The sequence below is a fragment of the Piliocolobus tephrosceles genome, chromosome 1 (genome assembly GCF_002776525.5).
Source record: "Piliocolobus tephrosceles isolate RC106 chromosome 1, ASM277652v3, whole genome shotgun sequence".
NCBI lineage: Eukaryota > Metazoa > Chordata > Mammalia > Primates > Cercopithecidae > Piliocolobus > Piliocolobus tephrosceles.
Genome location: NC_045434.1, coordinates 217,340,939 through 217,411,616, shown reverse-complemented (window position 1 = coordinate 217,411,616; position 70,678 = coordinate 217,340,939). Strand labels below are relative to the sequence as shown.

The 70,678-nt window shown below is 46.7% G+C and overlaps 1 long non-coding RNA gene across 1 annotated transcript; it reads left to right on the top strand.

Annotated features, from left to right (window-relative positions):
* The first annotated feature begins 11,974 nt into the window (after positions 1-11,974).
* On the top strand, positions 11,975-45,211 carry LOC111544606. Its single transcript, XR_002732218.1, has 4 exons — positions 11,975-12,057; positions 12,314-12,409; positions 33,185-33,280; positions 41,632-45,211. It is a non-coding gene; the product is annotated as an uncharacterized LOC111544606 (long non-coding RNA).
* Positions 45,212-70,678: the final 25,467 nt, after the last annotated feature.

The following is a 70,678-nucleotide window of genomic DNA, read 5'->3' as shown; positions in this document are numbered from 1 at the left end:
AGAAAACCAAACACCGCATGTTCTCACTCATAGGTGGGAACTGAACAATGAGCTCACTTGGACTCGGGAAGGGGAACATCACACAATGGGGCCTATCATGGGGAGGGGGGAGGGGGGAGGGATTGCTTTGGGGAGTTATACCTGATATAAATGATGAATTGATGGGTGCTGACGAGTTGATGGGTGCAGCACACCAACATGGCACATGTATACATATGTAACAAACCTGCACGTTATGCACATGTACCCTAGAACTTAAAGTATAATAAAAAAATAAAAATAAAAAAAAGAAATATTAATACATTAGCAAAATGTATCATTTAGGGAAATAATTTTATTATAAGGAAAGAACTTAGAAATTTGATAATAAGCATAATTTAATGAATAGTTTTCTGAATGAGTCATTTCTTTGCAATAAAAAGAATTTTTCTCTCTGCGTATGTGTGAAGCAAGTTTCTGTAAAGGAATTCAAAACTTGTAAGGAAAAGAAGCCAAAGAATTACCAAAAAATATTCCTGGGTGTTTTGAGGTTTCATAAGATATTTGATAAGATATTGAATGACTCTCTTTGTGAAACATTTAGTAGCAGACAGTCCAGGAAAAAGCTCATTTAAAAAAAAAATTGGCAAGTGTGTTATCTTATAAGATGTCTCTGGGAGCTTTCTTCATATGTACATGTCTTAGACATGCTATGTTCTTGTAAACAGAGCTGGTGTTCAAAAAATGATTCACAGTATTCAGGGTAAAAGGTTAAATTGGACCCTTTGACCTTGTCTCAGAAAGGCATTTAACATGCAGTCCCAAACTGTCAACTCTTCAATATGACTTATGCCAGATCCTGGAGAAAGAACAAGTGCAGCTTTAATTGTTATTTGAAGAGGTGTCTGGTATCATACTTCACCTAAATGCTTTCAGCACTAGGTCCTTTGGACAACTCCAAAACAGCACTAATGTTCCTCTCCTGGAGTAGATAACTCCCTTCTCCAAAAGTTGATTCTGCCATCTCCCCCCTTATCCTCAGGGTGAGCCTCTGCCAGAACCCATTGTAGTTCCTGTCTTTCTCTTCCTAGTTTTATTAGAGAAAACTCCAATCTGCAAGCTGGACCGCACCTCCCTATTCCCCAGCCCCTACCATACTTTAAAGTAGACATGTAATCATCAGCCCCTGATCGCTTCTCTTGTCTTCATTTGTTTGAAGAAAAAGATGGATATTGGCTCCTAATTAACCCATCTAACCCTGCAGTTTTTAATATCTTTGCTTGAGTGAAATTCTGGGTTAAGGTTAATGATTGAACTCTGCTTCCAAGCATGTTCTTTCAGAAGGTAATTCATGCATATGAGAGGATGGATATGAGATCATAACATGCCTGGGCCACACGGTCAGGGCAATTTGAAACAACTTTTATTAGGGAAGAGGGCTGGAGGTCGGGTCACATTCTCAGCTAATTACACACTTTATTCTGGGACTGATTAACATTCAGAGTCAGTCAAGCTGCAGGGGAGAAAGAACGTGGTAGGAAGAGGTGTTTAAACTAAACCCTCAGATGTCTATTGCATAGAAGGAAGCCTTATGCGGGACGGATCCAGCCATGACTCTGATTTTCCTCTGTGAGCTTTAAGAATTAACCTTTTCATTGAGAGCTCAAGAGTGAGTCCTGTTGAAGGGAAAGAATGTCACGGTGCAGTGAGTGGAGGCCAAAACAGCCTTGGGTATGTGGCTTGGCTGCTTTCTCTGAGAGGCTGAAAACATGGAGGGTTTCCACATAAAATCCCCCCATTAAAAATTCCTCCTGTTCTCAACAATACTCAACTCTGTCTTAGATACAAGCATCATTTCTTGGCTGTGTTAATTTTTAATAAGCTAGTTGCATCCAACATAATCATGCCATTGAGGGCAGTTTGTATATTTTATAAGCACAAATAAATCCCTTCCCAATCTGCAAGATCCTTGGTGGCTGTTTGCAAGGGCCTTTGGGTAGCATCTTTAAACCTTCATCTCCTGTAGGCATCCCTGACTTGTAAGTACCTCTGGAAGATTCATTGTTGCTCAAATAATTGAATCTATTTAAAGAAATGAAGTCAATTAACTTTTCAGTTTATGAACAAGAAATAATTTCACTGGTCAGATTCTGCTAAGTATCTAGGGAATCAATTATTGTTTAGAGCTCAGAAAAATCCAAACAGGATCCTAAACTACGCTGGGCAGCCCCTATCACAGCATTCAGCATGGTCACTTTGGAGTCCAGCCTTGATGGTGAGACACCAAACATCGAAAACACTACAGAGCTAACATCTTTAAGCTAGAAACAGATTTTTTTTTTCTGCCCAAACCCTCATGCAAAACTTGTAAGTTGGAGATTTCTGCCTTTACGCTCTAGCTTGCATGTAGTTTGTTTTTTTCTGACCTGGTGGACCTTGCTTCCCTCTGTAAGAAATGCAGTACTCACCTAGGTCTCTCTTTAATCTTGTTTCTTTCCCTTTGACTCTATGTTCACATTTAGTTATAAGTAATGAATGAGACTTTTTTAAAAAGTGAACTTTTGTGGGTATTTATATTTTTAATAGGAAATTATATCTGAGAATATAAAGAAGAAAATGTGGGCCATTGGAATATTAGGCTTGATCACTAGCTGAGAAGAGCTCTACAGACTGCTGTGGACACCAGCTGAGCTCCCTGTGGGCTGGACCCACAGCTTTCCCCCTTCTTCCCACAGTGGTTCACAGCACGGGCAAGCATCTGAGAGGGGTGATGACTGAACCCTCTGTACTTTCTCACTCCTTGAAGCAGAATTCATCCTCTGGTGTCAACAGAATATTCCCTTTGACAATTTCACGAGAAGGGAAATACCAAGCCTAGGGAGGGTTTTCCAGTAAGCCATGAAGACCCACTTTGCTCCAAGCCACTTACCTTCTGGTTTCTTCCCAGGTCCCAGAGTTGCCCCCTGTATTAGTCTGTTTTCATGCTGCTGATAAAGACATACCTGGGACTGGGAAGAAAAAGAGTTTTAATTGGACTTACAGTTCCACATGACTGGGGAGGCCTCAGAATCATGGTGGGAGGCAAAAGGCACTTCTTACATGGTGGTGGCAAGAGAGAATGAGGAAGAAGCAAAAGCAGAAACCCCTGATAAACCCATCGCATCTCTCAAGACTTATTCACCATCACGAGAATAGCATGAAAAAGACCAGCCCCCGTGATTCAATTACCTCCCTCTGGATCCCTCCCATAACATGTGGGAATTCTGGGAGATACAAGTCAAGGTGAGATTTGGGTGGGGACACAGCCCAACCATGTCACCCCCACCACAACTCCACACTGCCTCTCCCTCCTGTTGCTAGTTCTGAATACTTGAGTAACTTCTGTGTCCCAAGGACTCTGATGGGCAATGGGGATAGAGAACTAAGCGAAGGCTGGCGTGCTCCTGGATGCCACAGAGGAAACCCTGGAGAAGAGATGTAAATCCAGCAGCGCACTCATCTCTGCTGTCTCTGCCTGCCCCTTGGCAGCCTTCTCAGGGTCCGCCATCTCTTGTCCGCCCACGCTGTTGATGTTTATGTGCAGGGTCCTCCACTCTTTTTACGCTGAGCACGTGATCGAGGTGGTCTGTGGTCTTCCTCTCTGAGCACTGTCATTTCATTTCACTCTCAATTCTATGCCCATGACTCCCACATCTGCGTCTCTGGTCTACCCACCCTCTCAAACTCCAGATGTGTTTCTAACACTTTTGAATAGACATCTCCACTTGCATGCCCCCACTTACTTCTCAAACTAAACATGCCCAAACTTGGCTTAGTCATTTATGAACATGCTGCCACCATTTTCCCTGCACTCAAACTAAAGGCATGGGCGTCACCCAAGTCTCTTTCCACTTACTCTTCTTGCATCTCCAATCCATCACAAAGATGCCAACTTTACCCCTTAGGCCTCTCGCATTTCATTTCTTTCATTCTTATTCCTTGATAGATATGCTTGTTCTTTCTGCCTGTGCTTTTTCTTATTCCTCCATCTTTTCTTATCTATTCCACCCTAAGTCATTCAACAGCCTTTGAGAATGGCACCTCCTCCATGAAGCCTTCCTTGAATCTACACTCCTTGTAATCTTCCCTCTCTATGAACCTATCATCTCTTCCTCCTCTCTTGACACATGTTTTTGGCCTTCTTATATAAGAATTATTTGGGCACCTGTTTTGACCTGCCTATTATTTTCTTGAGGAAGATCATTCCCTTTTTCATCTCTGTGCCCCCTTCACCTACGACAATCCCTGGCCCGTGACTGTTATGTGAGCAGCAGACAACACTAGGCTAAGACCAGGGTCAGGAGGCTCTGTCGAGGAGAGGAGACACCTGCCCCAGCTGCCTCACTTTTCTGAAGAGAGACTGAGGGGAGAGCTGGTATTCTGGGGTGGTCCAGCTGCTATATTGCATCTGGCTGTGGCCCCCCAGCCCTGTTGGTTGAGATTGGAAGAATGTAAGGCTGGGGGCTCAGAGCCTAAATCTCTCCAGCCCATCTTAATGCCATAAAGATTACCCTGAAGCACAACTGGCTTTGCTGTCACAGGGATCATGTGGTGACCTGCAAAAGCCCCCAAGGCTAATGCATTTAACTGTGGCTTGGACTGACCAGGCAAGAGTAAGACTCTAGGAAACCAGTCCTCAGGCAGGTGAATCTGGGGTAAAACGGGCACTACACTGCAAAAGAGGCTGCAGCCAGGAGTTCTGAAGCCATGAAGGCAACATCATGGTCCACACTGGGGCTGCCTTCCCTGCCTCTAAGGTCTTCAGGTCCAAGAGGATAGAGCCACTGGTTTCCTTTATCATCCATGGTGAGCTACAGCCAACTAGGGGGCATGTCCATGGCTCCTCTCCTGCAAGGGGAACTTGATGAAGGTCCTACCTGGAAAGGCTTTCTGGAAAAATATGTTCCAGGATGATGGATGTTCTCTGGGGATGGAGTCATCAGGTAGCTCCAGGCTGGTTTAGGTTTCGGATATTGGAAAGGTCATGTGAAAGGTAGCTCATGCATAAAGCAAGGTAACGTTTCCCTGATTTGGGATTTGAGCAACGTTCATCTCCCTCTGTCGCTGAGTCTGTACCACATGGTGAAATTATTTCTTGGTCATAAACTGGAAGTTAATTGGCTCCGTTTCATTAAGTGGCTCTAATTATTTTAGCCCCAGCGAAGGTTCTGGTGATAGTTACTAATGAGGGCGCTCTTCCTTGTCTCCAGCCTCGGGGACCCTGATGGCACCTTAGTGGCCTGCATGAATTGATGCAACTTGGAAGCAATAACTAAGAGGCCCTGGGGGGATGCTCAGGCCGGGAAGGAAAAGAATCAAAAGAACTGCAGCCTTGGGAGCAATTGCCTGGATGAAGGCATTCATGTACCTCCCGGCTGAATTAGAAATGGGTTTGGAACTTTATCCAACAGCGTAAACCGGCTCAGGGCGTTCTCATCAAAAGGGAGAGGCAAAGGGCTGTGGCTGGAGATGGGGCCTAGAAAGGGCCGGTGGTCAGCATCTGGTGACAATCTTGGGATTTGACCCAGAACCGAGGCTCCTGGGAATTTGTAAGGTTGGCCATGCTCTTGGACGGGACACAGAGCCATGCCCTAAAGACTATTTTCTCTTCATTAATTTTATTCAAGAACCACCTATAAGCCTGTAAATGAATAAATGATTATACTAAGTGAATAAGAGACTTACTGAGAATTAAACAACTGTTCTCACATTTCTCATTCACAGGAGAGAATTTTTTTTTTATGGTTGACTATGTTGTTTGGTGAAATAACTAACTGACATTCATTTTTCCATCCTGAAACTAATTCCTGAAATCCAAAATTTCAATTTATTCTTAATCCCTTACTCTTGAGTCCAATTGATGATGCTTAGATTATGGGAGTATTTTGAGGTATTTCGTTCTTATATAATTTGAAATGGACTTAGAAATCTGTTGGAAGATATTGGAGAGAGTGGGGTGTGTATGTGCCTGTGTCTCAGTGGCTACAATAACTATTTTTACAGCATGAAATGGCATGAGTGACAGAATGAAGGATGAGATGATGATGCTGATAATGGTAATAATGGTAGCTATCGGGACCTCTGGGTGGACCTGTATGATTCTTCCTATCCCACCGCCCCCCCCCCCCCCCCCTCCCCCCGGGGTCTTCCCCAAACAAATAAATAACACAAAGAAAAACAAGCCATTGGAAGATGAAATGTGAGCACGTCACCGGCAGACGTTAGTTTAGAAGATGCAGCTCCAGTTCCAATAGCCTCAAAGCCAACCGCATCACGTAGATTTGCCCACCCAGCTCAGGACTCCTGTGTTCAACCATGAAGGAGCAGAGAGCGTGTGCTCTCCAGAGACAGCCTCAGTTTATCTCCCCAAATTTACCAATAAGATAGGTCACTCATCTTCCTGGGGAAGAGAAGAGGGCATAGGGGCAGAGAGAGGTCAGGGGTTACGGACGGAAGATCCCTTTGCACTTGGAAGGAAGCATTCTGGGAAAAGAATGTCTACTGAAGCCAGGGGCCAGCCAAGCTCCACATTACTGCTGGGACTCCGTGACTTCTCATTTCACCATGGTCTAGACGTAGGTGTGATTGATTCTGTTTTAGAGAAGAAGAGACTGACATGGTCAGAAAGTTAGGTGACTCACCCAAGGTCACACAGCTTGGAAGTGATGGAATGGGGCTTGACCTCAGGGATTTAAAGCCTTGAGACTTTCTGGATCTTGAATGTTTCTACTTGAAGACTGTGCAGAGCTGTGATTCTCAAAATATGGCACGAGTGCTCCTGGGAGGTCCCTAGACCCAGTGGTGGGTGGGAGTCTTCAAGGCCAAAACTGTTTTCTTCCAGATACTAAGATGATTAAGATATTACTTGTCCTCTTCACTGTCATTCTCTCTGGGGCGGAGAGGAGACCTTCCCAGAAACTACATGTCATGGACTGTCACAGTGAACCAATTGTGATTCACTGGAGAGGCAGCTATGGATTCATCTGTCTCCTTTTAAACCAGGGATTCAACAGATTTGCAAATTTGTTGATATAACACCACTCTTAATTTTGATATAACACCACCCCTTAATTTTTTTGTTCCATAAAATATAGTTGTTTTAGTAAAAATATTTATATTACTATGTAAAAAGCTTATATTTTTAATAAAATAATAAATATATTTTTAATCCTCAGTTTTAATTTCTAATATGTTAAATTAGAATAGACATAAATAAAAACTCTGGATCCTCAATTTTTTAAAGAACTTATAGAGGTCCAGAGACCAAAAACTTTGAGACCCACGGGCATAAATCCCTGGATAAAACCTATGGCCTCCTTGGGCATTCACTTCTCCTCAGGCCTCCAAGAGAGAAGTTTAGTCACCAACCAACCAAAAGTAAATTTTGAAGTGTGAATTTCAAGAAGGCAGAGAGACGAACCTGGGACTTCTTTTTTTATTCCTTTTCAACTTTTATTTTAGAATCAGGCAGTACATGTACATGATGCTGAGGCTTGGAGTAAGAGTGAACCTGTCACCCAGGTAGTAAACATACTACCCAGTAGGTAGTTTTTCAGCCCTTGCCCCTGCCCTTCACCCCCAGTAGTAAACCTCAGTGTCTATTATTCCCTTATTTATGTCCATGTGTACCCTATGTTTAGCTTCCACTTATAAGTAAGAACACATGGTATTTGGTTTTCCATTTCTGCCTTAATTTGCTTAGGATAACAGCCTCCAGCGGCATCCATGTTGCTGCAAAGACCATAATTTCACTTGCTATAGCTGCATAGTATTCCATGGTGTATACGTTACCACATTTTCTTTATTTAATACGTCATTGATAAACACCTGGATTGATTCCATGTCTTTGCTATTGTGAATAGCGCTGTGATGTACACAGCATGTATCCTTTTGGTTGAAGGAGATATTTTCCTTTGGGTATATACTCAGTAATGGGATTGCTTGGCCGAATAGTAGTTCAACTCTCAGTTCTTTGAAAAGTCTCCAAATTGCTTTCCCCAGTGGCTGAACTAATTTACATTCCCACCAACAGTGTACAAGTGTCCTTTTCTCTTCAGCCTTGCCAACATTTGTTATTTTTTACCTTTTTAACAAAGCCATTCTGACTGGTATGAGATAGTATTTCATTGTCATTTTGATTTCCATTTCTCTCATTATCACTCTGCTCATTAGTGATAATGAGCATTTTTTTCGTGTTTGTTGGACCTCTTGTATGTTTTCCTTTGAGAAGTGTCTGTTCATGTCCTTTGCCCACTTTTTAGTGGGGTTATTTGGTTTTTGCTTGTTGATTTAAGCTCCTGGGATTTTGTGCAGCTTGTGTATCTCATAAGTCCTCAGGAAAATCTTAACAAACATCAAGTTTTTCTTTTTTTCTCTAAAAAATCACTTGTGAGCTCTGTGAAGATACAACCCTAAACCAGGGATATCCCAGTTTAGAATGGAAGCACACACTTAGAAAGTTTACTTTGTGCTTTCTCCACCTTTAATATTGTAAATGGATATTCAGGGCTCAGAATTTACTCTGTTGACTTTGACCTGAACAAATCAAGCCCTCAACTGTATGGCTTGTGGTGATGACCAGCCCCTTTGGAGAAGCCATATGACCCATGAGCTACAGAGGAGACTCAGTTGGTCACGGTTGGACCCGGGCCACGTCACGACCATGTGAGACCACTTTACGTCAACAGCCACTCCTTTTCCTTCTTGGGCAGCTGTGAGAAGTGGTGATGGGACTGGTGACGAGATTCAGGCGGCTCAGGCAAAGCAAAACCAGTCTCTTGCATGCGGCCAAACTCGTTGCCCTTTTTTTTTTTCTGTGTGGAAGATAGAGCTGGAAGGAACCTTGAACACTGGCTTGGTCCAAGACTGTCATTTTACTGGAGAACAAACAACCCATAGGAGTGAAGGATCCAACCCCTGGTCTCCACCTACTGTTGTTTAGAGTGGTGCCTATGAATGCAAGGGAAGTGGGGAGTTCTCAGAGAGCCTTTGGGCTCCAAGCCTGCACAAGAAGCTTCCTGGGGCCCACAAGGTGTGTGCCACCTGGAGGGAGGGTCAGGGCTTGGTCCCTGCAAGGCAGATGCTCTGCGCTCACAGGCTGTGCCTTCTGCTTGGTCAACCGTCTGTTGTAGCTCATTGATCCCGCATCCAATTTAGTGACTTCATCCTATGTTCTCTCCCCATGGCCTGGGAGTTACTTTAATTATATCTCTAATAATCTTTGTTTCACAACATCTGGCATGAATCTTTAGTGCCTGTTCATTGAGTCAATGTATAAATAACTTTACAATGGGTTAGGATCTGTTCTTCACTTAAATGGGATGGGATGGCATCATCAAAATATCTGGCCCTCTTAATGAATGTCAAAATGACTTCTGGCCTATCTAAGAGATGCCCTCCCTTCATGGTAGATGGCATGCCCTGCAGTGTCATCAGTTGTCAAAACTTACAGAACGGGTAGATTGACTTCAGGGAGTTAGATTTTCACTGATTGAAGTCATGGGAAATTAGAATCAACGAAAGGCTCTTTCAGGTCATAAGTTCCAGGGTTTTGTGTCCTGAGCTCATTTTGTTCAACAATATTTATTGGATGTCTACAGAGCACCAGACTCTGTGCTGCAGACCCCCACACTCAGAGCTCAGGATCTTGCTGGGACAATCGGACAAGCAATGGCAGTCTAATCCAGTGGGATGAGGAAGTAAGGGGCCGCAGAGGAGGAGCAGCTAACCTGGTGTAGGAAGGGCTGTCCACAGGACGAGTCACTGACCAGAGACCTGAAGGACAGGTCCAGGGGAGCTGGGAGGAGGTCTGTGGGGTGGGAAGGGGATGAGAAATCTGGGAGGAAGGGGCTGCTCTGGTAAGGCCAAGAGGAAATGACATCTCACCATGTTTGAGGACTCTGGATGGAGTATTGGGCTCCCTGCCAGCTGAGCAGTCAGTCACCTTAGCACCTCTGCTGCCATTTGTCTCATCTCTGACATGACGCGCCATGTGAGAGACCCATAGGGAGGGGTGAACTAACCTTCCCCCACCTCCACAGGTTTTCCTGGTCAACATCCCCCAGCGCAAAACATCTTCCAACCCATCTCATTCTGACCCCCCAAAATTAGAAAAAAGAACTGAGCTAGACATAATGCAGTCACAGACCGAGACCTGACTTCCATTCTGGCAAACTGGCATGCCCACTCCTGGCTCCATCAGCAGTTGGCCTGAAAGTTACCGTTTCATACGAGCAACCCACCTACCAAGGACAGGACAGTTTTGACAGTTATGAGAATATACGAAAGTGCTGTTTGGATGATATTAAATGGAGCAAAGTAGGTCAATGTTGTCTGGAATAATGAACTTGAGTTTAATCAACATATCATAAGCAAAATTATGTGAAAAAGCATAGCAAGTTATTATTGCTGTAGTTGGTTATTTGACTACTTAATCTTCTAATATATGCACATAATAATAAAATAATTTTACTGTGGATAGAACCCATTTTTATACAATCACACAGTGTCTTTAACAGCATGTTAATAATGCGTCGTGCTATATTTGTGAGGAAATGTTTTTAAAGTTGGACCCATTTGGTGACATTGGGCCCCCATGTTCTCACATCCACAGACAACATGGTGGCCTTGCCCACATAGTAGATGCTCAATAAAAATGGGTAGAATTGTTAATAAGTTTAGGAGTGTGACTGTTTCCAAGATCATTAGCTGTCCGTGGACCAAGGAAGGGCTTCTTGTTGGTGTGTGGTTTTTCTGATACAGAACAACACTTGAAAATTGGAAGATAGTTCTGTCAATCTCAAGAAAAACAAAATGTGTTTTAAAGAGGTCACTCTCATCAAGCTAGAGATCCTTCTCTATGTCCCTCATAGCTCCTACAAACCTTGGAAGAAGAGCTTGAGTGAGGAGAGGAGAACACAGAAAGACTCAGCGGCTTCCATGAGGGAAGTAAGTTGAGAGCTTGTGCTGAGGAATAAACTGGTGCTTGAATCAGTGCCCGCCCTCCTCGCTGGGTGGCTTCAGGGAGGTTACTCACCCCAAAAAAGTTTTCATACCTCCCTCTCAAAGTAGAGTGAGGGCTAAATGGAGGCCTTCCTGGAAGTGCCTGTAGCAAACATTGCTCCTGCAGACATATCATGATGATTATTATTGTCATAGTCATTATGATCATCATTGTCATTGTCACTGTCATCATTAGAGCCCGAGCGGGGGCACCCCCATGCTGAATGTGCATTTGGTCCCCGGAATCTGATGTATGTTCTTGGGCCAAAACAAAACAAACTGGCTGAGCCATCTCCACTCCGACCCTGTGAAGTCGGAGTCCAGCACCATTCTGCAGCATGGGCTCCTATCTTTTTTAAGCCCAGCCTTTTCTTACCCAGTGACATCCCAAGTATCCTGGGGTCTGGGACTCCTGACAGCAGAGAAGAGAATGAACCAACCCATTCTGAGAAGTCAGGACATTGTTATGGCCCTGGAGATGGGAAGTGAAGGCAAAAACTGTGTGTGTGTGTGTCTGTGGATGCCTGGATTTCTGACTGCAGTCAGCACTGCCTGTCAATTCCAGGTCAAAAGAAGGAAGGAGCTGGGCCCCGTGGTCACCCAGCCCTTGCCACTCTGCTCTCCTTGTGAAAATGACCTTCAGAGTTTCATCAGCTGATAGGAAACAGCCAGATTGCTTTCTAGTAAAGCCTAGTTTAAGATCAGTTTCAGGAATGTTCTGGGTGCTTTTATCTTTGCAGTGAAGCCATAAAGGCCCTCGCAGCAGCTGGGCAGGCTGCAAAGCTGATGCTTCCGAGCGGCTCATTAGAGTGTAATGGCATTTCTGAGAGTAGACGTTGCTGCAAGCAGCAGGCAGGAAGCTCATGTGGCAGCAGCCTGATGGATACTCTGCGTCAAGGGGTTTCTGGCGGATGTGCGGCAGGCACGCAGGCAGCGGCTTCACTCCACGGGCGGTGCCGGGTTGTGAAAGGGGCTGACAGTGCTGCTCTCCGGCAGAGGGGTGGAGGCAGGTGCGTGCACAGGTGTGCAGATGAAAAGGTGAGGGGCTTGGTGGGTGTGATGGGAGTTAGACAATGGTGACAGCACTGTTTAGGAGATGGTTTAAAGCTTTTTCTCTAATTTAAATTGGGTAGTAAATTCTGACACTAACATGAGTATTGTATTGATGGGATTCAGTTTGGGGAAAAATACAGTCTTGAAATCTAGCAAATCGCAGTTTCAGTCTCTCTTAACCTTGAGTCATCTCGTGGCCTCAGAGAAGTCAATCATTTTCAGACTCACTTTCTTTTCTTAGGACAACCAAGACACATGGGACCTCTCATGATCCCTTCCTGTGGTTTCCTATGGAGCAAACCACCCTGACACTTCGTGTTTCATTATAACAGCAATTGTAAGTTATCTCTTAAAGTTTCTGGATGGACTGCACTCAGTGGAGTGACTTTCATCTGGAATCTCTCTGGTCACATCCAGATGTGGGCTGCATCTTGAGTCATCAAAGGTTTGGTAGGGCTGGAAGGGCAAACCGGCTTCTTCACTTACATCTTAGGCACCAAAGCTGGGCTGGCAGAAGGCTGGGGCGGGTGGGGCGGCCTGCTCTCCCCATGGCCTTTCCACGGGACTGGCTTGGGCTTCCTTGCAACATGGCCATCTCAGAGTAGTTGATTTCCTTTCTTTTTCTTTTTTTTTTTTTTTTTGAAACAGAGTCTCACTGTGTCTCCTAGGCTGGAGTTCAGTGGCACAATCTTGGCTCACTGCAACCTCCACCTCCAGGTTCAAGTGATTCTCCTGCCTCCGCCTCCTGAGTAGCTGGGATTACAGGTGCCCTCCACCACACCCAGCTAATTTTTGCATTTTTAGTAGAGACGGGGTTTCACCATTTTGGCCAAGCTGGTCTCACACTCCTGACCTCAAGTGATCCACCCACCTCGGCCTCCAAAGGTGCTGAGATTACAGGCATAAGCCAACGTGCCCGGCTAGAATAGTTGATTTCTTACACAGCAAATGTCTTCCCAAAGAGTGAGCATTCTAAAATGATGGGAATGGGAGCTATCATCTCTGAAAGTCCCGGCCCAGAAGGCAGCACCGAATCACCTCGGCCATTGTCTACTGGACAAATGGTCACAGAGTCCGCCCAGATTCAAGTGGAGGGGCAAGGAGTTCGCCTTTCCGTGGGAAGAGTGGCAAAGAATTTTTATGGCCATCTTTAATCTTCTGCATTGAGAAAATGATATTTTCCCCCAAATGCTGCTGAGTGAACTAAATGAAGGAAAATTCGTAGAGCATCTTGCTGAGTGCCTGACACATACAGGTGTTCAGCAAATACCCATTTCCTTCTCCTTCGGCCCTTTGTCCTTCCCTAGGCCACTTGCAACTGAGATGCTTTTAGCAGCAGCAGAGCCAAGAGACCTGGCTGGCTCTCCCTTCTCTAAGGGATGGGAAAGTCAGGTCATCAAAATTTCAGGTTGGGATGGTTTTTCTCAACCCCATCTGCAAGATAGAAACCCATGGGAGACTTGTTTTATTTATTTTATTTCATTTTGATTTTTACTTTTTATTTTTGAGATGGAGTCTTAAGCATCTCCCAGGGTGGAGCAGTGGCATGATCTCAGCTCACTGCAAACTCTGCCCCCCAGGTTCAAGTGATTCTCATGCCTCAGTCTCCCAAGTAGCTGGGACTACACACCACCATGTCTGGCAATTTTTTTTTTTTTTTTTTTTTTTTTTTTTTTTTTTGTATTTTTAGTGGAGACGGGGTTTCACCATGTTGGCCAGGCTAGTCTCAAACTCCTGATCTCAAGTAATCCACCTGCTTTGGTCTCCCAAAGTGCTGGGATTACAAGTGTGAGCCACTGTGCCCAGCCTATTTTTTTAGAGACAGGGTCTCTCTCTGTAACCCAGGCTGGAATGCAGTGGTGCAGTCATAGCTCACTGCAACCTTCAACTCCTGGGCTCAAGAGATCTTACCTCCTCAGCCTCCCAAGCAGCTGGGGCTACAGGCATGCACCACCAAACCTCGCTAAATTTTTATTTTTTGTAGAGATGTGGGGTCTCCCTATGTTGCTCAGACGTCTCTTGAACTCCTGGACTCAAGCAATCTTTCTGCCTCGGCCTCCCAAAGTGCTGGGATTACAGAAGTGAGCCACAGGGCCTGGCTAAAATGGGAAGCTTTTAAACCCTGTCAATTTTTGCCCTAACCCTAGGGCTTCTCACATAGTTGTTTGACATGAGGCTCTCTTATGTTTCTAAGCTTTCTTTCCCAGGTCACTTCAATGCTGGCAATTGAGGGTTGAACACTGAGTTTCTAGGGTACCATGTTCATGTGCCAGTGTGTGGCCGGGAGAGGACCTAGGAGGTCAGTAATGATGGTGGCACAGAGAGAATGTGAGTTACCCAGAAGCAGAGTCCCAACCAGGCCACTGCTTAAGTCACCAGGGGGTGCCACAGCCCTGGGCTCCCTGGTACCCAAGAGCAGCTGGAGGGCATGGACAAGGTCATGCCAAGGTGAATCTCCCCCCACCAACCACCTCCTCCGGTGAGCGAGGAATGAACTTTTCTTTTCTAAAGATTTAACACCCCATTCATAAAAATAAAATGGTTACATGAGACCCCCTACTAGAGAGAACACCAAATACATTTGGTTCCCATCGAGTCCGAAGGCGACGATGGATATAAATAGTTGGCTTTTAAGAGGAAACTGCTGAGCAGGTGCAAATGCTCCCCATACCTTGGAAGTGTCTGCTGAGCCTTATTACCCTGTGTAATTGGGGTTATGTGCCGTTGCTCTCTCTTACGGCCAAGGTTTCTGTTTCTGAAGCTGGTGCCTCCAGGATGAATTAGCGCCCGCCCCCTTTATAAGCAGTGAGCCATCCATCAGCCAGTTAACCCTTTGTGCACCCAGGCAAGGACAGTGTATGCTAATCTCTGCAACTTCCCCTCCACCCAGGGAACCCCCTTCCTGCTCACCACAGCTGCCTAAGAGGGTGAAGACTGGCCGGGCATAGTGGTTCACGCCCATAATCCTAGCACTTTGGGAGGCCGAGGCAGGCGAATCAGCCGAGGTCAGGAGTTCTAACATGGTGAAACCTTGTTTCTACCGAAAATAACCTTGTCTCTACTGAAAATACACAAAATTAGCCAGTCGTGGTTGCAGGCACCTGTAATCCCAGCTACTCTGGAGGCTGAGGCAGGAGAATCTCTTGAACCCAGGAGGCAGAGGTTGCAGGAGCCGAGATCGTGCTGTTGCACTCCAGCTTAAGCAACAAAAGCGCAACTCTGTCTCAAAAAAAAAAAAAAAAAAAAAAAAGAGGGTGAAGACCTGACCTGAGATCCGAGCACATGGAAAAGACAGATGAACTCAGTTGCAGTAAACATGTAATTTTTTAGTAGCAGGAAGGCAGAGAAAGAGTGGAGTGCTGGGATCAGTTAATACATGACTGGCCAGATCATCCTGACTCCCCAGCTCACTTTTCAGACTGGAGCAGGGTTTCAGAGAGCCAGTTTACCTGGACAAAATTACTCAGTTCTCCACCCACGCCTGGATTGCCAGCTCAGCGATGACCAGTCGATTCATTAGAAAGAATAGAAAACTGATCAGAGGAATTGTCCCTTATGTAAGGTTTTCCTCCTACCTCGGAGTTTGTCATTTGCTTTCATTCTCTCCATTGATCAAACCAGGCCTCCATTTGAATCGCCTCCAGGGATTTGGTGGAATCAGGGGAAAGGGCAACATTCTAACAGTTTTTGAAAATCAATGTCAGTCTTTGAGAAAGTCTCTGATTTATACAAAGTCTCGTAGAGCCTCTTACTCCTTTTTAAATAATTAGATTTTGAACATACTAGGTTGTATTAATTTTGATTATCCATGCTGTGAGCAGCTAATTTGTAACCAACTGTATAACCTTCCACTGGCCTCAGCTGCATAGACATGGAATGTGGATTTTTGCATAAACCATCTGTATTAGTTTGCTGCTATATCAAGGTACTGCAGACTGGGCAGCTTAAACAACCAAAATGGACAGTCTCACAGTTCTGAACTCTGGAAGTCCAAGATCAAGGTGTCGGTCAACAGGGCTCGTTCCTCCCAAGGCCTCTCCCCTTGGCTTGTAAACGCCATCTTCTCTCTGGGTCCTCACAGGGTCACCCCTCTGTGTGTCTGTTTAATAAGGATGTCACCATTGATTGGGTGAGGGCCCACCCTAGTGACCTCGCCTTTACTTGATGACCTCTGTAAAGACCCCATCTCCACATACACTCATGTTCTGATGTACTATGGGGTAGGACTTCAATATAGGAATTTTGGGGACACAGGGCAGTCCATCACACGCCTCAGGCTAGCCCCAGCATCCTGCCTGGCATTGACACCTGACACAGCGGCTGCAAGGGTCCAGGGCCAGGCCTGCGGGGGGCTCCTCATCTCCCCCCTCCCTGAGGCTCTGGTAGCTGCTGCTGACTCGGTTCAGGAAGGGGATGTCCCTCCCGATTATGACCTTCGCTGCCTCTCCACTGGGTTATTTAATACGGCAGATTTCCTTTCCACCTCCTGTAGCCATAAACGAAGACAGATTGCTCCTCTCATGTTTAAGGGCTTTTGAATATAGAGTAGAATCGATCTTATATATGGGAGAGATAACATTCCTTGAACACGCCAGCATGAGATTGTAGTTGATGACAAAGCCTCTAGCTCAGTAAATCCCTCCTCCCAGGGAGATCACAGATGGACGTGCTCCTATATGGAGGTGAGAACATAGCAGAGATAATGTTTAACTATTGTCCCAATGGGTCTGAGTTAAAATTTTATTTTCCTAATCATTTACCAAAGATCCGCTGCCTCTCAATGAAACACAGTTTTGCAAGTCATATAAATCAGCTCCAACAGTTATCTCTAAACTCACTGACTTCATTGTTTTTCTGTGTTGTGAGCCTCAGCCTACCTTGCCATGTATCTCCCTTGTTCAAGAACCTTCAATGGCTCCCCATTGCCTCTTGGATCAGACTCAAGTTGTTGCCCCTCGCCTTGTACCCTATTTCCCTATCCTGCTGCAAGCAGCAACTTCCTTTTCTGAACAGACCAGCTGCCGCTCTCCCCAGCTACTGACCCCTTTGGAACATGGTAAATCTTCTCTTGAGTACATTTGTTGCATGCATGTGAATCTAAATAAGATTCAGCTCTGAAGTTGCAGAAGATATAGGAGAGTGAAGAAATGGCTCTAACAAGTTCAATCTTGTTGGACTTGAACAAGAGATAACTTTTTTTCAGGCCACAACATAGCATTCTACCTTACCAATCACGGCTTTGAAATAAAGGCATTGTTTATTTATCCGAATGCTCAAAATATCTTAACCTGCAGCTTTCTTTTTACCTCTATGAGATTCGATTCAGTTCTCTTACTGTTCTTTCTCTCCTGTGATCCTTGGGGTGGGTGAGGGAGGCTCGCACTGACATGAAGAGGAGAGAGCCCCTGTCACTTGACTCGCTGGGTGACACCCTGTCATTTCTAATTAAACTGCAGGCTTTGTGGATGGCTTAATGGACTTTCTCTGCAGATTTCTCTGGCTTCTGCTTTTTCTGTACTTTTTTGGGACTTGTTTTTGCAAATGGCAGTGTCATGTAGGGCGTGGATTTGGGAGCCAGAAAGCCTAGGTTCAAATCCTGACTCTGCCACTTACTAGCTATGTGGCTTTGGGCAAGTTACTCAACCTCTCTGTGCCTTACTTTTTTAATGGAAGATGATACTAGTTTCTCTCATCGAAGATTGCTGAGGTGGGTCCAGAACTGTGATGCTTACATCCGGGTATCTTACTTCTCAGGACTGAAATGAAGGCACTCGCCCCAACTTAACTTTTCTATTTGTGCTGAGAAATTCTTGCCAGGAAGATAAGACTGTAAATGAGTAAATCACAGAATTATCACCCTCAGCAACACCCCCAAAATCTGTTTGGCAGCACCATAGTTGGCTCATCTGGGCAAGCAACCCCGTTCTCAGGACAATAGATCACTAACTGGGTGATACTGTTTTGCCATGTCCCCACCCAAATCTCATCTTGAATTGTAGCTCCCATAATTCCCACATGTTGTGGGAGGGACCTGGTGGGAGATAATTAACTCACGGGAGCGGTTTCCCCCAAATGTTCGTGTGGTAGTGATTAAGTCTCATGAGACCTGATGGTTTTGTAAAGGGAAACCCTTTTTGCTTGGTTCTCATTTTCTCTCTTGTCTGCCACCATGTGAGATGCACCTTTTGCCTTCCACCATGATTGTGAGGACTCCCCAGCTACGTGGAGCTATGAGTCCATTAAATCTCTTTTTCTTTATAAGTTACCCAGTCTCAGATATGTCTTTATCAGCAGTGTGAAAACAGACTAATACACAGGGAAAACCCAATTATTCATCAGATGATTGTTTCCTCATCAAAATTTTGTCCAAAACTCTTGCCTGGCTATGTCCACCAATCCTCAACCATTATATGGCAAACATCCCAATCAGATCTGTGTATTGAAAAACCCATCTCGAACTACCCAAACCCAGAATCCCCAAAATCTATACGTGTTTCCCTTTCACCTCCCTGTGACCTCTGTCAAGGTGGAGTTCTCCCCACTGCACTGAGCAATGAACTTGGCCTTGCTTGATCCACAGGTTACTATGGTGCCGTTTGGGAAACTTGGGAGTTAATGAGATTAACTGCATGCTCTTTCATTCATAATGTCTAAAAAATACTTTGTCAATGCTTGGTGCATGCAGGCAATCAGAATTAGTTATTCTTCTAATGCAGTGCTTTGAAATCATTTGGGTGCATAAAAACATATATTTTATTCTCTGTATGTCCTACTAATGCTCAAAAATGGCTGCAAATGAACAAGCAAAGACAAAGAAGATCTGTCATTGGAGGATAAAATAAAAGCGCGTGTCAGAATTGCAGCTGCACTGTTGGAGCCTCCATGGGATATTTTTAGGCAATGCAAGAATCTGACAGCAGTTCTCATCCTCTAACCATAAGCAGGATCCATGTTGAACAGTAACCATCGTCCTTATGACTGCAGTGGCTCTTGTGCAGGTGAACAAGAGCATAAGCCTCCGTGCCAGGCCAGCATAGAACTTTGGGTAGGAGGACTTCAAAGGGAGTGTCTCCTTGTCCCTCACCAACCACGTGTCAGGGATTTTGATATGCCCCACCCCAGCCTGCTCGACAAGTTTTACAGCAGAAAACTCAGTAGGAAGGACAGAACTTTTGTGTTTTCCTCTCATTCTCTGTTTTCTTTGGGCTCTTGATGTCAATTTCAGTTTTTGCCACTCACCAGGGTACTTTTCGGGAACATGACCTTCACGCCAGCCAGTGGCGGCAAGAGCTCACAGAGCCTTCCGCAGGATGAGATCTTAGGAAGGACCCACTGGAAAGGCAGGTATGCAAGCGTGCTAGAATGTTATCTTCTTCCACCCTTTGTAATCTCGTATATTTGGATGTCAGTTCTTTTTGGTATGAGCACCTCAGGGCATTTCATGATGGATGGCAAGGTAGCAAAAGAAGACACATTGCATGTACATCGATGCACACGCCTTCTGACACTGTGACATTTTTCGCTGTTTGACCAACAACATTTGAGTTTTGTCTGTGCTGCTTTTTGATGCTTTTAGGTCTGACCTGGTGCTGGAGAAAGTTGCAGTGAAGACCACGAGGTAGGTCCTACCATGAAAGCAAGTCGGCTAGGAGAGTGCTTGGTGACAGAGGGAGGCTGGAGCTACTCACTTACCAGGGCTGATGCCTCAAAACCAAAACTGTTGTGGTGATGGGAGAGAGCGAGAGACCTTTCTTCTAATGGACGACCCCAGTTCCGTTTGGAGAGGGTATTTGAAACTACTTTTCAAATGTGTTTGGCTTGGTTTTCTTTCTTTTCTTTTCTTTTCTTTTTTCCTAGCCCACACAACTGAATTACCTTTTTTTCCCCTCTGAAACAGATGTTTTTGGAAAAGTACAACTACCCCCGTTTCCTTAAAAGTCCTTCCCTTCTTTCGAAATCAATTTAAAAAGCAGGACACAGTGCCATGTTAATAAACCATAGGGAGAGCAGAAATGTTGACACTGGCTTGAAATGCCAAGCCCCTCAACCATTTTTATTTTAAACTTCAGACCATGAAAGAACTGTTCTGATTTCCCTCCCTGTGTCTGCCAGAAGAGGGTCCTTAGGAAGCCCACCATGGATGTCAGATAAGCCCTCAAAGGCCTTCTCTCAGCTCATTTTGCTTGGAAACTGGCAAACACTCATTCATATGCATGCCACTAATCTGAAATTTATGATAATTCAGAGACACAGTGAATGGAAGGTTTAGCTAAACAAATTTATAGTGCAAACAAGATTGCAGGAGGGAGGCTGAACTTCTTGTAGTTAGCAGCCGATTTCCGAGGACCGGAGGACCCCATTTATATGATCTATAATTGATTTGCCAATTACCAATCTGTCTTATCTGCTTTTCTGCTAGATTGAAAGGCGGGGACCTTACGTAGGTTGGGACCAGCCTGGTGCTTAATGCTCAAAGATATTTGCTGATTGAAAAAATGAATATTTTTTACTAAAATAAGCACCCTAGGGGAAACACTTAGTTTTGGTGATCCAGTATGCTATTTGACAAATTAATCTCTGTTTTAAAACATGCTCTATTTTAGACTTTTCACTAATCTAGATTAGTCCTTCTCAATAGGAGTAATCTTGCCCCCGCAGGAGACACTTGGCAATATCTGGAGACATTTCTTCTTGTTACAAATTAAAGGAATGAGGGAGCTCCTAGCATAGTGGGTAGGGACCGGGGATGCCACTGAACATTCTACACTATGCATGACAATCTCCGCCCCAGCTACATATCATCTGGCCTCAATGTTAATGATGCTGAGCTTGGGAAAACCTGACTAGGGGACCTTCTTCCATTTCACCTGGACAAGGGAGCTTGGGGTGTGTGAGTCTCTGGTTAGAATTTCTCTGGTTTTCAAGTATTTTGGCTCTTGAAGTATTTTGACATTTCTGCTGTCTGTCCATCATCCCAGACTCCAGGGGCTTCATAAGACAATGAAGAGGAAAGCTTACTCATGACCACATTCTTACAGATGAGCAGGCCTAAAGGGGGAAGGGAAGGGACCTCCTTTGCTGCCAGTGAACTCCCATGTCCATTGAGCAACCTCATTTGTACCACCAGGCGGGCTTCCCCTGGGCAATGGTACCTAAAAGTGGTGGGCATTTTTCAGAGCTGCTCTGTTCTGGACAAACACCGAGGGGACCAGAAGATGAACAAAAGCTGATGCAATGCAAGGATTAGAGCCCTAGAGAAAGGAGGGTCTGAAATTGCTCCTCATTCCTGGCATTCCTGGCATGAAGCCAAGGCTGAATACGTTATCCCCTTGTGTTGATTGGAAATTTGTTAAGTTTTGCCATCTTTTTCTGTCTGTCTGGCCAAGAATTTCATAAAATGCAATTTAGTGGCTATGAAAATGTGCTTGAGAATGTGTCCCATGCTGATGACTTGGAGCATATCATGAGGGTGCAGAAACACAAAATGAAGTGGGGGGGTCTCACCTTCTCCAAGAAGCTGAGCCATCAACCCACTCATGGGTGTGCATTCACCCCGCTGCTTCCAGGCAGGTGGGGACTGCTGTGGGACATCATGCTCTGCATGGTGATGAGCTTTGCCATCGTGTTTACCCAACCAAGAAGTCAAGAGCATGGTTTTGGGGTGAGGCAGAAGTGGAGCCACACCCCAGCTTCGTATGTGTGTTGCCCACATCGCACAAGGAACCACTTCAGTGTAGCACACCTCAGTTTCCTTACATTGAAAATGAGGATAATAATACCTGTCTTTTCTGGTTGTCATGGCGATGGAGATAATGTGGGTATAATGCTCATCCAGGTGGGTGTCTGCCACAAGGGAGGCCTCAACACCGATAGCTGCAAACCCCTGGAGTGGCATTGCCAAAAGTGGGCATTAATAGATGTAATGCAAAAATAGTGTCTTGTGTTCAAAAAAGGTTGGGAAATACTGAGTGAAAGTTAAGTAGGTTTCTTTTCTTTTTTTTTTTTTTACTGTAGGACTTCTCAGAATCATTAATATGCTAATGTAAATTAAGGCTCTCCAAGAGAGATAAATAGTGGGCAGCATTTTCCAAACTTATTTTATTCATTTCACACATAATTATTATGTTCATATATATGCAAAACACTGTTTGAGATGCTCAGGATGCCGCAGGAATAAGACAGACAAGGTCTGCTCTCTTGTAGGTTTCATCCTAGTGAGCAGATAGGAAGGGAGGGAGGGAGAAGAGCAGGAGGGAGGAAGGAAGAAAATACATTAGGAAGCGAAAGGACAGTGCAGAGAATGAAAATGACTTGAGTTAAGGGGTGACCACCTCAGCTGGCAGGTCAAGGCAGGACTCCCAAGAAATTTTAGCTGAGGACTCTGGACCCCAGATGCCACCAAGGGGCAACCAAGGCAAAGAACATTCCAGGTAGCAGAAGAAACTCCTGCAGATGAGCTGCAGCAAGAGTGAGCATGATATCTTCAAGAAAGAGAGTGAGCAGCAGGTGTAGAGCAGGGGAGGGGAAGAGTGGCAGGAGGCGGGGTCAGAGAGGCAGGAAAGCCCCAGTCCTGCAGGATTTGGTGTGGGTTTGAGAAGGATCCCTCTGGTTGCTCTGTTATGAGTATCACAGCAGGTGGGCAAGGTGGAAGCAGAGAGACCAGCCAGAGGTTGCTGCAGAAGTCCAGGCAGGAGGCGACAGGGGCTTGAGACAGCGGCAGCAATGGAGGTGATGAGTGTGCATGTTCTAGAGATGTGGTGTTGTTTCAAATACACATATTCTATTTAAATGTTTGTTCATTCAGAATAGTGCACAAACCATAGGCATACAGCTCGAGGTATTATCAGTAGTTGAACATGTCCACGTGTCCCCGACCCCGCTCTCCAGCACACTGTCCCGGCCCCAGCCCACTATCTCGATTCCGAGGGTAACCAGTATCTCGAGTTCTAAGCCATAGAGTAGGGTATACTCTTTTAGAATTTATATAATGGAATGTTACAATATGTTTTTTCCCACATGTGGCTTCTTTTGTTCAACATGATGAGTGATTCATCCAGTTGTCAATTGTAGCAAGAATTTACTCATTTTTGTTGCTGTATAGATTTGCGTTGTTCAAATATACCACGGTGCACTTCGCATTGGAGATTTGGGTTGATTCCTATTTTGGCCACTGTGAGTAAGGCCATTAAAGTATATACTCGTTTCATGTGTCCCTAGGAGTGGAATTCCTGGGCCACAGGATATGCATATTTCAACTTCAGAAGATACTATCCAACACTTTTCCAAAGTGGTTGCACTATTTTACATTTCCACCAACAGGCTAAGAAGTTTTCAGTTTCTCCCCACTTGGTATTGTGACTTTTTAATTTTAGCTATTCTGGTCATTTTATAGTGGTATCCTCTCATGATTTTAATTTTCATTCCCTGGATGATTAATGAGGTTGAGCATCCTCTCGTGTTTAATGGACCAATTTGAATATCCTCATTTGTGAAGTGCCCATTTAAACCTTTGGCCCATTTTTCATTGCATTTGTCTTTATAAGTGCTTAATATGTGGATGTTTATTTTTTTGAGTTCTAGAATTTCATTTTGATTTATTTTCACAGTTTCCATTTCTCTGCCAACATTCTATATCTTGTTCTTAAATTTCCTGAACATATTAATCACAGTTACTTTAAAGTCGGTGTCTGAAATCTCAACATCTGTGAATCACTGTGGGCTTGTTTCTACTGTCTGTTTTCCTCTTGGTTTTTATTTAATTCTCGCATTTTGTTTAATGCAATGGGGCATTGAAAATAGGAGGTGTTCAACAGGGCTTCCTGTGATAGAAAGGTCCTGAATTTGAGTTTTGTTTCCCTAACACTGTGAGATTACCAAGAGCTCTGCTAGCCTCTCAGCTTCCTAAACACCATTTTCTTTCCAGTTTTTCAACTTCCAGACTTCTGCTAATAAATCAGGAGCTGCCTGCACAGAGAACACAGCACTAAATGGGGCTCCTTCTCTACATTTTCTTCTCGCTGGAGGTGGGGAGGGAGATGACCTAATCAGGCTGTAACCAGGCCCTTGCAAGTTAGGATTTATGGTTCTGTTGTTGTTGCTGTTGTTCCTCCTTCTCCCTTCATTCCTTTTTTGAGGTCTGAGGGAGGCCAGTCTACTGATGGTGGCTCTTACGCCCAGGCCGCAACCCTTCCGGGTCCGAAATTGACACCCAGCATGCTTTGCTGCAACACCTCCTCCTCCTGGACAGCCAGGGCGTCTTTCACCCCCACCCCCTGCCCCAGGAGCTGCAAACAGCTCTGCTCACCTTCTTAACCTCTCTGCCTCCCTTTATTTTTTATTTTTTATTTTTTATTTTTTTTTGGGGGGGACAGTTTTGCTCTGTCACCCAGGCTGGAGTGCAGTGGCGCAATCTCAGCTCACTGCAACCTCCCCCTTCCAGTTTCAAGCGATTCTCCTGCCTCAACCTCCCGAGTAGCTGGGATTACAGGCACGCACCACCACGCCTGGCTAATTTTTGTATTTTTAGTAGAGACAGGGTTTCACCACGTTGGTCAGGCTGGTCTCGAACTCCTCGTGATCTGCCCGCCTCAGCCTCTCAAAGTGCTGGGATTACAGGCATGAGCCACCGCACCCTGCCTCTCTGCCTCCTTTTGTCAAATCAGCAAATGCTTCAAGTGGAAAAGTCAGGCCACAGCCCCGGTTGCCTTCTGGAGTGGGCCTGTCTCTGGGATCATGGTCACACACATCCCTGCTATCTCAGTTGCTGTCAGATGCCTTCAAACAGATGTTTTGGGTTTGAAAACATTTTTTTTCTGAATTTCTTATAAAAAGACATTTTCTATACAAAATTTTCTCTACTAAAGTTGTTCTGCATGGTATGTCCTAAAGAAGCTTGTCTGTCATCTCCAGATGAGGAGGTGTGGGGCTACGTTGAAAGGAGAGCCAACAAGACAACCTAAGAGACCGTGCGTGGGGCTGAGAGAAAGCAGGGAGTCAAGGATGGCCAAGGTTCGTGACCTGAGAAACTGGAAGGATGGAGTGGCCATTCCTCGAGGAAAGTTGGAGCAGGATTTGGAGCTAAATTTTGGACTTGTTGAATTTGAGATGTCAGCTCTCCCTGCAGAGCTGTGGACCGAGCATTTGGATATTAAATCTGGAGTTTGGGTGAAGGATCCTGGCGGAATTTGCAAATGTGCACACATTGAGCCCGCATTGAGCCTGGAATCTGGACTTTCTGAGAGGGTCTTGCCCGAAGACGTAAATATGGACTCATTTGTACATAGATGTTATTTTTTAAACCATCCAACTGACTGCGTAGAGAGTGGATACGCTTGAGAAGAGTACCAAGGTCTGAGCTCTCTGGCTCTCTGGCTTTAAAAAGCTGCATATAAAAGTATATAATTCTGTATCTTGCTCAGTTACTTAACATTATACAATAAAATAAAATGTTAAAAAAAGAAGCCGTGTAGATAAAGAGAAACCTCAAAGGAGGTGAGAAGGAGCAGACACTAAAGCAGGAGAGAGACCAAAAGCATGTGCTGTGTCGGAAGCCAAGGGAAGAAAACCACCAATGAAGAAAGAGAAATCTGTTTTCACAAAAGGTGGCATCAAACAGGGAGAATGTGGGACCCTCCAACACTTACAGGTCAATCAAAGAGTGAGGCGCTGACAGAAGAGATTCAGCCACAGCTCCCAGTGAGACAGGAAAAACCTGGAAGAGTGCAGGGTCACAGGAGTCAAGAGGAGATGTGTTCCAAGGAGGAAGTAACACCAAGTGAGTCAACTATGCTGAAATTCAAACAAGATCAAACCATAGCAGCCACCGTTGTCTTTGCAATTGGGAGGTGATTGGTGACTTTAACAAGAGTAGCTCAGTGGAATCACCAGTGGGAACAAATGCTCCTGTCTACGATTCCCCTCTTTCACTCCCCGCGTTCCCTCTGCCTTCCACCAACACTTCGGCTGGGCATATCCTTTACTTGGAGTCACATTTCAACCCCTCATTCCTGAGGGATCTGAGGCCTTGGTGGGACTGCCCATAAACAACAGCTCTAGTTTCTTTATTACGATTGGGCTTAGTAGTACTAGTGGGCACCAGGGGATCCCCTAAATTCCATACCCCTCCTTCCCTCCACTGTTTATCACTGTTTCCGTTTGATGGTCAAGATCCATCACTTGAGCCAACGTCATAGTTTTTTTCTGGTAGCTTAAGGAACACAAAATGTCTTCATGAATGGTTACTTGTTTCTACTTGGCCCTTTCTATAACTATAGATCTTATTTCATGGATCAGAAAGACACTGTGGGGATTTTGCTGTATTTCTTCCAGCTACAAATGCACTCAGAAATTAGGTTGGTTCGAGGTGCCTCTGGACCTACCTTCAGAACAGGGATTAGTGCAAAATTGCATGTGTGCATGTGTCATGTGACACTCATGATCCCCCAGTCTAACATGAACCCAGAATTACTGTGAGCTGTGAGCCTGGCCCATGTCCAACAATCCCTGAGTACGAGTCTGAGCATTTTCCTTTGCCCAATGCATAGATGACTTGCTAAAAGGTTGCTGGTTCTTCTTGGAGAGAGCTAGGAGAATGATACACATTTGTGAGGTTATCCCCAGATCGAGTCTCCAGGGTGTGTAGCTAGCTCCTAATTCAAGAGATCCTGGCTCTGTGGACTTAGTTCAGAGAATTTGGTGAACGGCTGCATCATTATGGCTCATTTCAAGCTCTGTTCATCAGAGCTGTACAAATTGAACAGGCTTTTTTGGAACATTTTTATGAGGCCACATTTTTATCATAACCATATTTTGAGTAAGCAAATCTATTATTATTTTTTCTCTTTTTTTCCTTTTTTTTAAAAAAAAATACTTTAAGTTCAGGGATACATGTCAAGAACGTGCAGGTTTGTTACATAAGTATACGTGTGCCACGGTGGTTTATTGCACCTATTGACCCATCCTCTAAATTCCCTCCCCTTGCTCCCCACCCCCACAACAGGCCCTGGTGTGTGTTGTTCCCCTCCCTGTGTCCATGTGTTCTCATTGTTCAACTCCCACTTATGAATTAGAACATTTGGTATTTGGTTTTCTGTTCCTGTGTTAGTTTGCTGAGGATGATGGCTTCCAGCTTCATCCATGTCCCTGCAAAGGACATGATCCCATTCCTTTTTATGGCTGCACAGTATTCTATGATGTATATGTACCACATTTTCTTTATGCCTATCACTGATGGGCATTTGGGTTGAGTCCATGACTTTGCTATTGTAAATAGTGCTGCAATAACCATACATATTCATGTGTTTTTATAGTAGAATGATTTATATTCCTTTAGGTATATACCCATTAATTAGATTGCTGGGTAAAATGGTATTTCTGGTTCTAGATCCTTGAGGAATCACCATACTGTCTTCCACAATGATCAAACTCATTTACACTCCCACCAACAGTGTAAAAGCATTCCTATTTCTTCACAGCCTTGATAGCATCTATAGTTTCTTGGCTTTTTAATAATCACCATTCTGACTGATGTGAGATGGTATCCCATTGTGGTTGTAAGTTGCATTTCTCTAAAGATCAGTAATGTTGAGCTTTTTTTCATATATGTTTCTGGCCACTTAAACGTCTTTTTGAGAAGTGTCTGTTCATATCCTTTGTCCACTTTTTGATGGGGTTGTTTGCTTTTTTCCTTGTAAGTTTGTTTAAGTTCCTTGTAAATTCTAGGTATTAGACTTTTGTCAGATGGGTAGATTATAGAAAAATTTCTCCCATTCTGTAGGTTGCCTGTTCACTCTGATGATAGTTTCTTCTGCTGTTCAGAAGCTCTTTAGTTCAATTAGCTCTCATTTGTCAATTTTGGCTTTTGTTGCAATTGTTTGGGGCATTTTTGTTATTAAGTCTTTGTCCATGCCTATGTCCTGAATGGTATTGCCTAGGTTTTCTTCTAGGGATTTTTTTTGGTTTTGGGTTTTACATTTAAGTTTTTAATCCAACTTGAGTTAATTTTTCTATAAGGTGTAAGGAAGGGGTCCAGTTTCAGTTTTCTGCATATGACTAGCCAGTTTTCCCAGCACTATTTATTGAATAGGAGATCCTTTCCACGTTACCTGTTTGTGTCAGGTTTGTTGAACATTAGATAATTGTAGATGTGTGGTGTTATTTCTGAGGTCTCTGTTCTGTTCCATTGGTCTATATGTCTGTTTTGGTACCAGTACCATGCTGTTTTGGTTAGTGTAGTTTTGTAGTATAGTTCAAAGTCAGGTGACTTGATGCCTCCACCTTTGTTCTTTTTGCTTAGAATTGTCTTGGCCATACAGGATCTTCTTTGATTCCAAATGAAATTTCAAGTAGTTTCTTCTACTTATGTGAAGAATGTCAATGATAGTTTTATGGGAATAGCATTGAATCTATAAATTACTTTGGGCAGTATGGTCATTTTCACGATATTGATTCTTCCTATCCATGAGGATGGAATGTTTTTCCATTTGTTTGTGTCCTCTCTTATTTCCTTGAGCAGTGGTTGGTAGTTCTCCTTGAAAAGGTTTTTCACATCCCTTGATAGCTGAATTCCTAGGTATTTTATTCTCTTTGTAGCAGTTGTGAATGGGAGTTCATTCATGATTTGGCTGTCTGCTTGTCTATTGTTGGTGTAAAGAAATGCTTGTGAATTTTGCACACTGATTTTGTATCCTGAGACTTTGCTGAAGTTGCTTATCAGCTTAAGGAGTTTTGGGGCTGAGATGACAGGGTTTTCTAAATATAAAATCATGTTGTCTGCAAACAGAGACAATTTGACTTCCTCTCTTCCTATTTGAATACTTTTATTTCTTTCTCTTGCCTGATTGTCCTGGCCAGAACTTCCAATACTATGTTGAATAGGAGGGGTGAGAGAGGGCATTCTTGTCTTGTACTGGTTTTCAAAGAGAATGCTTCTAGCTTTTGCCCATTCAATATGATATTGCCCATTTACAATTGCTACAAAGAGAGTAACATACCTATGATATGATATTGGTTGTGGGTTTGTCATAAATAGCTCTTATTATTTTGAGATATGTTCCATCAATACCTAGTTTATTGAGAGTTTTTAACATGAAGGGATGTTGAATTTTATAAAAGGCCTTTTCTGCATCAGTTGAGATAATCATGTGGTTTTTGTCTTGGGTTCTGTTTATGTGATGGATTATGTTTATTAATTTGCCTCTGTTGAATAAGTCTTGCATTCCAGGGATGAAGCTGACTTGATTTTGGTGTCTGTTTTGTGATGTGCAGCTGGATTCAGTTTGTCAGTATTTTATTGAAGATTTTTGCATCAATGTTCATAGGGGATATTGGCCTGAAGTTTTCTTTTTTTGTTGTGTCTCTGCCAGATTTGCAATCAGGGTGATGCTGGTCACATAAAATGAGTTAGGGATGAGTCCCCCCTTTTCAATTGTTTGGAATAGTTTCAGAAGGAATGGTACCAGCTCCTCTTTGTACCTCTGGTAGAATTCGGCTGTGAATCCATCTGGTCCTGGGCTCTTTTTGGTTGGTAGGCTATTAATTACTGCCTCAATTTCAGAACTTGTTATTGGTCTATTCAGGGATTTGACTTCTTCCTGGTTTAATCTTGGGAGGGTGTATGTGTCCAGGAATTTATCCATTTCTTCTAGATTTTCTAGCTTATTTGTGTAGAGGTGTTTATAGTATTCTCTGATGGTAGTTTGTATTTCTATGGGGTCAGGGGTGATATCCCCTTTATCATTTTTATCGTGTCTATTTGATTCTTCTCTCTTTTCTTCTTTATTAGTTTAGCTAGCAGTCTATTTATTTTGTTATATTTTTCAAAAAACAAGCTCCTGGATTCATTGATTTTTTGGAGGGTTTTTCGTGTCTCTATCTCCTTCAAGTCTGCTCTGATCTTAGTTATTTATTGTTTTTTGCTAGCTTTCGGATTAGTTTGCTCCTGTGTCTTCAGTTCTTTTAATTGGGATGTTAGGGTGTTGATTTGAGATCTTTCTAACTTTCTGATATGGGCATTTAGTGCTATAAATTTCCTTCTTAACACTGCTTTACCTGTGTCCCAGAGATTTTGGTATGTTGTTTCTTTGTTCTCATTGGCTTCAAATAACTTCTTGATTTCTGCCTTAATTTCATTATTTACCCAGCAGTCACTCAGGAGCAGATTGTTCAATTTCCATGTAATTGTGTGGTTTTGAGTGAGTTTCTTAATCCTGAGTTCTAATTTGATTGTACTGTGATCTGAGAGACTGTTATGATTTCAGTTCTTTTGCATTTGCTGAGGCGTGTTTTACTTCTGATTATGTGGTCAATTTTAGAATAAGTACATGTGGCACAGAGAATAATATATATTCTGTTGATTTGGGGTGGAGAGTTCTGTAGATGTCTGTTAGGTCTGCTTGATCCAAAACTGAGTTCAAGTCCTGAATATCCTTGTTAATTTCTGTCTGTTGATCTGTCTAATACTGACAGTGGGGTGTTAAAGTCTCCCTCTATTATTGTTTGGGAGTCTAAGTCTCTTTGTAGGCCTCTAAGAACTTGTTTTATGAACCTAGGTGCTCTTGTATTGTGTGCATGTATATTTGGAATAGTTAGCTCTTCTTATTGAATAGTTCCCTTTACCATCATGTAATGACCTTCTTTGTCATTTTTATCTTTGTTGGTTTAAAGTCTGTTTTGTCAGAGACTAGGATTGCAACCCCTGCTTTTTTTTCTTTCCATTTGCTTTTTAAGTTTTCCTCCATCCTTTCATTTTGAACCTGTGTGTGTCTTTGTATGTGAGATGGATCTCCTGAATACAGCACACCGATGGGTCTAGACTCTTTATTCAATTTGCCAATCTGTAACCGCTGCCTTTTTTGTTCTTAGAGTTCCCAACATCAATTATCTGCCCCCCAATGATTTATTTACATCAGAGCGTTTGGTTATATTTTTGGTGCCTAGGCTGTACGTACATCTACTTTGCCCATTCACTCTGCCTGGACGGTAAAGCATTCAGGTCCTCTGCCTTCCAGGATGCTAGAATTACTATTTAAATTAGATAGCATAATTTAATGGCAGCACTTTCTGCATCTTCAGCCTAAAGACAATTGTTGTCACCATTCTTTTTAAAGATTCAGGTGCTTCCTTCAACAAATAATTTCCTTCTGTTTTTTAGACAGAGTCTCGCTCTGTTGCCAGGCTGAAATGTGTGTTCTTGGCTCACTGCAACCTCCGTCTCCTGGGTTCAAGCAATTCTTGTGTCTCAGCCTCCCGAGTAGCTGGGATTACAGGCACGTGCCACCACATCCAGCTAATTTTATATTTTTTGTAGAGACAGGGTTTCACCATGTTGGCCAGGATGGTCTTGATCTCCTGACCTTGTGATCTGCCTGCCTCAACCTCCCGAAGTGCTGGGATTACAGGCATGAGCCACCATGCCTGGCCCAAAGAATCTCTTAATGCCTTGGCAAAAGGAGTGTTCGTCCTCTTGCCCTCTTTTAGAAAATAATTTGGGAATGAGTGAGTGGATGGGAAATCCACTCCAGGATTTTAATCTTCTTAGTCTTAGATTTCTTCCTCTACAGTAGTCAGAAGAAGACTGGGCCTCTGGTGAATTATTGGGTCAGGGTCTATTCAACCAACTCATCAAACAATCACAACAATTTTCAGAGGTTTGACCTAGCACATTGAAATCAAAATATTGGGTACCAGCACTGACACTGGGAAAATAAATCAGCCTGTTCAGTATTGTGTTCTCCCCAGCTTGTACTACAACCTCAGGATCTAGCACCCTTCCCCTTTTCTTATCCCTAGACATTATCCCTACCCTTAATTTTGTGACTATCAATTGCTCACTATTCTTTAGGCATTTACCATGTTTTAAAATTACCAGGCAATATATGGAATATTTGTATGCTTTTAAACTAACGCATAGGTGTTTCTACGTTTTATGTCTCTCTCTGGGTCCTGGTTTAAATAGCCAAGATTAGAGTTGTGACATATTATTTTTCTGATATGAATAAATGTAACCTTGCAGTTCTTTCACTGTGTTAGCTTATAATTGTTTCCACATGGACAAATTAGGTTTTGAGTCTAGTGAAAGGTCTGGAGGAAAGGAGGGCATACTCAGGCCTGGCTGCCTCTCACAGTGGTTGTTGGTGAAGACAATTACAGTATCTTCAAGAAGGTAGGAGCCCACACCATGAGAAAGGGAATGTGGGCTTTTGGTTGTCAGGGAAGCTCATGGGGATTCAGTGGCCAAGGGTCCTCTAATTCAGCAGCTTCCTCCCATGTATCTCCTTTCCAGTTCTTGGCTCCAGTGAGGATGTTATTGCTGAGAATTAGATGCTGCAGTTGACCCCATTAAATAACTACTCCTGGATGCCTGTCACTAATAGCAGCCATCTCACTGCCCCAGGAACTCAAGTTTACCATGGTCACCCTAGCTTCAGAGAATACTCACTTCATCCTTTTTGTACATCACTAGCTTTCAATTCTAAAAATGTTGAGAACATCTGATTGACAGAGCCAAGGTGATACAAATATCTGAAGTTCTCAGCTTTTCTAATGGGAAGTAACTTTGCTTGCTATTAAGACTCACAAAGGTAGAAAATTTCCAAGTGTAGGAAAGGCAAAGCAAGGCAGCCAGAAAGAATGGCAAATGTCTACCACTTCCCAGCAAAATTGAGACTGTGTTTTCTTCTCTTGCTGATGAAAATAATTTTTAGATTTTAATTTTAAAAAAGCAAAAATTAAAATTTCATAGAAAGATCCTGATGTATTTGGTCATGATGATGACAAGGCCCAGAGAGACCCAGAGACTGGGTGATCTTTCATCCATCCAAGTCCTTATTAACTGAAAATTAATTATATGACATGTATCCTGCTGAGCCCAGGAATCCAGGAAGAATTAACCCAGAAATGGTCGTAAGCTTCCAGGAGATTAGTCTCCATGGGGAAAGGCATAGAACAAATAAGTGGTACAAAGAAACATACAATGGAAAATATCATAAGAACAAGGAAGAAAAAGTATGTGTTGTTACAAGACTCTAGAATAGAAATCTAAATTTGTCTTGAGCTCACCACCTCTCTCTCTCTCTCTCTCTCCCTCTCTCTCTCTCTCTGTGCCAACTCTCAGTAAAAAATCATCAACTCCTGGAAGGGCTTGTGGGTAGGTATGGAGGAAGATGAGCAATGGTCTGCACAGATGACAGAACGTATCTGCATCCCTAAGGTAGGAAGAGACTCAGTAAGTTCTGGGAAAAACTAGCTGAGTACAACACAGTGAACCAAGTAGACAGAGATATGTTATGGAGCTGGGAGGTTGGGTTCTAGATCTTTGAGACAAAACCAGGGAAGTGATGAGGAGCACATGGTCTTTTTGTGGTCTCTTAGTGGCTTTGTAGAGTAAAAGCAACCAAAAAAGAGTCCAAGTCAGGGCCTTTCCATCTTCAAACCAGACTACAGTGGTCTGTTCTAGCTCAGATGTGATTAGACTTGCATTTTAGAAAGAAACTTTGGCTACCACATACAGAAGCAAATGAGAAGACCACCCAAAGCATCAGTTCTGGCAGGAGATGGGCACTGGAGCTCCTACTTGGTGGCTGAGTGCAGATGCTGGCAGGATGTCTTGAAGGTAGAATGGAGTGTGTAATTCTGCAGGCATGATCTATCCTTAAATATAGGAAAAGCAGGAACATGCTGAGACTGAAATAGGAAAATAAAACGTCTTTCAAAAGATTTCTTTCTAGAGCATGTAGAATTCTATAGTCTGTTATTTTGGAACTATCTCACCCTGTGCTCTTTTGGGGGCCACTTCTTGGAGTTTTAGTCAGGATTCTCCAGAGAAACAGAATCGATAGGATGTGTGTATATATATATAAAATATTTTAAAGGAATTGGCTCATGCAATGTGAAGATTTGGCAAGTTCAAAATCTGATGAAGGAGTCTGGTGGGTGGGAGACTCCGAAAAGAGTTGCACTTTGAGTCAAAAGGCAGACTTTCAGTGAGCCAGGAAGAGCTGATGTTGTAGTTCAAGTCCAAAGACCCTCTGTTGGCAGAGTTCCCTCCTGCTCACAGGCACTAAATCTTTTGTTCTATTTAAGCCTTCACCTAATTGGATAAGGCCCACCTGCATTATGGAGCTCATCTGCTTTACTTGAATCTACGAATTTGAATGCTAATCTCATTGAAAAACACACTTGCAGATACATTCAGAATAATATTTGGCTAATATCTCAGCCCAACCAAGTTGACACATAAAGTTAACCTTCACAAGGGCTACATCTGAAATCCTAGATGGGAACACTTCAGAGAGGTACCAGCAGGTTCCTCGACTCACTTCTAGGGCCCTTTGTGCTAATGCTTTTCTGTGGCTCTCAAGTCGTTTCCAGGAATTGAGTAGAAACTCTCTCTCTCTCCCTCTCTCTCTCTCCACCCAAACAATATTCCCTGAAAGCTATTACTTCCTGCAAGCAGGAGCTCAACTCAAACAAATGTTTCTATAAATGGCCAGTCAGCAATGGGCAGCCTGGGACATGTGGCATTTTGTCCCTGGGGACTTTCAGTAAGAGAATGCAAACCATCTGTTCCATTGCGTCTAGCCAGGGCACCCACTGGCTTGTGCAGGAGCCTGGGCCAGATGTTTTCCTGAGGTCTCTTCTTGCTCAAGGATCTGATGACACCAGCTCTTCATTTCTTCTGAATCAACAGCTGCTGATTTCATTCAAATAATCTAATTTGAAATTCTGTTTCTGGAACACAGACAGCTTCATCCGCCCAGGCAGAACAAAGGAAGTGGAACGGGGGCCTTAATAGGAGATATTTTGGGTGTTTTCAGACATCGAAGTCAACAATCTGTTCATTCATAAGGGCTCTGACCTCTTGTTTTGAAGGAAAACAGGAAAAACAAGCTGGGTACAAAGAACATAAATATTTTACTTTCACCCATTCTCCAATCTGGGCTGAAACAGGAAACAAATGTCTCCTCTGCACCTTCCCCACCCTCCAAACACATCTGTGAAAAGCAACGTGGAGATTAGATGATGGAAGTGGCTTTAAAACGTAATTTGGCACTTTTCAAGAAATATAAGTTGCAGAAGCATCTGTTCATTTTAGGGAGAAGAAGGGGGTTCTCTGGGACTCTCAGGGGAGCTATTGGAGGAGAAGGCATTGTCTCCTTCCCATGTGGGTGTGTGGAGTCAGCCAGGAGGGAAGGAGGCATGGTCAGGGGGGAGGAAGGCAGGCAAGCTCTGACAAGTGCATGTTGGGGTCTGGGTGGATATGCCTAAAGGGTCTACCCCACAGGCAGTGAGAGTCTGGAAGGCTGCGCTGAGCTTCAAATTGGGGTCTGCGCGAAGTGCCTGGTCTCCTGCCCCTGGTGGCACAGCTCGGTACTGCGTCTGCGTTTCCTCCCTTGCGGTGGGAGGGGCGGGGGTCACTCCGCGGCAGGTCCGGAACTGCCTTAGCCTTACCACAAAGGCCAGAGGCACCATCTCCTCCCGTTGCAGTTTCGGGTTCTTCTGGGAAATTTCCAAAGGAAGGACTTTCCAAAGGACTTTCCTAAGGAAGGTCTTGGCCGGATCAGGGATGGTGACGGGGACAGTACAGCTGGTCCCCGCTGAGACCAAGGCAAGGGTTCCTACTGTGAGCTGCTTAAAGAGGTGAGATTATTAAAATCCTTTTTCGGGGGGGGGGGGAACTGAGACAGGTTTTCCCATGATTGTAAAAATGTCACATCACTTTTTTTAAAATCAAAAATTAAACATACATCATGATGATATAGAAGGGATTGTTGCCCTTGGCACCAAAGTCATCCAACACGACCTGATTCTAGAAGAGGAGGCAGCTGCCACAAGCACAGCCGCACCCACATCCTTGCTCCATCCCCTCTCTGGAATCAGGAGAAGGGCTTCCTTCCACGCTGCTTCCTCCCTGGGGATGTCTGTCCAGGAAGCCCAATATTCCATTAAACCCACAGGGGCTTGGGCGCCTGCCGTGAATTTGGCGTGTTGTAGATACCAGCCACAGGAGGATAAATAATGACCCTCTTTTCAAGGAGAACACGATTTTGCAAAGAAAATAAATGCATGTTACGTTGTCATTTGTAAAGCAAAAGGGAAATGAAAAATATGCTGGAGGAAGCAGAGGAGGACTGACCAGGCTTGTGGGAGGGAACTGAGGAAGGCTTACAGGAGAGTGAGCTTCAGGAATGAGGGTCGAAGGAGTCTAACGGGATCAGGAACTCCCTGTAAAGACTCAGAGGACAGAAGAAAGACACTGCATTGGATGCTACTGATTCAGGAGGGTGAAAGGGATCATAAGAGATGAGATGGAAATGTAATTTGGAGGCAGAATGTGAATACCCTTCAAAGGCAGACAAAGACGTTTAGACAGTAGAGTGAAGGTAGAGACCCACTTCCATGATGCAGTCATTTGGAACACTGAGTTGAACTTCTGTCTATCAAGGCAGAGGAGATGAGAGCTGAGCAACAGGTCCTGGCCTGGGAACAGAGGGTCCACGTGCGGGTTCCTGATTTCCCAGCGATAGACCATGAGAAGCCTGGAGCAGAGATCACCCTCAGCATCCAGAGGTCCTCAGAAGGGCACAACCAATGTTGCTCATTTCTTCACTCATTTATGAATTCATCATTAATACAGTAAAGCCCAACAGACCTACATTTCCCTTAGAGGAATTCAAGCCGTATGAGCTCAGTGAAGAGGAGGGAGACTAAGAAAGGAAGCGGGTTCGTCCTACCGAGAGAAAAACGTAGCCTCAGTGGCGAGGTGGCCCCTGCCCCACCCCATTCACTGCTGGAGAGGGGCTTGGATTTGCTGCCCCCAGCCAGGCCACCACGCTCACATTTTGCATCTGGCTGGATTGGGAGAAACTTCTTGTCCAAACGCTCCTGCTGTTCTTACAGCACAGTCCCTTGAATTCATGCCAGCTGCTTTATCTAGACACCAAACCACATCGATAGACCAATCTAGGCTGTGCGAATGTTTTAGACTTTTCAGGGCAATCTTGACTGTTAGCACCTCTCCTCTCTCAGCCAGCTTGGGACATCGACATCCAGGCAAGAAGTGTCCACATTGTCCCCAGTGTGTGACTGACACTTTGGGGGATGAACAGGTGTGTGTGGCACAGTCTCAGGCCCCAACTCCACCCACGAAGGCAGTGGCCACACCCACCAGAATGGTGCCATCCAAGAGGTGAGTTCTTGATCCTGCAGTTTAAAAGGTGCTAACTGTGCTTCATAACAGGATATCCTTTCCTTTTCCTTCCTTCCCTTATCCTCCAGCATCCAACAAAGGCAGCCAGGTGGGCTCAGTGGAAATGATGTGGCTTCAGAGTGAGTTCTGACTCACTTTGTTGAAAACTTCCAAATGCCAGGGTCGGTGCTGGGCATCACCCCCATCCACCCAAACTTGGCACCTTAGCTCAGCCCAGAAGAGTGTCATTTGTCAAATTTCAGACTTAAGCTAATGGGGCCAGAATGAAGCTGCAGGACCCAGAAGTGCTTTAAGGACCAGAATAGATGCATTTACCTTTAAGCCCTGAAGCTCTGCTGGTGCATCACTGTTCTGTGCGGGAGACGCACGAGGGGAGAAGAAAAGGCACACACACAATACCTTTAAGAGTAAACAAGCTTTATCCCACACAAATGGCAATGCAGATATAATAAGAAAATTAATGTAATAAGCAAATTAAAATAAGCAAGTGGATGTAATAAGCAAATGATATAATAAGCAAATTGCAATGGGAAGGGGAGAAGGGAAAAGAGATATATATATTTACACTCGCCAGGCTATGGAGGATTCACCATCAGACTGGGAAGCAACAGCCTGGAGTCCAGGGTTGGCCACTCATCTGGGACAGACGAGGAGAGGTCTCATGAAGCTTCGGTGCCGTCTAAGACTGTAGCTCTTTTTGTAACAAGTTGTTTGGCATGAGTCCCATTCACGAGGGCCCTTCATAACTGGGCTCAAAGAAGACAAAAAGGTCAATTTGTTTTTGTGATTGTCTTCTGTTTTTCGATGACTAACATAGGAATAGATTGAAATAGAGATTTTTTTCTGAAACGGCACTGGATGAAAGCCTCAAGGGGCTCACACGACCTGTTCCAGGACTTGGTGATCTTGTTTGTGTCCACGTTCAATTGAGTTCAGATTTAATATTTAACTTTTCCTCCACATTCGGCCTCCATTTAGTACTCAATTGTAAGAAAATACCCTTACAGTTACATGGGGAAAGCATAGTTGATATAAATGACAGAGACAGAGTAAGCACAGGAGAATTAAAAACACGATTAACAAAAAGCACACCCAGCATGGCTTTGCAAGGAGAGTCCCATTGTGAGAACTGCCAGGGACATACATACAACATTCAGTGTGCGGTAAGGTGCAGACCCCTCCTTGGGCTGCGGGAAGCGTATCTAATGCCATTTGATGTTGCAACACAACAGTATGCAGCTGAGCAAATTCATCTGATAACAACAGAAGTCCAGGGCTACTATCATTATGAGCTTTTCTACAAGAAAACGTAGTATTTAAATTTGTTGCTGAAACAGGATTGTACTGGCGGCAGGGGAGAATACTGTGAGAGGATACCACCACCACGGAGTCCAGCGCATTCGCAACCAGAGGTGTTTGTAAGCTTCTAGACTACTGGGGAGGGGAATATTATCCCAGATGGTGAATGGAATTAATGACCACCCCCTAGTGCATCTCCCGGACCAGTGTGGGGGCGGGTATCGCCACCTGTAGGATCCACACACCCAGAGGGCCCCCCAGGGAATAGGAAGAGTTCTGCTGTAATTGTATTGCTGTAATGTGTAATTTGAGTAACAAAGGTGCTGTGTCTCATTTGAGCTTGGGCAAAAATAGACAGTTTTTTGGTTAAAAGAAGTCCAGGTTGGATTACAAATGATACTATCCCATCCCCATTGGCATCGGCATATCCATTCAGAAATGTTAGCAGGGACGACTCTCCAAGGTAGCCCATTCCTGGCGGCCTCCGGCAGCTCGATGAACAGGCAGCACTGACTGCAGTTGGCTTCTGTTGCAGCAGTGGCTACCCAGTTGATGAACTCGTTCTCAGCCTCAGACATGACGACCTGATTTCTAGCAGACAGATTATTCGTAATAACAAAACCGGAGGGGAACATGGCATTGTTTTTCATCTTTAGGAAATTGTATTTTGCCTTCATTTTTTGCTCCCATGGCTACAAGGTGACCAGCCTTAGGGGCGGGACCTGATGGACGCTGTACCCATATTTTGACTCCAGGTTTTAAGTTGTCCACTCCGACTGACCCAAATTCTCCGGTTCTATGTGTTGTTTCTATTGGGGCAGAAATTTCCTCAGGGGTTAATTGTTGACAAGGTACCACTGATAATTGAGCAACCCACATCTGTGGTTTTATAGCAAAAGAATTTGGAGTGGTATTGTACACAATGAGTTTTAACTCTCCCCGGCAATCACGATCAATGATATCACCATACACGGTAATGCTTCTCATTGTAAGGCTTGAACATGTTGTAATCCATTCATCCACATTCAAGTTTGCAGTTGTGGTGGAAATGTTGGCCTGTTGATCTGCCTGCTGATTAAATAGTCTGTTAAGAGAAAGCAGAGACACATGAGCATCAGCATGGAGAACAGCATCAGGATCCAGATATTTTCCCAGCATTATTTTCCCCAAATCTCTTTATTCCCAATTAACCATTTGTTTTGTTGCCATTGGGGCATCCAGGTAGTAAGACCGTCTGCTACCGACCAAGAATTGGTATACAAGTGACAAATCCCTCTGGCCTCCTCCTAAATAGCTTGGAGGACGGCTACCAATTTAACCAGCTGGTGCTCCCACCGCTTCCTTCATCAGAACCGGTGAGTTCTGGGGGAACTCATGACTGGAGTCATAGTCATAAAGACATCATGGTTGAAGCGAGGTGCTCTGTTTCCAGCAAGGCCCAACAGCAAGCTAACAGTTGATTTTTGAAAGGGTTATAAGCTTTGCCAGCCTCTGACAGCTTCTGGGTCCAAAACTCCAAAGATACCCTCTTCCCATCTTGTTTCTGCCTAAGGCTCCTATTACCATGTTGTTCTACGACAGTTACTTGCAGTTCTACTGGCCCATCCCGTAAGAGCCATAGATCCAGGGCCAGTTGTACCGCTTGTTTAGCTTGTTAAGCTTGTTAAAAGCCATGTTCTCTTTCTCTCCCCAGTGAAAGTCATAGCGTTTTCTAGTGACGGCATGCAGAGGTTGTAATATGTTACCCAAGTGGGGAATACGATATCTCCAGAATCCAAATAAGCCAACAAAGGTTTGGACCTCCTTCTTAGTGGTAGGGCTTGCAAATTCTAGTATTTTAGCCTTAGCCTTTGGTAAAGTAAACTATTTCCCTGCATTCCATAGGATGCCAAGGAATTTTACAGTTTGTGCACGTCCTCAAATTTTACTAGGGTTAATTTGTTATCCTTGAGATTAGAGCTGGGTTTTTACCTGCTCCAAGCCTCAGCTAACTAGTTCTTCAGCTCTACCCTGACTGGGCTACTCAGACAGCTGCTCTCTTCAGCAATAGGCTGAGAGCTTTGAGCTGGTCAGTCAAGACAGAGGCCTGGCATCAGGCCAGGGCCAGTCTGGAAGTCAGATTTGCATTTTCCTTTTCCAGCTTACATTTCTCTTGAAGCAACCAGTTCCTATTTTGACACATCAATTTATAAGCAGTAAGCAAGCATCATCCATGCCAGGAAATTCCCTCAGTGTCCCCTTTACCAACTGGTATTCCCTGCAGCACCTCACGCACAGTCAACAGTTCAAAATGCACTAATTTATATCCCGTTTTCACAAAGGTCAGTTCCCTTGGACTGCTCAATGGCCAAGAGGGAGAACTGGGGGAGTTCCCATCCCAGGATATGGGAAGTCCCTGAGCTCCCAGCCGGTCCTTGCCACTGAAAAATGGCATGCTTCCGCTTTCGGATCCTGTTTGTGATACCAGAAATGTTCTGTGTGGGAAACACGTGAGGGGAGAAGAAAAGACACACACACACACAATGCCTTTAAGGGTAAACAAGCTTTACCTCACGTAAATGGTAACGGAGCTATAATAAGCAAATGATATAAGAATAAGCAGATTGATATAATAAGCAAATTGCAATGGGAAGGGGAGAAGGGAAAAGATATTTACACTTACCAGACTGTGGAGGATTCACCACCAGACTGGGAAGCAGCGGCCTGGGCTCCAGAGTCTACCCCTCATCCGTGCACAGACGAAGAGAGGTCTTACGAAGCTTCGGCGCAGTCTGGGACCCGAGCTCTTTTTGTAACCTGTTGTTTGGGATGAGGCCCAGTCACGAGGGCCTTCGAGACTGGGCTCAGGGAACACAACATGTCAACTCGTTTTGGTGATTGTCTATTGTTTTTTAATAACTAATGTATAGGAATAGATCGAAATAGAGATTTCTCTGAAACAGCGCTGATGAATGCCTCAAAGGGCTCACACAACCTGCTCCGGGACTTGGTGACCCTTGTTTGTGTCCATGTTCAATTGAGTTCAAATTTAATATTTAACTTTTCCTCCACAGTCACCCCAGCAAGGTGATCCATGGTTGCAACTAGGACAAAACAAGCATGCAGGAGGCACCCGGTTCCCAACAGCATTTCCTGTATTTCAGCAAGACCGCGTCAGGTTTTCCGCTGAACCAAAGGGGCCTCTTTCCCCAGAACCAGGCCTGGCCATCTCTGAACAAGGGATCTTGGAGGTGCGGCACTAGAAACACTCATGTTGTCCTGGTTGACCAAGATCAGTGTTTCTGCCATTCACAGGCACCAAGCAGCTTCAAGTAAATCCTCGGAAAAAGGGGAGTAGTGGGGGTGGGGCCAGCCCGTGATGATGGGCCTGAAATTGGCACCCGTCCTTGGGAAGCTTTCGCGTGGGTTTGGGATTCCGCTGATGCCGCCCGGCTCCTCAGCAGCACTGGGAAGCCGCTGAGTCTCATGCGGGTTGGTGGGTCCTGAGTGCTGCAAGGCCCTGCGGAGGGGCTGCTCTCTGAAAGCTGCCCTGACCCCTCCATTTGCCTGTTAGGTCCTGAAAGCAGAGCCAGCCAGTCACCTGCTTGTAACGAAAGCTGGTGTCTCCAACCCTCCAGTTTCATTCTGACAAGGGCAGTGTCAGAGCCCCAAGCTTCGTGTTACCGAGGAAGCATTTTATCTCCACTTGACTCCAGGTGCCCTGTCCTTGTCACTGAGGGATCTCTCACCACAGGGCGATCAAAGAGGGGGTAAAACCAGGTCTCCAGGGAAAGAGGGGGGAAGAGAACGGGGCAATCCAGGATGGGTATTCCAGGGTGGGCATTCCAGGAGTAGCCTCCCACCGCAGGGTGAGCCAGCCTTCACACCGGCTGCTTCCTCTGTTGGATGCTGTCACCCAAACTTCTCTGTAACTCCTACCTGGAGACGCTGCCTCTGGTCTCTGCTCCAATGAGACCTCCCTGTGGCCCTACTTAAACAGCAGCTTCCCTCAGTGCCACCGCATCGTCCACACCCCAATGCCCCTACTCCGTGATTTCTTTTTCTGCTCAGCACCTGTTATCCTGTCGTCCATGCTTTGTGTTGACTTGGGTTTTGTTTGCTGGTCTCTCCTCTGGCTTCCCCTGGAATGTGAGTTCCATGAGGGTAGAGTGTGAGTCACTCTTGTTCTTGCTGTTTCTCCTGTGCCCAGAACAGTGCCTGCTGCTCAGTCAATGCCTGATGATGGAGTGAACAGATTTCTGCTTTCTGTGGCCACCTCTGGGTCACAGAAGGCCCAGAGGTTACAAGCAACCTCTAGTATTTGAAGAATGGAGAAAAAGGACAGAGAAGTATGAAAAGGAGCCTCGCTTGGATGCATCCACTGAGCACTGAAGGGGAGGACCCTTAGGTGGCCCCGTCCTTTGCAAACAGGCTCAGTGCTTCTCCCACACTCACCCAGGGCCCAGAATCCATGCATACATGCAGGGTGGGGCAGGCCGACTCAGACCGACATGTCCAGCCTCTGCCCAACTCCTCTGTTGGAGGCTTTGTGGGGAATTTGGCAGAGCCTGGCCGTTCCTTCACTAATTCGGCCGTTCTGGAAAAACCACCCAGTTAACAGGTCTGAGCCGCTTCCTCTAATCCTGGGGACTAGAGGTGACTGCCACTTTGAGGCCAGTTAAAGTTCTTGCCCCCTCCTGGAAGCCCTGCACTGCTGGGAAGCAGGTGGACACACACTTCCAAGAATGAATTCCAAGCGAATTCTCCCATCACTTCTTTCCCCTAGGAGTGCAGGCTGGGGGAATGTCTCTCTCAGATGTCAACTCCCATGGTCTCAACTAGGCCTCCGGGGAAAGAGGGGGAAAGAGAATGGGGCATTCCAGGATGGGAATTCCAGGGTGGGCATTCCAAGGAGTAAGCGGAATTCTGAGAAGGAGGACACGCATGATGCATGCATGGCCCATCCGGAAGGTCCAGGATCATCTCCCCAGCCCAAGCCTTTAAACGCATCTGTGAAGACCGTCTTCCTATGGAAGTGACATGGTCCTAGGTTCTAGGGATTAGGACGCGATTGCCTCTGTTCAGCTGACCACAGCCACTGAGGGACCCACTATTGATCCCCCATCCATTTTGATAAAGGGTTTTATGATGTCAGAAACCATAAGCAGCTCATCTCCTCACCCTCCGCTGGTGAGTTTGTGAGCATCTTGGGGGCGGCATCTGATGGTCCATCCTGGTGCTGGTGTGTCATAGGTGTGGGGGCCTGGTCTGAGGCTGAACGCACAGCAGGACCAGCCTCTGGCCCTCCCCAGCTGGAAGGGGTGAGTTTCACACATCTTGCTCTATAGCTCACTCTCCCCTGCCGTTCCCACTGAGACGGTGAGTTCCAGACTGCTCTGGGGGTTACAGGAAACCTCCGGTATTTGAAGAGGGAGAAAAAGGGCAGATAAGTATGAAAAGGAGCCCAATTTGGATGCATCCACTGAGCACTGAAGGGGAGAACTCTTAGGTGGCCCCGTCTCTTTGCAAACAGGCTCAGTCATTGCAGGCCTCTGAGGCAGCCCTCAGACGGGACCCTGGCTCAGCTCAGCTCAGCCAACAATAGGCAGCAGAGCTGTGCCCGCCAGGTGGCCTTGCCCTCCTGGGGAGCCAGGGTTGCCTGCGTGAGCCTGAGTCCTCTGGTGGATACTGCGGCCACCGGCCGTCAGGCCTCTGCAGACACCTGGTCCCTCCTGCTGTTGTCTGCACAGCCTGCGCCTCCACGCCACCCCCACGCCTTGGTTCTGCCTGCACGCCCAGACTCGGTGGGGAGGAGTGAGTCCAACAACTGTTTCCAAACCCTGTGCAGACAGAGCCCTGGCATCTCACCGTCCCTTCCAAATACCAGAACCCACCCTGGGCACCCATGCCCCGATGGGTCCCAGCCCCGGGTGACGCCCTCCTTGCATGGAGTAGGGACTCAAACACACCCAGAAACACAGTGTGGCCAGGCCCAGACTCTCTCTTGGTTTTGACCCTGTTGCAGGCCTGACGACCCGTGGGGACACAGTCTCCCTGGGTGGCAAGATGTCCATTCAGAATAAAATAAAGTTAAAAATTAAAACTCAACAAGCTGGTGCACATGCAGTCACCTGCATATTCTGCAATTCAGAGAATAACAGATGGTTTTCCAAAATCGAACTTCCAGGAACATGTCCCACATCATCCTCAACATAACCATAAACCTCACCCAAAGGAACGGCAGTCCCACTGGAACGCAAGCCCCTCCGGGTGGCTGAGTCAGTGTGCTCTGTCCCCAGCTCCTAGGAGGAGGGCTGGCTTACGGCAGGTCCTCCATAAACATCATCTGGAATCTAACCTTGGGGTTCTCCAGCATGTGTTGGCCACCCCACCTCTTCCCATTGATCTCTGGGCCTCCGATTTTCCTTCTGCAAAATGGAGCTTACACTCATGAACATGCTTGTGTTTGCAAAAGGCGTTACCAGACGTTTAAGAAATTCTGGGTGTCAACTAACAAGATTCTAGTTTACGGCAGCAAGTGAACAGTGCCACATCTTAGCACCAGCGGCCGCGTTTGCTCCGTTGGTGCCTTCAGGTGTGTGCGATGGTGACTCCCCAGAGTCTCCATCCAGGATCCAGCGTTTCTATAAACCCCAGCCACCTGTGCGCTGCAGGCTTCTCTGGAGCGCATGGAATATTCATTCCACAGGTATTTATGGAGGACCTGCTGTAAACCAGGCCTCCTTCTAGGGGCTGGGGACAGAGCACACTGACTCAGCCACCCGGGGGTGCTTGCGTTCCAGTGGGACTGCCGTTCCTTTGGGTGAGGTCAGTGGTTATGCTGGGGATAGTGTGGACATGTTTCTTGAAGTTCGAAGCTGGTGCTGTGAGCAGTGGGCCCTCTGAGAACAGGGCTGGAGCCAACCTGCACCATTGCACTCCCCATGACACTGGCCTGGGGTCCTGATCTTGAGAATCTGCCGTTGATACAGTGGTGAACAGGCAGTCCCCTCTGGAGCCCTCTATCTGGGCAGGGCCTCTGCCCAGAGGAGCCGGCTGAGGACAGAGTAAGTTCCATGGGAGCATGGAGGCCGGCTCTCCTCTCTGTGAGGCTTTCTGGGCCCCACACGGCTGGGGTGCTGGAGGCCTTTGCTGGGACTTTGTGAACATCAGTTCCCCGGGGCTGCCGTGGCTGGGCGTGGAGTCCTGGGTAGGATCAATGCATCATTTATTCCTCAGCGCCCTCCCCATCTAGAGTAGGGGGTCTTGGACTTCCTCGCATCTCAAGGCATGTAAGAGCTAGGTGTGGCCAGCAAGTCACCCTGCAACTGATGTCCCAGCCTCCCACTACAGGCTGAGCTGTGCCAGGGGGCACTCCCAGGCTCAGGGGACATGGCTAAGGAAGGGTCCATGGGATGTCAGCACAAAAATGCCTTGAAGCAGCCCACATTGATACACCAGGAAAATCACTCAAAAGCCCCCGACTAACTACAGTTAGTAAAAGCTGCCAGTGTCACAAGCACACTATGAGTGGGGTCCTAGAGAGTCCATGACACACAAGGCTGGCACTATGAGCAGCGCCTCTTCCGAGAACAGGGCTGGAGCCTGGCTTGCATCATCACATGTCCCATGTCACTGGGCCTGGGGCCTTGGTCTTTAGAATCTGCCTTTTACACAGTGACGAGCAGGCCGTCCCCTCTGGAGCCCCCTCCACCAGCACTGGCATTGCTTGTTCCCTGACTGTGGTGCTGTGTCCTGGGCACTCTGAGGACTCCCTTCTTCTTTAGGGGTATCAGAGCCCGGTGGCGTCAGCCGCCTGGGCAGACTCCTCTCCAGACAATTCAGCTCTGGTGCAGAGGCGGCCTGTGGCTTGTGGAACATCAGAAGACAGAGGAGCCTCGTGCAGACTGAGCCCCAGCACCGACACGGCCGGGCCTCTCCCATCAGGTTCCCACACGGCCTTCTCAACAGGAGCTCCTTGGAGGAAACCCAGCTGCATGCCGACTACAGAGAACCTCGCTCAAGCTAGGAAAGTTTTTGGACTGCTTAATAAAATCAAAATATTTGTTAATAAAATCATACTTTAGTTGCCCCAGGTGGCGTATGATTTAAGGAAATGTTGCAGGTGGGTTTTATTGATTTAGAAATGACTTAAATGTCTCCACCCCTGGGACTGGCACCAGAACACAGGGGCCACCAAGCATCCTGCCTTCGGAGTGTTCCTGGACCAGCCTGAGGGAGGGGACAGGTCCCACGCACAACCCCTCCTCAGGGATTGGTATTTGAGAGAGACACGTCTTCCCCCTTCCCATCTACCAGGGCATGGGTGTGGATTTCCTTCCAGAGTCCTTTTTCACAGTCACCATTTCACAATTATGTCATCAGATTTTCTAGGCAAGACCTTGTAAATCACTACATATTTGCTTATCAAATAGTAGGTATTTGAATACCAACTATCTAAATACTACCTGTACCTCATATTTAAACTTACTTATTAAACACTGGGTATTTAAACTTGCTTATCAAATCATAGGCAGTTGAATACCTATTTATTTCAATACTATCTTTTTTTTATTTTTATTTTTTTTTTTTTTTTTATTTTTTATTTTTTTTTGAGGCAGAGTCTTTCTCTGTCGCCCGGACTGGAGTGCAGTGGCGGGATCTCAGCTCACTGCAAGCTCCGCCTCCCGGGTTTACGCCATTCTCCTGCCTCAGCTTCCCGAGTAGCTGAGACTATAGGCGCCCGCCACCTCGCCCAGCTAGTTTTTGTATTTTTAGTAGAGACGGTGTTTCACCGTGTTAGCCAGGATGGTCTCGACCTCCTGACCTCGTGATCCGCCCGTCTCGGCCTCCCAAAGTGCTGGGATTACAGGCTTGAGCCACCGTGCCCGGCCTATTTCAATACTATCTATACCTCATATTTAAACTTAGCTATTAAATACTAGGTGTTTAATTTAAACTTACGAAACACTAGGTATTTGACCATCTCACGCCAATTAGAATGGCGATCATTAAAAAGTCTGGAAACAACAGATACTGGTGAGGATGCAGAGAAATAGGAACACTTTTACACTGTTGGTGTGAGTGTAAATTAGTTTAACCACTGTGGAAGACATTGTGGAGATTCCTCAAGGATCTAGAACCAGAAATAACATTTGAGCCAGCAATCCCATTACTGGATATATACCCAAAGGATTACAAATCATTCTACCTTAAAGACACATGCACACTTACATTTATTGCAGCACTATTTCCAATAGCAAAGATTTGGAACCAACCCTAATGCCCATCAGTGATAGACTGGATAAAGAAAATGTAGCACATATACACCATGGAATACTATGCAACCATAAAGATGGATGAGTTCACGTGTTTTGCAGGGACATGGATGAAGCTGGAAACCATCATTCTCAGCAAACTAACATGGGAACAGAAAACCAAACACTGCATGTTCTCACTTATAAGTGAGAGTTGAACTATGAGAACACTTGGACACAGGGAGGGGAATATCGCACACTGCGGCCTATCGGAGGGTGGGGGCAAAGGGGAGGGAGAGCATTAGGAGAAATGCCTAATGCATGTGGGGCTTAAAACCTAGATGATGGGTTGATAGGTGCGGCAAACCACCATGGAACATGCATGCTTATGTAACAAACTTGCACATTCTGCACATGTAAAATTAAAGTAAGATTTAAAAAATTTTACTTGTAAATTATCAAGTAATTTATTATTACAAGTAAAATTAGCACATGTAAAATTAAAGTAAAATTTTTTAAAAAAATTAAAAAATAAATTAAAATAAAATTTAAAAAATTTTTAAAAATTAATTTAAAAAAATTTTTAAAAAGAAATCCTAGGTGTTTGAATGCCTAGTGCCTAGTAGGTATTTACTTCCCTATTCCCTAGTAAATTACACATCACCTTTAAGTTGTAAGTTGCAGGCTCCAGGCAATATGGGAGAAGCTGTAAACATGTGGGTGCTTGGTGGTGCAGTTGGCCTCCTCCCCCAGTGACTAAACCACTTTCCCACGCCCACCTTGTTGTCCATAACTAAAACCCAAGCCCTAACAAAATTCCAGTGATTGCAGGAACCTGTCAGTCACCTGTGGGTTTTTTACTCCTATCTGCCACGGGTCTGCTATGCTGAGCACTGAGGTGGCAGAGGTCATGTTGCAGAAAGTAGGGGTTGCCACGGACAGATTTGGGACAGAAGAGAGACATGATCAGGAGCTCCAAAGGAGGGCCTAGTGTGTCACAGAGGAGAGAGGCTGTGTGACCTGGCTGCAGGGGCCACGAAAGCAGGGAGATGAAAGACTGACCGTGAGCTGGAGCAAGGCCTTGGGGACTGAGGGAACATCTCGCCTTTTGCTGAAGGCGCTGTTGGAAAGGCCCGGGTGAGAGAACTGCCACCTGAGCTCCAGGGCAGGGGGCTGGAGGTGGATTTGGCTGAGTTTGGCTGGGACAGGGCAAGCGGGGGAGGCTCTGGAGCCAGAGAGACAGGGGTTGTGCTATGACCAACTGCACATCCTGGAGCAATGGCTTCACCTCTGAGCCACCCAAAAAGGAGAACTGCAGAGGGACAGAGAAAGTTTGAACTCATGGCCCCATTCCCTATTATGAAAGGCTCTGGAGGCAGATAGTTTAGAAAGGGCTCTCTTGGGCAGGGGACTGTGCATAGAGAGATGCGTCTATGGTGACTTGCGTTTTACGTGCACTTCAGCGTTTATGAAGATCAGTTGCCACCGTCTCATTTTATTCTCACCAGCGCCCTGTGAAGAGAACCAGGCAGATTCTCTAATCCCTGTGCTATCCACGAGTTGTGTGACGTTCAGAGTGATTTGTGACTTTTCGCACAGGACGTGTCAGGAGGGAAATGCTCACAGGGTGTTTGTCCTGGAACGCTCCCACCTCTTCCCTGCCCAGCTCAGCACCGTCCCGAGGGTGGGGACAGGAGTGGGACGAGAAGACAGAGGCCACTTTTGATGTGGGCTTTAGCTGGGGTCTGCTGAGTGCATCTGTGGGGCGGGTTTGGGTTTTAGCCTCTGGGACTTGCCTGAAGCAAGACGTGTGCACGATGCATGTGATTGTTAATGATGCCTTCTCAGCGGCGTCTGTGGCTCTCTAGCAGCCTGTGGGTGCAGGCTTGGTGCCGATGAGGCTGACATGGCAGCTTCTGTCTCTGAAGGGTCGGCTGGCCTGCCCCTTACCAGCCACAGGACCAGCCCGGAGAAGGCTGGAGGCGGATCCCACTGCCTGAGGGCCTGGGTGCAGTCTCACTGCCCGAAAAGCAGCACCAACACCTGCGAGCTCCTTAACAATGCGAGGTGTCAGCCTCATCCCAGACCTCCTCTCTGACAAAATCCCTGGCATAGACCCAGCCCTGCGCCTGCACAGAGCCCAATCCTAATGCCCCCACCTGGAAGGGGCTTCTGTTGTCCTGGGACCAGCTTCAGAATGGCAGATGCTGAAGCCAAGATCCACGGATCCACCGAGGGTCAGGGGCCCGGCCTGAGTCGCTTGGCTGGAGGCAACTCGGCTGGTGGCAGCTCTGGAGTTCAGCCCCGGTGAAGCTCCCTCCCAGGATTCCAGGACCCGTCACAGGGCCTGGCTCGGAAGATGTGCTGCCTCTGGGCTTGCCAGTGTGTGGAGCGTTTCACTGGGGACTTCTAGGATTGTGTGGCTCTTGCTTAGGTATGAGTAAGACGTCTCATAAGATAAACTCTCACGGAGGAAAGTACACGTCTCCTCCTCCCCTTGGGGCCAGGCTTGGGTAGAGGAGATACAGCCACTCCTGGGATCTTCCCATGTGCAAGGCAGTTCTCCAGTGCCTGAGGCACAGACACCGCCCCGGAGCCCCAGCCTCAGCCTGGAGCCCTGCATAGGGCCTGCAAAGCACATGAGGTGATACCTGGTACAGAGACTCACCAGGTCCCGTATATGCATTCACTCTATCAACCCTCACAAAAGCCCACAAGGAAACTGGGGCTCGGAGTGGTGAGAAATGTGCCCAGGGTGGCACAGTAGGCATATCCAACCCAGGTCCTGCTGGTTCTAGGGCCCACTGAGTCTGCTCCCCACCCCCAGGCTCTGCTCAGGATGAATGGGTGGGAGCTCTGTCCCTCCCAGCCCCTCTGGCCCAGGGAAAGCGTTCTCTGGCACCAGCAGCATGGCTCTCGGCCCCTCTTCAGTTCTGTCTTCTTCCAGGCTGCACACCTGTCATCTCTTCCCTTCCGCCCTCTACACTCGGAGTGGAGCCTGTTTCCAGCCTGCAAGTCAATCACATGCTGCTGGATGCTCGCTGTCCCAGGTGGAAGAGGCCATGGCTACTTGGACACTAGGTCGGTGACCTTTCCTGGCTGCTGAGTGCCTGGCATCTGGGTGGATGAGTCCATGACTACTTGGTCACTGGGTCGGTGATCTTTCCTGGCTGCTGGGTGCTGGTCATCCTGGGTGGATGAGTCCATGGCTACTTGGACACCGGGTTGGTGATCTTTCCTGGCTGCTGGGTGCTGGTCGTCCTGGGTGCATAAGTCTGTGGCTATTTAGAGGCTTGGTCAGTGATCTTTCACAACCTTTCTAAGAACAAGCTCAGACATGAGAGTGGGGCACACCTCTGCTGATCCAACCAAGTTGAGAAAAGGCGAAGAAAAGCAAATAGACGTCAGTTGCTGTTTGCCCAAATCATAATTTTCATGCATCAGGATGACCGTAGGGTCCTCAAGTCACTTGGAAATATGAAAAGGGAGGGGACAGATGCAAAGAGAATGCAGGCATATGAGTGGTGAGATTGTGTCCTCCCCAAGCAAGTGTCCCTCTGGATTCAAGCCCCAGCACTGCCATCCTTGCAGTTGTTGAAGGACACCCACTGCCTTCTTCCTGTCCCTGCAGTTAATAAAAACTAATGCCACTGGAGCCCAATACTATCTTCTTTTGGACTCAGTTGCCCTGGAAAATCAGCTCACCCCCTTCCCTGCCTTCTCCTTTTTTGACTTTAAACAAATGAACAAAATCACACCCTGCTGCTTTCTGATGAACCAAATTCTCTGGCACTAATGGAGTGATTTCTATTCAGTTCCCGTCAATCCTATTCCTATCAGGTTCACTGGCTGCTGATGGAAACATGCAGTGGATGTGACTGTCAACGCACAACACCAAGAAGCTGAGAATCAGGGGTTGGCTCTTTCTAGGATGTGACCTGGAGCAACAGCAAGGGCTCCCAGGTAACCAAACAATCACCCACAAAACAGGCATGCATTTCCATCTGTATCTTAATTCCATACAAATAGTAGAATTTCTGTAGGACAAAGATGCTATAGAGATTGGCCACAAAGGGACAGCCTCTGCTGCCAGTTCCTGGTCCCCACCTCTCCACTCCCCTTTCACAGCAAAAACAAACTAAGTGCCAGACAGTGCCCTGCACCCTGCCCCCCAGCCTTTCTGCTGTAACTAGGCTTCATCCTGGATAAGTCTAGGCCTCTGTGAAAGAACTCTCCTGAGGACTAAAGGACGAATGGTTTTCTTTCCCTTAGGTGGACATGAGTCGAGGCCATGACAGGAGTCAAGGTGTGGCACCTAAGGCCAGGCCAGGCAGGTGCTTTGAGTATGTGGGGACACCGCCCCAGCACGTTCTTGGTGAACACTGTATCCTGAGGCTGGCTCATCTCTCTGCTTTATGTGTTTTCACACTTGTCAACCTGGTAGGTTTCCAGTTGTTTTTAGCAATCTTCTGTTTGAAAGAAAAGGAGCTGCACCCAACAGTGTCGTACAAACCCTTGTATTGGCTGGCAAAACGCAATTCCTTCTGAAACCTGAGAATGATTTTCTAGATGGCTCATGGCAGAACCTTAACAGACAGAAGCACGTAGGCCCAGATAGCAAGAGGGAGATTCATGGAGGGAAATAGCTTTCGTGAACGTGGGCACAGGAGAATGAAGGTTGGTGGAAGCTGCCCTTCTGGTGGCCTTGGCAGAGAAACCAATACTAAAACTCAGGGGAAGGAAACACCTCCCATGAAAACCTTTAAAAAGAACACTTTGTTTTCGATGGCATCTGTGTTCTGACAAATGGCTGAGCACTGAGCAGGCCAGATCAGTTCGTTTTGCAAATTTTATTTTAAGTAATTGAGTCATCTAAGGATGATTTACCAAGTGCCTCTTACATGGGAGTTTCTATACAAAGCCCTGGGCAACCCAGGGTGGAAGTTGCCAGCCCTGCCTTCAAGAAGCGCAGCTGGACTGCAGGCATGCATGGCCTGGGAGGAGTCTGGCATTCTTCTGTAGTCAATTCTTACGTCAATTTGTAAGAATGTTGAATACAGGTGTAGCTTGGAGCAGGGCTCAGCCACCCTGAATGCTTTCCAGTTCTCCCCTACACCAAAATGGCTCAAGCCGGTGCCCAGAAATAAGAACCCAGAGACATCTCTTCTGCCCAGCACTTTCCTGCCGCTTCCCTTAGGCGGACGATTCAGGCATTTGCCCGTGATCTTAAAGTGACTCACACCCTGTTCCTTATATATACTGCCAGTTGCCACACGCTCTCTCTCTGCCTGGGAGGATGGAGGGCTGCCCTCCCCAACTCACTGCTCCCTCCTTGCCCAGGATTTGTAAGTAAAAAGTCTTCAAACTTGTTTCCGACTGTGGTGTGCGCTGAATTCGTGCCTTCCGTCGGAGGATCTAGGTGTTACCCCAGGCTTTGAGATGCCAGGGAGAACGTAAAGCCAGGCTTCCAGCACCCGAGCAACAGTCAGGCAGGCATAAACCGGACACGGCTCAGACAAAAGCCAGCCAGGCATCTACCAGAAGGACCAAGTTCCCCATGAGGGATGCCTGGTCATGGGTCTGACAGCCGGGCATTAGGCCATCCACCAGGTAATAGAAGTTTCCTGTGAAAGGCGTGCTGTGAACACCACGTTTAGCTCCCCTTCATTTTCCATTAGGGCAGGATCGCCAACTGCCCTGATAGTGAAACTCCCAGCTTGGCTGGTGGCTTGCAAAACATTTTCAACCAGGAAAAGGCAAAACATAAAGAGTCAGCAGTACTTCTGCCCCCAGAGTCAGACCTGCCTCCAGCAGAAGGCTTTGGCCATGACCTCCAATCACACCTCCTTGCTGGATTCTCTATGCCTACAGTGCTAGCAAGGAAGAGGATTGGAAGTGCCACGTGAGGTGGGCACGGCTCACAGCCTGGAGGGTCTCATGTGACATGTTCGGCCTTGACCCTATTAACAAGGTTATAGGAATCTATTTTCTGGATAGAGGTTGGGCGGGTGGACTTCTAAAGGTACAGTGAAGGTTCTTGTCTGGGAACAAATCCCAGTCTTGCTTGGTCTCAGATGCAGCCTTGGGAGCCGGGACATTCCAGGGAACTTTAGAGTTGACTGCAGACAGGGACCGTTCGGGGCCCCTCCCGCAGGGACAACTCCCCACGTTCCTCGTACCCATTCAGGGTCGAGTCAATACTGCCCCTGGAGGGTTTGCTTTCATGTTTTCCAAAGTTCTATCATCTTCTGTAGACAGAAAAATGGCAGAATTCATTGTCCAAGTCCAGCTGTATTTTGGGAGTGTCTCCCTAACAGGAGTTTGCAAAGATTTTCAGGTTTAGAGGAGTCACATAGGAGAACAAAAGGCAGCTTTGGTTTTGAAGTTAATAAATGCACAGGAACATAATTTGGAATCTCTGTATTTATACATATATAATTATAGTAACATGATACAAAAATACAATATTTAATGCTTATCTTGATGCAAAGGGCGGAGAAGCCTTTGAGCCTGCTGGTATACCTTTTAACCTTAATGTAGTAACCCTCGGGAGCATTGCAAGGGGACTTTGGAACTCTGGACTCCTGCTTCTGGGCTGCAGCCTCCAGACGTCCTCTCTAGTCTATGACATGGCTATTGGGGTCATACGGGGTGACTCCAGCCATTCCAACATGTTTAGGCTATCTTAATGATGAGGTGAGGCTCCACGATTGGGAACGTGACCCCTCTGGTTATTACATTTCTTCAGGAGCCTTTGCCCTGGTCCCCGAGGCTGACCAGACCACAGAAAAGGAGAAAACAGGAATGTTAATTATGTAGCTCCCATGCTACCCAGAGAATTTACTGTGCGAGTACCCAACAACTGCCTGGGAAAATTGAGGGCGCGTGCCCTTGGAAAACAAGGTTCTTCTGCACATTGCCCATACCGGTGCTTACAACAGACCTCACGGCTGGAAGAATCTCGAGCATGACCTGATAATAACATGCTCTTAGAAATGGGGGCTGAAATGACTGATGCTATGCCAAGCAGTGGGTTAAGTGGATTCCAGGAATTGTTTCTGATTCTCAGCAGCAGCAACCTGCCTGGCACGTGGTCAATTCCATCCTCATCACTAAAACCCAACCTCTTCAAGGTCGCCAAGGACTTCCACGTGGCTGAATCTAAGGGACGTGTCTGTGCTCATCATGCTCAACCTTTCTGCAGTATTTAGCACAGCGGGTCCTCCCTCTCTCATGTCACCCCTCCCTGGGTCACTTTCTACCTCCCTGGCAGCGCCTCCCCAAACTACTTTGCTGTCTCCTGTTCCTTGGCTCAATCTTTAGAGATCGGAGCACCCTATCTCCCTCCTGACCCCTTCTCATCTCTATCTCCACTGATTCTAACTTCATCATCTAATCCCATGGCTTTAAATCACCCTGTGGGCTGATGATGCACAAACGTCGGTCTCCTCCCTGTGGCTCTGGTCTCACACATCCAGCTGCTTGCTTGACTTCTCCACTTGAAAATGCACCACGCATCTCAAGCTCAACATGTCCCAGGGGCAGCCTGGTCTCCTGCCTGCCCTGGCATTGTCCCTCATTGGTCTTCCGCCTTTCAATGAATCTGACCGCCCCAAAACTCGAAAGTCGTTCCAGATACTGTGCTTTCTCCTCCTCCCGCACTCAAATCCTCACTCGGCTCTGCGTCTGTCTGGCTGGGTCATTGCAAGGCTTGAGATCCCTGTACCTGCTGTATCTGCTGCACTGCCCCCATCGTGGGCCCATCCGTGTCCTGGATTCCTGCAGTAGCTCCCACCCATCTTCCCACGGCTTTTCATGCCTCAGAGCCTGCTCTCCACAAGCAGTCAGAGTGGCTTCGCTTTGGCTTCTTTGTTTTTAATGTAAACCAAATCCATCGCTTAAAATCTTTCCATAATTTTCTGAGTCCTTACAGTAAAACCTAAGCCCCTTAGTACAGTCCACAAGACCTCATGTGGACGGGTCTCTGCTGGGGCTTTCGTTGTCATGTCCTCTGGCTGGCCAGTTCTTCCCCACCTTTAGCATATAATGTCTCACCAACCAGCCCCCAGGCACCCCTTCCGCCCACCTCTCTAAAGCCATATTTTGCACCTGTGCCTGCTCATTTGTTTCCTTAGGATGCAATAACAAAGCACTTTAGGCCAAAGGGCTTCAATGACAGAACTTATTTTCTCACTGCCCTGGAGGCTGGAACCTGAGACCAAGGTTGGCAGGGCTGGTTTCTCCCGAGACTTCTCTCCTTGGCTTTTAGATGCCTTCACCTTTCCATGTCCTCACATGGCCATCCCTCTGTGTCTGTGTCCTCATGTCCTCTTTTTATAACGACGCCAGTCAGATTGGATCAGGACCTACTCTAACGACCTCATTTTAACTTAATGGCTTCTTTACAGACCCTGTCTGCACATAGGCCACTTTCTGAGCTCCTGGGGGCAAGGACGCCAACAGGTACATTTGGAGGGACACGGCCCAGACCACATTGTCCTGACCCTCCACATCTCATCTCTCTGCTTCTTTCTCTCTAGTAGTCACTACGTTTTGGAATGACCTCCCTCTCTTTTTATTTTTTCACCTTTTTTGTTGGTTTTCTCCTGGGATGCATAGTTTGTTTGTTTGTTTGTTTGTTTGTTTGTTTGAGACGGAGTTTCTCTCGTGTTGCCCAGGCTGGAGCACAATGGCACGATCTCAGCTCACTGCAACCTCCGCCTTGGAGGTTCAAGTGATTCTCCTGCCTCAGCCTCCCAAGTAGCTGGGATTACAGGCATGTGCCACCATGCCCAGCTAAAAAATTTGTATTTTTAATAGAGATGGAGTTTCACCATGTTGGTCAGGCTGGCTGGTCTCGAACTCCTGACCTCAGGTGATCCACCCACCTCAGCCTCCCAAAGTGCTGGGATTACAGGCATGAGCCACTATGTCCAGCTGGGATAGACATTTTATGAGGCTTTTCTGCTTGTTCACTGCCAAGTCCTCATCGTCCATACCATGGAGGCTGTGATGACATCTTCTACAAATACTTGGGAAAGTTCCAGAGGAGAAGGAGGTTCAGAGGAGAGGATGAACAGCAGGAGGAACTGCTCTGGTTATGATTATTCCCATGGAAAAGATGGGGAGGGCTCGAGGGCCAGACACCGCTGAGATGCCCAGACGTGGGCCATTCTGAACCCAAAGCTCATCACTTTCTCCCACTCTGCCCCTGCCTGTAGGAGTGGGCATTGCTGCTTCTCAAGCTCTGGGCCAGAGCAGAAAAATCCCTGGCCACCCCCTGTGCAGAACAGACTTGAATGAGACTCTTACGAGGCCACCTGCCCAGCCCTGGTGGCTCCTAGTCCAGGACATGGACAGCGGGCTGCTGCCTCAGAAAGCCAGGAGGGCGAGAAGACCCTGAGAATGTCCAGAACCCAGAGAACTGGATTAGGACCTAGAGGCGCTGGGCCCCTGGAGCGCCAGAGGGAGCAGACCCAAAAATGGAATTGTGCTGTCTGCATCCTCTCCCGGCCAGTTCAGTGCAGAAATTTACTCTGTGAATGAGTCTCCTCTGTCTGCTGTCACAAAATACCACCTACTTGATGGCGTTAAATAGCAGAAATTTATTATCCCACAGTTCTGGAGGTAAGAAGTCCAGAGTCAAGGCCTCAGCAGGGCCATACTCCCTCTGAAGGTTCTGGGAAAGGTCCTTCCCCAGTTCATCCAAGTTCTAGGGACTCCTGACGTTCCTCACGGATGGCCACATCGCTCCAATCTCTGCCTCTGTCTTCACATTGCCTTGTCCTCTGTATGTGTTTGTCCCCAAACTCCCTCTGCCTCTCTCTTATAAAGATGCACACGATTGCATTTAGGGCCTGCCCAGATAATCTAGGATAAGCTCTTCTTTTCAAGATCCTTAGCCTAATCACATTTTTTGCCATAGAAGGGAACATTCTCTCTTCTGTCACATAAGGTGGCATTCCCGTGTTCTGGGGATTAGGGTGCAGCCTCTCTCTCTGGGGCCACCTGTCAGCCCACCACACTGTTTTATGAGTTTCTTAAATAAACAGGTGCCATCTCCTGTGTACATCAAGGGAAGAGCCTCTGCGTGTCTCACAGGCTGGGCAGAACCGCCCATAATAGCAGCGTGACATTTGAGGTGGCTTTTCGGCTTGTTGCAGGAATATTCTCAATATGAAAAGATAAGACCTTGGCGTGGGTGAGGAAAATAATGCTTCTGTCTTTCAGAGCAGGAGTGGCGCAGAGCGGCCGTCTGTGCTTGAGGAGGGGAGGTAGTGGTTGTACTACAGAGGCTCTGCTTCTGGATGGTGAGACTTCCCCAGATGAGGGTGAGATCAGGATCCACACACACACACACACAAAGCAGAGCATGAAGGAGAGGACCTTGGGGGCCCAGCTGTTGAATAGAAACCAGGAGAGGTGAAACCCCAGAGAGAAACCAAACGGGGTCCTCTTCTCCCTATCTCCAGAGTGGGGTGAACCGACCTGCCTGTTGCACCTCACCAGCACACATGCACATGCTCTCCAGTTCCTTACTGAGCTCATAATTAACCTGTGGGTGCCTGGGGGAAGACATGGGTGACAGCTGCCCCTGCCTCGGGCCTCCCCGAGCCAGCCCTCTCGCTGCTCCCTCTGCTGTCCCTGGGCACATGTTGTCAGAATGAGGCTCAGGTAGCCAAATCTCAGGGCCCAGAGTACCACTTTCCCTCCTCCCATCCTCCCTTCTGGTCCAGCTGGCATGTGCATGGGCTGCCCATAGGAAAAAAAAGCCCAGATTAGAGATATTTTAAAAGGAGTCAGTTTACCCCACCCAGGGTAAGAAGGACCAGACTTCAACCATCCAAAACTGCTTCCTTCTGGAATGTTTGCTCCCCTGAAGGACAGACAAAGTGAAGCTTGCTCCATTTTCCTTGTTAGGAAAACAAAATGCAAATGAGTTTTCTGAGGATTACTTCTGCGTATTAAGAGGCTTATGTAACATTTTAGCACACACAGGGAAGAGCAAGGGATGCACAGAGGGTGAGCTGAGAACCAACAAGGTGAGTCTTAACTCCATCTTCAGTTCTGCCCCTGACCCTCCTTGTGACCTTAGGCCAGGCTGTAACCACTTTGGGCCTGTTTTCCTTTTAAACCTGTAGTGATGAAGCATGGTTTGGTGGAAATGAAAAAAGCATGAGTTTTAGAACCAGACAGAATCACATTGAACCACTACTCAGTTGTGTGATCTTGGGAAAGCTTTTTTAACTACTCTAAACCTAGTTCCTGAGCTGAAATAGACAGATACATATTCCTCATTGGGTTGTTATGAAAATTTGTAAAAGACACCTGAAAATGCATAGTCCAAACCCTGGCACATAAGCACTCAAAAACGGTGCGCTCTCTCCTCCTTTCCTGACTGCGACCAAGAACTAAACAACAGAAGTGAGTAAAGTAGGTCAAGTTCAGTTCCACCCTTTGAAAAGTGATCTCATGGTCATAGCAGTAAGGAGCTAAATATTTCCTTCTTCATCAGTAGGAACTCAATGCTTATAAACTTTGGTAATTTAGATTGAAGGGATACGTAGTACATTAAAATGTTACTCAGAAATAATTTATGTTCCCCAATCCATTAAGATGTCTAATTTTAAATGCCTAATTTTGAAATGTCTAATTTTAAATGTTGCCCTCTAAATGCAGCCTTCGATGATCAAACTGGCCAGGCAGGATCAAGCCATCTGTGAATTCCTGTGGTGATTTTTCTGTAGTAAGCTGCATTGTAGTTAAGTAGCTTGCATCTCTCTTTTTCCAGCAGTACAGTGAGCTCTTCAAAAGGGGGCTAAGTATTTGATTATTTGGGCTGTGAGGGAGCCTGGGGAGGGGTCTGGAATGTGTTCACTGAGTGGTTGAGGTACAGATTTTTATGCACTGACATACACATTTCCTACTCCTGCCCAGCCAGATGTGTTCCCTTGCTTGTTGCAGAGGCTGTGTTCATTAGGAATCCACTGGTCACAAATCACCATGGCCCACTTTAAACTGGCTGAAGCAAGGCAGGGCATTTGGAAGCCCAGCTAACCCCACTGTCTGGTCCAGGGGTGGGAAAGCCTCAACACCAAAAGCCCAGTTATACTTCTTGATGAGTTCCCTAAATACAGTAACAACATAACTCAATTGGTTGACTTGAAACAACAGGTGTTGTCTCACAGTTCTGGAAGCCTGAGATCTGAAGTCAAATTGTGGGCAGGCCCACCCCTCTTCCAATAGCCCTGGGGATGGCTCCATCTGAGTCTCTCTCATAGCTTCTTGTGGCTCCTGGCAATCCTTGTTCCTTGGCTTGTGGTTGTATTGCTCCCATCTCTGCCTCATTCTTCACATGGCCATCTTTACAATGAGTCTCTGTGAGGTTCCTTTTCTTCTCATAAGGACTCCAGTCATATTGCCTGTATAGCCACCCTATTCTAGTAAGACCTCATTTTTTTTTTTTTATTTTTATTTTTGGAGACAGAGTCTTGCTGTGTTACCCAGGCTGTAGTGCAGTGGCAAGGTCTTGGCTCACTGCAGCTTCGACCCCCTAGGCTCAAGCAATCCTCCCACCTCAGCCTCCCATGTAACTAGGACTACAGGTGTGTGCCACCTTAGCTATTTTTTAAAATTATTATTGTTTGTAGAGATGAGGTCTCACTATGTTGCCCAAGCTGGTCTCAATCTCCTGAGCTCAAGCAATTATTTTGCCTTGGCCTCCCAAAGTGCTGTGATTACAGGTGTGAGCCACTGCCCCTGGCTGACCTTGTCTTAATTAATGACCTCTGCAAAGACCTCACTTCTAGGTTCCAGGTAGGCATGGATTTTGGGCCCCACAGTTTGACCCATGCCCCACTCCACCTGATTGCACTTGATTGCCTCTTCCTGCTTTCAGGTCTCATTCTGAGGCTGACTCTCCTTTCACCAGTGCTAATGACTATCAACGCCTTGGGCCAGGGCTGTTCTCTTCCCCTGCCCATCCTATGGGAGAGACTGGGCTCTGATCTGTCTCGCCCCTCCCAGAAGGTGGTGGGAGGTCCCTTGAGTGGGGCCAACGTAAGCCACGCACCCACCTGTGCATGGATCCCTGGGGCCAGGGCCACGGGAATTGCTGATCAGCTGAAACCAGGAAGGCCCCCAGGCTCCTCGAGAGAGAATGAAGTGGGGGTCCCCAAAGGAGACGTGGGTGCCCTTTTCCTAAAGGAGGAGGGAGGATGGTGCCCACTACAGAGAGGGAGACAGTCACCATTAGAAATACCATGATAGGAGAATATGCGTCATCCAGCTGCCAGGGCTGAGGCGGCCCCACACTTGGTCTCCCTGCTGCAGCTGACAATACCCCAAGTTCAACGATGCTTAAACATGCTGAATAATTTAAATGGCAATTCCGGGGAGCGCTGCCAGCAGAGACAATCAAATGACACTCCACATCCCACGCGCAGCCCCCTCCCAGCCTTGACCGCAGTGTCTAATCAGGGACAGGGTTTTGTCTTTCTACAGGCCCAAGGTGGGTCTCCTGTTGTCTCCTTGGCTTTGTTCCCGATCACGATCTGTAGCACTTTCCTGCTTTTTCCCAACAAATAAAACTGGAGGCAATGACCTGTCATTTTCCCGGCATTCCATTAGAAGGGAAAGTGGTGGTGGTGGGAGATGGGCAGTCTCCCTGCCGCTCCTCCACACAAATGTGTCCTGGCTCCCTGAAGCCAGCCACAGTGGCCCTCCAGCAAGGACACAGAGATGGTCCCCAGGGTCACCCAGGCACAGACCCGATGGGGTCCGTGATAAGACAGACATGGAGTCCAGGCGGCCTGCGGCCTGAGCTCAGGTAGGAGGCGACCCGTCCCCGTGCCTCTCCTGCCTCCTCTCCCTCCCCTCCTTGCCACCACGCCTTCCCCCCTTCTCTGTTAATCTCTCTGTAGGATCGGTACACCATGACAGCCGCCTTGACAACCAAGGTCAGAATCTTCTCCCAGCAGAGCCTGGCATTCCTGGGTGTTCCTGGGCTGCCAGGGTGGGTATGCTTTGCAGAAACAGTCAGGAGCACACCCCCGTCTGGAAGTCCACACCAGGAAGGCTTCCCCTGAGGGTGCAAAGGTTACTGGACTGATGTCTCTTTCTTTTCTGAGGGTTCAAAGCATTTGTAAGATGACCCCATGCCCTAGACACACCATCGCCATCAGAGAAGCCTGCAGAGTCCAGGGATGAGGTTGGGGTCTCTCTTAGGAGGGTTTCTCCCTCTGCCTCCTGCCCCACCTGCCCCACAAAGGACTGTGGGGCTCCGTGGCATCCACACAGGCCCCGGTTATCCACAGGACTCTAGAACATGGACTAGTCCACATGTCAGTGGCGTTCATTCCGACTTTTTTACACCTTCATCCTCCTGAAGGATTCTCCTATAAATTGATAGGAAGATGATGTGAAACCCAGGCACCCGAGGGAAGGGAAAAAGATGCTAAACGGAAGCACATAGTCAGGTGCCCAAGTGGAGGCATAAATTCACAGTTTCACCGTAAATCGGGTCTGTGCTTTGCGCTTTACATGTAATTGTTAAATTGCTCTAAAAATAAGTAACCGATAAAATGAATAACGATCCAATTTGCCTCATCCGCGACTCGGTTTGAACCGAGTGCTGACACAGACACCATCACTTTTACACTCACCATTTGGCAGCAGCAGAGAAAAGGCTTTTATTCCACTAAGTTTGGGTTCCACTTAAACAGTAGGATAGTTAGATTCTGAAGTCAGCCTGGGACTCTCAGAATTCACGTCCAGCCCTTGGCACTGGGCCCATCTGATCTTCTTCTGGGGCAGAGTCTGTAGCCTCAGAAGACCTCTCTGCTCAGGGACTGTGTCCTCAGGCTGAGCCCTGCTTGGTCTCATCCCCTGTTATCATGAGCCTTGGTTTGAATTAGTCTTTCCTTGTTCATATATCATGTGCTTTCTTTACACTGGTTGGGCCCTGACAGAGAACCAAATTACCTGGACCCAGGAGAAAAGCCCCAGACATTTTATTGGCAGGTTTTGCAACGCCACATCCTTCCTAGTTTTCAATAGGAGCTAGTTTTTGATAGCCCCTAGTTTTCAATAGGGGCTCGGTTTCTAGACCATCTGCCTCAGTTCCCTTCTGCAACAGTTCCACCATGGGACTCTCGTGGGGGTTTCTGGGTGTGGCAGAGGCACGGTGGGGCCTGGAAACATTTGTGCCTGGTTGCATCTGAGCCTGACACTGTCCCTACCGTGCTCCCTGTCTGCAGAATGAGAGGAATCACCAAACCCCACAAAGCCATCCTGGGGATGAGGTCAGGCCATGTGCACATGGGGGACAGGTGCCCGCAATCACTTAACAAGGCTTAAACAAGCCCTTGCCATTCTGACTCTGACTCTGCAGGACCAATTTTTACTTCCAGTGTGAGCTCAGCCCTGGCCTGTGGAATGCAGGGCCCCTGTAAGTGTGGGTTCAGAAGAGAGGGAACATGGTCCTCTGCCCCACTCCATCAGCTCACGGGCAAGCCCCATGAAGACAGGATCCAGGTGCGACACAGCAGGTGCAAAGACAGCGACATGCATTCCCGCGTTTAAAACACACCCCCCGCCGGGCATGCAGACAAGAGTGTCTGCCTGGCTCGGGTGTGGCAGAGGGGCAGGGTCTCCAGGAGTGACCAGGCTCTAGGCAGGACGGAGGGCCCTAAGGGTGGCTCGGGAGGGCAGGCATGGGGGCAAAGGGACAATGTGAGTGAAGCCTCCTGAGTGAGAAACTGAGTGACTCGTTGTAGGAGTGTGTCAGGTCTGCGGCTGGGACTGAGGACTTCCTAGGCTACAGGGGAGAGGCAGTGTGACCACGGGGACTGAGCTCAGCCTCCACTGTCCAGGCACTGGGGAGCCATGGAGGAGTGAGACACAGAGCAGCAGCAGAGTCAGACTGGACCCCAAGGAAGAAAGCTTTGAAGAGAGGCAGGGAGACCAGTTAGCTGTCCACAGACTGGGCCAATGCAAGAGCTGATGAGCCCCGAGCTCATCAAGGGGGTGGAAGTGGGGATGAGGAAGACACGAAGATATAGTTACAGGGCAAATCTGCAGAGCTGGCCACAGAGAATCAGGGCGAGGAGGAGACAGGATGAGGCAGATAAGGATCTGTGCTGGAGAACAGGCCATCTGTGATTTGGAACGAAGTGTCCCTTAGATTCTATTAGGCAATTGTGCAAACTCCCGCTCTTTTGCTGTTCATTCCTCTGATGCTCAGGTTCAGGCTCCTGTTCTCAACCTCACACAATTCAGTTACCTGGGAAAGGAAGGAGCGGCTTCAGGTCCCAGGAGGTCCCCATTCTAGCAGAGCAAACAGACAAGCAGACGGGTGTCCAGAGACCCAGCCCAGCCCCGAGTTCAGACGGCACCCTCCTGTGGCTCCGCAGGACTCAGAGCAAAGGCCTGTTCCCAGCTGGGCAGTGAGGGTCCCTGCGGAGGCGGGTGCTGTTTGAAATGAGTCTGGGGGAAGAGGCAAGGTGAGCTGGGAGAAGGAGATGCTGGAATGTTCCTGGCAGATGGAGCAATGGGGAGGACAGAAAGGGGACATTCCAGAGTGGTGGATGGGGGCTGAAAGGGACAGTTCACACTGCGTGGGTTGGAAGGGACTGAGAGCTCAGGGCCTGTGGGCAGGCGGCTGGGGGACCCTCACGTGGGCTGGCCTCGGGACTCAGGCTCCTGCGGCTGTGTAGACACGGGCTTGGGTCATTCCTCAGGGGACAGTGCAAACTGCTTGCATCATCCTCTGGGCCACCCTATCATAGCTGGGCTTCCCCAGTGCGGTGCCCGGGGACAGACTGCTGGCAGGGCCTGAGGAATAGACAGGGATCCCCTGGCCACCCAGATCCTGCCCCATAAATTGTACCAAGAGCAGACCAGGCGGCCCTGCCAGCTGGCACCCGCCCCCCTCCACACCCCACACCTGGCTGTGCGGGAGCCACTCAGAGGCTGTTTTGATTGGCTCATTTCAGCGGAGCTCATTATTTTTACAGGGAACAATTTCTAACCATTTTCCTTGTCACTCAGGGCGGTTGCTACTAGCTGAGTTACTCAGGTCGTTATAAATATATTATCAGACACGTTCAACAAGCGATCGCAGGTAAAAATAATCCCCGCAGCGCTGGCAGTGTGGAGCGCAGATGCAAGCCAAGCTGATTCCTGGCAAGACACATTGGGCGCCTCATCTCTCCCTATGCGCAAGGGCAGGGGTAGGAGTGGTGCTGCTGGGTCCAGGGGAGGGTCTCAGAGGCCTCCTGTCCCCCTCAGGGTAACAGAGTGTCAACCCTGGGGGTGCACCCTGAGGGTGCAGGGGCTATAGAGAACACTGGCCCCACAGTCTGGGGGCCTCTTGGGAACCTCCTAACAGGCCAGGCCTGCTGCATAGGGGCCTCTCGAAGTGGGCACAGGTGGCCTTGAGGTCTAGTCAAAGAGGGGGCACAGGTAGGTTGGGCACACCCACCCCTCCAGTGGGGAGGCGGGGTGGAGCGACGAGACAGCCAGCCTCAGAGTCGGGACCCAGCGCTTTCTCACAGGTACAAGTGGCCTAACTTATCCAAGCCTCAGCTCTATCACCTATCCGGTGGGTAGAGTGAGGCTTACCGTGTAGGGTGTCTAACATTCCGTGTGTGACACGACGTTTCCCAGGCACTCGTAATCGTCCTGTCATTAGTAACTAATTACGGTGAAGGAGAGCTGCCGACTCACATAGCTGTCAGCTGCCGGGCTCCGAGGCTCGCCTCCTGTGCAGGTTTTGGGTTGTGTTGGGTGTTAAGACTGGTGCACACAATAGGGACGCTGGTGTGTCATCGAGGGGGTAGACCTGAGCTGAGGGCCCCAGATGGGTGGGACACATGTGGCATGTCTTTGGGGAATGCATGGAGCCCTCCTGGAAGGGAGAAGAGTTTTCAGGGAGAAGACAGAATTCCAGACAATGGGGTGCATACAGTCTAAAGAAGGAAGATTGCAGGGAGCTTGAGCAGACAGGTGGGACACCTGGTAGACAAGTACAGCTAGGACACCTAGCAGACATGTAGGAAATCTCTTATACAGCTAAGGCACGTGGTAGGCAGGTAGGATACCTCTGATACAGCTAGGGCACCTGGTAGACAGGTGGGATACCTCTGATACAGCTAGGGCACCTGGTAGGCAGGTAGGTTACCTGGTAGACTGGAAGGGGAGAGAAGGACGCCTTGTCAGATCCGACTATAAGGTCGCATCATCTCAGTTCCTCCGTGGAGACCGAATCCCACACTAGTGGGACCCTCTTCTTTATCATTTCCACACTCACTCTTGTTGACTGAGTGCTCACTGTATCCTCAGCCCTGTGCCAACCACCTTATCCACTCCTGGTGTCTTTCGGTGGCCCTGGGCTGGGCTGTCATTCAAGAGTGTGAGCAGCTTGCCCAGAGGATGCTCACAGCTGGTCTGTGGTGAGTCAGGGCTCGGACCCACATCCTCCTGAGTTCCCACTGTGGGGTGTCACCCGCAGCTGTTTCCTCCACACCTTAGTATCTGGTGGGGTCGTGATCCCTTCCCTCGCCTCCAACTTGCTGCTCCCCCAGAGTTGGCGCTTGCCCTGCCTGGGGTCCTGGTCATGGTTAGCACTCACAGTGGACGCGCCGACCACCCTTGAACTCGTGACAGGCCTCACTGAGGATAGAGACCCCCCCTCATTGCAGACACACTGACCGCTGCCCTTGAACTCGTGACAGGCCCTGCTGAGGCTAGAAGCCCCACCACAAGGCCTGATTTCTTTTCTGGTACTCCCATCACAGCTCGGTGTGTGTTGAATTTCTCGCCCCAGCCTTGGTCTGTACCGGCTTGAGCCTCAGTGCTGCTGTCCTCACCTGGATCTCAACCTCTGCATTGCAGGAACCGAGACTGTGGGGTAGGAAGGTGGACACCAACGCAATTCATGCAGGGGCTGGGCAGGGGCTGGGCTCTGCCGTCTGGCCAAAGTGCTGCCTGGTCCTCCCTGGCCCAGGATGGAGACTCGGGCACCTTCAGTGCTCTGATACCCAAACCTTCCTCTCCTGAAAGGACCCTAAAACTTCTCAGTCTCTAAAGGGAAGAACCAACACTGTGCATCTTTCCTCATCCCGCCAAGTCTTGCCACGTGCCCATAGCAGAAGCCACACCTGTGAGGTGGAATGAGTCACACAGAGTCTTGAGGAGCAAGAACAGCCAAGTCAGCCTGGGGTGGAGGGGCCGGGGGTGCTGAGGTCTGACTTGGGAAGGGCAGGGGCAGGGGCAGGGCTGGGTCTCAGGTCCGTGTCAGGCCAGGGAGGCTGAGTCCCTGGGAGGCCAGCCCCTGTGACCCCCCTGCCTGTGATCTCCCCACTCTGGAGCAGCACACCTTCTGCTGTGCTATCCAAAGGGGGCCCTCCAGGCCTCTGGGGTCTCTGTTAAGGGGCCCCCAGCCTCCGCTACACCCACAGAACCCTGCAATAAATAGGGCAGAATCAGGGCCTGTCCAAGACAACCTGTACTTTCTATCCCAGGGCCTGCAAAGACTGGAGACCCGAACTTCTCAGAGTGTAGCTCTCAACAGGCAAACATAGTCTACAGCCACAGAAATCAGAAGGGTGGTGACCTCTGGAGGCAGAACTAGCTGCAAAAGGGGCACAAAACCACTTTTTAGATTGAAGGGAACTTTCCTTATCTTGAGTGGGTGCTGGTCACCTGGATGTATACGTAGATCAGAGCTCACTGGAGGGTACACTTACTGTGTTCTCAATTATACCTCGGTTTTTAAAAAAGGTCTTAGACCACATGCGTCAGAATGAAATAAACCATCCTGGAAAACCTAAAATTTGAAAACCTCTGTTCTAGACACACTTAGATAATCCATAGGATAGTTATTCAATCTGCCATCCAAATGAGGACACTTTTTTTTTTATTTTTATGATATTTTTATTTTTATTTTTTTATTATCATATTAGGTATTTCTCCTAACACTATCCCTCCCCCTTCCCCCACCCCACAGCAGGCCCCAGTGTATGATGTTCCCCACCCTGTGTCCGAGTGTTCTCCAAATGAGGACACTTTATAGAGGGAAGGAGCTACTGAAAATAAATGAATATATATTTATTTATATATAAAATACGTATTATATATAATATACATATTACATATATTATATAATAAATATATGATATATATTTATTTATATATAAAATACATATTATATATATTATTTAATTAAATATGTAACATATATGTATTATATAATATAAATAGAATATATACTATTGTATAAATTTATAAAAATATATATTAAATTGGTACAAAAGTAATCATGATTTTGCCATTATTACTCTATTTTTTGTTTGTTTGCTTTGTTTTTAGGTGGAGTGTCACTCTTGTTGCCCAGGCTGGAGTGCGATGGTGCAATCTTGGCTCACTACAACCTCCGTCTCCTGGGTTGAAGTGATTCTCCTGCCTCAGCCTCCCAAGTAGCTGGGATTACAGGCTCCCGCCACCCCACCCAGCTAATTTTTTATATTTTTAGTGGAGATGGGGTTTCACTATTTTGGCCAGGCTGGTCTTGAACTCCTGACCTTAGGTGATCCACCTGCCTTGGCCTCCCAAAGTGTTGGGATTACAAGAATGAGTTACCATGCCTGGCCTGCCATAATTACTCTCGTACAAACGTAATATATTTATTATTCAATTAGATATATATTTATTTATTATATTTAACAAATATAACTATTTTATATATTTAATTAATTTATTATTTAATTAGATATATATTTAATTCATATTTAACATATAACACATATTATATATAAATATATAGAGAGACTGGTAAATTCGTTTAATATATTGGTGAATCCAATTGAAATTTTTCTAAAGGAGTTTCTTTTCAATAGAGTTCTAACATTTTAAAAATATCTTCTTAAAATTTCTATGCCCTTCTTCAAAGTTGCTTTTTTTTTTTTCTTTTTTTTTTTTTGGTTAGTACACTAGAAATTGTTGACACCTTAAACTGACTCCTCTCTGTTAGACCGTAACCATTTTAATTAAGACAATTTTCTCTCTGCAGGTGCAGAGGTACCTGGTGAGCTCAAAGTAAATTCTGCTCACTGTTTTTTTTTTTTTTTTTTTCTCACACTGAAAAGTGAAAATATTTCACCCAAATACATTTCCAGATGTTGGCTTTTTGGCTCCATTCAGATACCTTTACAAGAGAAAATTCATTAAAGAAGTTGTCTATTTTGGAGTTGTTTCTCTATAAGTTTCTCTTCAATGTTTCTCAAATTTTAGATTACAGCAAACTTGTACATCTTTTATTTTTGTATCATTTTGGTACAGTTTATAAATGAGTTTAATTAAAAATAGGGCTTCATTAAAAAATGCCTTCCACACGTTGAGATATTCTGAAGCAAAATTATGTAATTTCAAAATTTAATCTTATATGCTGTCAGGACACTCATTGTTTAATTTATCTCATCCCTCCCTCACTTGTAAGGGGTATATTTAATGTCTTCCTGTTTGCAACCTTTGTCTTCAACAACTGCAATTTTCTAGAAGCTTTAAAAACTGAAGTTTGAGGCCAGGCAAGATGGCTCATGCCTATACTCCTAGCACTTTGGGAGGCAAAGCAGGAGGATCATCTGAGCCCAGGAGTTTGAGATCAGTCTGGGCAACAGACTATGACTCTGTCTCTATAAAAAAATACAAAAATTAACTGGAACATACCTGTAGTTCCAGCTACGTCGGAGGCTGAAGTGGAAGGTTTGATTGGACCCAGGAGGTTGAGGCTGCAGTGAACCGTGACTGTGCCACTGCACTCCACCCTGAGTGGCAGAAAAAGACCTTGTCTAAAAAACAAAAAAAACCCCTGAAGTTTATTGTTATCATTGCTCTATTCATTGAATTCATTAAATTATTTGGTGCAACCAAAATTTAGAGGACTCGTTTACAAAAAGTCTCACTGCAGTGTGGGACCCTAACTTACAAAGCAGCTTTCTACGGGCTCGGTTTGTAGAATCTCCCTCATGATGTGCACAGGGAGAGGGCATAGCCGCACACTGAGATCTTTTTAAAATTAAAAATCAACTTTGTGGCCAGGTGCGGCAGTTCACACCTGTAATCCCAGCACTTTGGGAGGCCAAGGCGGGCAGCTACACTGAGGTCAGGAGTTCGACACCAGCCTGGCCAACATGGTGAAACTCTGTCTCTACTAAAAATACAAAAATTAGCCAGGTGTAGTGCACGCCTGTAATCCCAGCTACTTGGAAAGCTGACACAGGAGAATCACTTGAACCCAGGAGGCAGAGGTTGCAGTGAGATGAGATTGCGCCACTGCACTCCAGCCTAGGGGACGAGAGTAAAACTCTGTCTCAAAAAAAACAAAAAAAAGACAAAATCAGCTTCGTCACAAAGTATTGTAATTCAGCTACTCCAGCTGTATGCATATAAATATTTGTAAGTTTGTGCGACTACAACTTACATTGTTTGATCGTTAGATTATCTCAACTGGTTGGACACAAGTTTGAATGAAGGTGTCCTGCAATCCATTTGTGGTTCCTATTTGCTCCATACGTATCTTCATATAATAAGAATATCACTTCTACCCAGAAACTGTTATCTAGTATGTCCACATGTGATCACCACAATGAAACAAGGAATTTCATATTCAGCCTTTTTTTTGTTTGTCTGAGATGGGGTTTTGCTCTTGTCGCCCAGGCTGGAGTGCAATGGTGTGATCTTGGCTCTCTGCAACCTCTGCCTCCCACATTCAAGCAATTCTCCTGCCTCAGCCTCCCAAGTAGCTGGGATTATAGGGGTCTGCTGCCACACCCCACCCAGCTAATTTTTGTATTTTCAGTAGAGA